This window comes from Erpetoichthys calabaricus, chromosome 15, assembly GCF_900747795.2.
Source record: "Erpetoichthys calabaricus chromosome 15, fErpCal1.3, whole genome shotgun sequence".
Classification (NCBI taxonomy): domain Eukaryota; kingdom Metazoa; phylum Chordata; class Cladistia; order Polypteriformes; family Polypteridae; genus Erpetoichthys; species Erpetoichthys calabaricus.
The window spans coordinates 23,630,390-23,702,478 of record NC_041408.2 but is presented as its reverse complement, the minus strand read 5'-3'; the positions used below and the strand labels follow the sequence as shown (position 1 = coordinate 23,702,478).

The window sequence follows — 72,089 nt, the reverse complement described above, 5'->3', positions numbered from 1 at the left end:
CCAACTGGAGTGTAAAAGAGGGGTGTCAGGGACCTCTGGAAATGCACTAATTCACAGGGTTTAGCTAACAGAAAGCCGAGCGCAGGAGTCACGGTCAGATGACTGGCGATATGAGACTGTTGAATTCCAGTATTTTATATTTATTTAACATAAAAAAAACAACTGATACAATAAACAAACAAACATACTGTAGATAAACCAATATGGTGGAAAGAAAAGTCTGTCATGAACAGGCAACCACTTCCGGTTGAGGGTGTGACCTCATTAAACTTTCTTACAGGGAGCACTTTGCCAACAGTTACACCTTAGCATGGGCTTCACATCAGTTATGATTGCCACATTTATTTTACTTTATGTGTTTAGGTCACATAAATGAAATCAGTTAAGTGACTCTGTGAATGTTTAAAGTATGTTATGTGTTTAATCCTAACATTCAAAACCAGCACTGCTTTGAAACATAACGCCAAGTCCCAGGTTTAATCCACAAAAGGCCCTGTGGCCTTGAACATAGTTTAAGGGCTGGCAGGCTGATAGAACTGATGAAGCTGAAGCAGGCTTCATCACATTAAAGGTGGTCTAAATAAAGAATGCCACATGATGGCAGAGACTGTCTGGAATGGATAGAGAAGGTTAGTCTGAACTGGAGCTCAAACACATCAAGAGGGAGGACGATCGCTTAACGAGAACAGTAGCAGAACCGTACAACCGAGCACTTCATGGTGGCTGGTTGGAGCTGGTCCCCATGGTGCTAACAACAAGGATGGTCATTCAGGAGTTTGGAGGATAGGCAGCGGTGTGATTGTAATAAGCAAAGAAGTCATAAGAAACATAATTATTTACTTCAAGAGGTAGAAGTATATAATAAACAAGAATATTTACAGCAGATACTTGAAATATGAAAATGTGTTCTTCAATTTAAATGTTTAAAGTCAAAATATTCTCACTTGTAATAGAAATGTGTCATTTTTCACCCTCTGTTGGAGGTTCATAGAGGGCTAAATCCCTAGTAAAGGATCAGAAATAACATACAGTGGAACCTCGAGTCACGAACGTCTCGGTACACGTACAAATCGGGTTACGACCAAAAAGGTCGCCAAACTTTTGCATCTGTTCACGACCACACACTCGGGTGACGAACAGGCCAGTTTCCCTTCCGGTTCGTACGCACTGATGATTTCCGCACGTGTTCAGTCTCTCCCTGTGCAGTGAGCTAGCGAGAGAGAGAGAGAGAGAGAGCGCGAGTGAGAGAGCGAGAGAGAGTCCGAGCAAGCGAGAGTGAGAGAGAGAAAGAGCGCGAGCGAGCGAGAGAGAGTGCGAGTGAGAGAGAGAGAGAGCGCAAGCGAGTGAGAGAGTGCGAGTGAGAGAGAGAGAGAGAGAGAGAGTCCGAGCGAACGAGAGAGAGAGAGAGAGAGTGCGAGAGAGTGTCCGAGCAAGCGAGAGCAAGAGAGAGCGTGAGCGAGAGAGAGAGAGCGAGAGTGAGTGTGAGTGAGCATATATATATTTACATACAGCTTGTATGGTCCGGAACAGATTAATTGTATTTACATACAATCCTATGGGGGAAATTAATTCGGGTCACGACCAAATCGGGTTGCGACCAGAACTTTGGAACGAATTACGGTTGTGACCCGAGGTTCCACTGTATTTGGAATCACTGACCTTGAAAGAGCCTAAAACGAAACCCTACATGCTTATGTTTGAAATTTGTCATTTTTAACCATCTGAAAGGGGCTCTTAGAGGGCTAAGACCACTAGTGAAGAATCAAATATCAAAAACGTTATCAAATTTGTGATCACCAACCTTGACACAGCATAAAGCGACACTCCACATGCCTATATTACTGACCCTCATTTTTCTGAAGTTTTGTGAAAGAAGGAAATTTAACTCCTCGTATTGCTCATCATGGGCTGAACCCCCGGGTCAGTTGAGGAAGACTTGAGGGCACAGGGCACATCATTTTTAACGAAGACAGCTACTGATTTACTCTTTATTGTAAGAGTATAATTACCAGCAAAAAATATGGTCCAAAATGGCCTAAAATTAGTTTTTTTTGGGTGTGAAGTGCCAAAAAGAGAAGCAACCCCAAAAAAGCGTGACACCTCGCATAACTACACACCAAAAACGTGTCGGATGGCATATCGTATGTGGGGGTCAGGAGGTGCCATATGATTGACATCTTACTGACCACACTTGAAACTACCCATACCATGATCTGAAAAGGACGATACATCGACCAAACGGTGCTGGAGAAGTTCAGTTTAGACAAGAAGTTAAATTTAGTAAAAATCTTGACTCTACCGATGAATGCCTTTTGTTAACTGGCATTTTCAAATGAAAGACAAGCAGAATTATTTGGGAAGTCCTTCAACCTTCATATCATCAAAGGTGAAACATGTCCAGAGGATGTGTATACACCATGTAGAACGAACACACTGGGTGTTATTTTGTATGACTAACGTTATTCCCTTCCGTTTTATAAACTAGGGGGCTCTGCCTCTTGAACTGCTCACTTCACTCGCAAACCCTTGTGTGGACCCTACACGGTACTCATTTCCCAGATCTGCCACTTGCGACAAATCATGCTGTGATTTTGGATAAACATGAATATCAACTCTGTCTTTGATGTCTCCATCTTTCGAAACTATTATTGCTGACAATTCGTCACATGTTAGTTTATTATATATGTGATCTTGATCTTTCGGATTCATATAGAAATCCAAGAAAACTTCTTTGTCCGTGTTTTTCAGATAAATTTTGTGTAAAATGCGATACTTTTGGACATATGGATTTGTATCCATTATTGGCTGTAGAATTTCTAAGACGTCCTATAGTTTAACTCTTTCGATTCTATGTTGTATCGCTTCTCCATGATCATAAGTACAAACCTGACTGAATTGTGGTTTCCTTAAAATTAAACTTGTAGTAGCTTTAATTGTTGCAGGACCACAGATTCTCATAGCGTATGGTCCTGAATCATGTAAATCTACGGTTTGAACACTGAATGATGCGAACGTGAACAGATTATTGTTGTTTCAGATATTTTGCCTGTAGTGTTTGTGGATTTCACTTTCACCAAATAACAAATCTTTTATTTCTCGCGGATACACCTCTTCATTGGGAAGAAACACTATTTTTTCCCGTTGGCCGCATGAATTAGACGATCTACAAGTCTCCAACTTAAACTTTAAAGCCGAACAATATCTACATACTTCTGTCATATCACCTATGTCCATATATTCGATCTCTTTCGCTGTTCCGTTATTTCACCGAGTAATAATTTCCATTTGTTAGTGTTAATGCGATCTTTACTATAAGTTTCTTGAGACTTTTGGATTTTAGTACTTTCATACTAAACCTCTTAGAGTACTTAGTACTCTAACCTACTCTACATGTGTATCAAGCCAATGTTTTTGAACCTCTTTACGATGTTCTACTTTGTCTTCTACTCTGTGTCTTTTATTACCACCCCTGTTTGGACTGGTTAGGTTTTCAATTCCACTTGGTCCAGGCTGATTATAACTTTCCTTATTTTCTGAATTTGCACTTTGCATTTGCGTTGCCCTTTCTTCTGTGCTTAGTCATTGACGTTTCATCTAGATTGTATAAAATTATTGTCCAGAAAAGGACTACATCGAAGGAAGCGAATAGATTGTATGTCTTGTATTAAAATGAGGAAAATGTAAAAATTTATAAGAGCTGAGAGCACAGGAACTGTGTCTGACAATAGCATTTATACGAATGAGAGATGAGTGGATCGTGGGCGTGGATAAATCTCTTGGCACAAAGTCTCATCTTGCAGGACTTGAAATTATTTCTCTCAAAAAGTCTTGTGTCATCCCAGGATTTTTGTATATAATAGAGAGATATATCTGTGCATTTCCACAGACGGGTGAAGCAGTTTACATTACCTTACATGTCCTAAAGGTTAAACTACACCCTACTGGAATACTCTTAAAGACAAAATTAGTATGCCATTAACTTAGAAAGACGATTATTCCATACCTGACATTATCAAAACAAATATGTACAGTATGTTTTATTAGCTGATGAAATAACAGTGTTTGGCAACAATCACTCCGCTTTAAAATACAAAAAGAAATCAATTCCATAAATAATAAATCAAAGATTTTTTTAATCAATTCATAAAAGAATATTTTCCAATTTTAATCAGTCTTCTTTTTATATCTTAAAAAAGCAAGCTGGACTAAACAAGATGGAGACGTAAAAGGAGAAAATGAAACCAGCTCAGGAGGACACAGAAACTGATGAGTACTCACAAGAGGGCCGACTTATTCGAAGCTCTGCAGTATGGGTTCATGCCCAGTTTCCTTTAAAAACTTCATAAAGTCTCCAGGTCTTAACCCTGTTGATGCAGAATTAGTCATTGGATGAAAATAAATTCGTTCATAGTCTCCGTTAACCAGGCTGCTGTCTAAGACTAATCTGACATCCTTCTGTTTGTCAAAAAACAGAGCAAGCGGGGTGGCACAGCCCTGGCCAACCTGCAGCTTCTCCAGCATGGCTGCTTCTTCGGCAAATCTTAGATTTCCACTTCCCACTCCGAGTTTTTTTGCCAGGTCATTAAGATTGACTTGTCTGTCATGCCGGGCTGTGACGAGCCAAAGGCCTTTCTTCTTTTTGTCTTTGAGAAAAAGATTTTTGCTGACAGTGCCACTTAAGTGCTGCAAATGGGGCATCATTTCTTCAACAGTAAATACCTAAAACACAAAAAACGTTAATTTTCCTTTAAAGTAAATATAAAAGCCATATACGTATATCATTTTGCAGGCCGAGGTTCACAAAATGTTTTGTGCTGTGTTAATGTTACCATTCAGCCATGCAAACAGTTTAGCACCAATTTCCAAATATTTTTCATTCTATGCAATAATTGCAGTGTCCAGCGGTTTGGAAAAGAGAAAGAAAAGACCCCACCGACACATCTGCAATATGAGCAACCTGATTAAACACTAAGAGCAAACACTTGGATGAATACAGGGGTGTAAAATAAAGAGAAGAGGACAAATGAAATGTGGTCTGCTCATCCATCATCCTGCAGGAAACAGGTAATTTGAAGGTTTTTAACAACAAGTTAAATATCCAGGTAGAGTACGCTACTTGCTGACTATTCCAAGGTGTTATTGTGGCATTCGCAAGCTGTATACTCTTCTTCTTCTTTCGGCTGCTCCCGTTAGGTGTTGCCACAGCAGATCATCTTCTTCCATATCTTTCTGTCCTCTGCATCTTGTTCTGTTACACCCATCACCTGCATGTCCTCTCTCACCACATTCATAAACCTTCTCTTAGGCCTTCCTCTTTTCCTGGCAGCTCTATCCTTAGCATCCTTCTCCCAATATACCCAGCATCTCTCCTCTGCACATGTCCAAATCAACGCAATCTCGCCTCTCTGACTTTGTCTCCCAACCGTCCAACTTGAGCTGACCCTCTAATGTCCTCATTTCTAATCCTGTCCATCCTCGTCACACCCAATACAAATCTTAACATCTTTAACTCTGCTATCTCCAGCTCTGTCTCCTGCTTTCTGGTCAGTGCCACCATCTCCAAACCATATAACATAGCTGGTCTCACTACCATCCTGTAGACCTTCCCTTTCACTCTTGCTGATACCCATCTGTCACAAATTACTCTTGACACTCTTCTCCACCTATTCCACCCTGCCTGCACTCTCGTTTTCACCTCCCTTCTTCCACAATCCCCATTACTCTGTACTGTTGATCCCAAGTATTTAAACTCCACCACCTTCGCCAACTCTACTCCTTGCATCCTCACCATTCCACTGACCTCCCTCTCATTCACACACATGTATTCTGTCTTGTTCCTACTGACCTTCATTCCTCTTCTCTCTAGAGCATATCTCCACCTCTCCAGGGTCTCCTCAACCTGCTCCCTACTCTCGCTACAGATTACAATGTCATCAGCAAACATCATAGTCCACGGGGACTCCTGTGTAATCTCGTCTGTCAATCTGTCCATCACCATTGCAAATAAGAAAGGGCTCAGAGCTGATCCCTGATCAAATGGCAAATGGCTGTCACACTTCTCTTGTACATATCCCGTACCACTTGTACGTACTTCTCCGCCACTCCCGACTTCCTCATACAATACCACAGCTCCTCTCGAGGCACCCTGTCATATGCTTTCTCCAGGTCCACAAAGATGCAATGCAACTCCTTCTGGCCTTCTCACAAGCTGTATACTAATTTTAACAAATGCATTTCATACAACGGATGGCATAATGCATAGCAGGAAACATTGGTCTATTCCTGCCTTGCACCCTCTGTTAGCTGGGATTGGCTCCAGTGCCCACTTGTGACCCTGTTCAGGACTAAGCAGGTTTGAAAATGACTGAATGATGACAATGGATAGCAACTGGCATCACCAGCTCACAGACCGGGCACCCTGGGTTTACAGTCTGTGTCTTTTTTTCCACTGGAGTACATACACTACATTCTCCATATTTCTGTCAAGTACACTGGTTTACCTCCCATATCCCTGTGTGCAGATCACAATGACTGGTAATCACAAACTGGTCCCCCGAGTGTGGGTGTGTATGGGGGGGAAGCCCTACACCCAGTGCCGCCAAAGGAGACTCCCGGAGCCCACAACCCTGAATCAGATTAAGTGGGCTTCAGAACTGTATTTTATGAGTATTTACTGTACTTCCTATAAGGCTGAGCAACACAACAGTGTGTGTATATAAACAGTTAAGCAAACATTCCACTTGAATATCTGGAAATCTTACTTATAATTGTCTAATTTATTGTGCAATACTCTATGATTTTGCTGGAAAGTATTAATGGCTTACTGTCTGTGATAAGAACTTCACATTCACTTTAGGATGCTCTGCAGTATGAACAGAAATTATGACCAAAGTATATTTTTGCTTTAACAGTAATATTGTGTACACACTTAGATCAAAATAACAGTGAGACGTTAAGCAAAATGACACCTTTTATTGGTTAACTAAAAAGATTACAATATGTAAGCTTTCGAGGCAACTCAGGCCCCTTCTTCAGGCAAGATGTAATAAAAGGTGTTGTTTTGCTTCACTTCTCACTACATTCATAATGGCTAACACAGTGGTGGGCCGTCAGGGCCTGCAAGGCCTTCTCTGCTGGCCTAAAAAAATATCTGAATCACAAACTGATGTTAATTATATTTTGTCCATGAATACTTATTAAATAATTCCAAATAGTCTGTCCGCTTCCTTTCATAGCTTTTCCGATGGTTGTGCTGCTTCCAGACATGTATTTTCGTATTAAAGCATTTAACCAATCACATTTCAGCCATCATTTATTGCCAGGCAGGGTCAAAGTCAAAGAAGTCTGCCAGGAGGCCTTCACTATCCGTTCTGCAGGCCCTCTAACACAAAATAAATGTCGATTAAACTGTTGGTTCAACCAATCAGATTTTGAGTTGGTGTCACTAGGGCCCTCTAGCAGGCGTACGGCACCATCACCGTATTCAGACCCATTGATTGGATAGGATGGTGTAATAGAAAAATCTGAATGAGAGCATCATGGGGCAGCTGTACACATTGGTATGTTTGGTGGTGAGCATTCCCGTGTCCACTGCTTCTGTCGAGCGGACATTTTCAGCCCTAAAGCGAATTAAAACTTATGCCAGAAATACGACAGGGCAGGTTTGACTTTCAGCATTAGCTTCGATGGCGATAGAAAGGGACTTCGTGATGGAACTGAAGCGCACGGATAATCTGTACGACAGAGTAATTGAACTGTTTTTAAGGAGAGAGAGGAGGATGGATTTTGTTTACAAATAATCCAAATTTTTGGTGAGTAAAAATATTGCAAGTTTATGAGTTATTATTGATGTTTTTTTATGTGTGCAGCTGCAGTAGAAAGGAACTTGTTCAGCCCTGGTTTGTCTATTCAATAAAGGCATTTATTGTGGCTATAGGAGTTATCTATCTGCGATGCAACGGCTCTTTATACTGTATTTCTGCATATTAAGATGGTTTTTATAACCATAAATTAGTTTTTGAGGGGCGGGTTGATTCAGACGGAGCACTACTGAAGGCCTAGGTGTGAAATGCATGGTCCGCCACTGGGCTAACACGGTACAACACCCTAGTACTACAAAACAAAATAATAAAAATGTACTTTATTTTTATTTTGAAACAGTCATAAGCTTTTGAAATGTAAAGCTTCCAAGTTAGCCGTCTTTCCAGTGTGGTCAAGCATACAGTACAAGTATACCTTCAGTGCTGAAATCGTATGGACACCAGGGGCATACAGCTCCTGTTTGCTTTAAGTGTTTATCTGAAGAGGATTGAAAATGTGTTGAATTTCCACACATCAGTCTTTCCTCTTCTTGTGGAAGAAAGAATTGTTGACCCGTAAAATGGAAGGAGTCAGAGTCTCACACCAGAAGAAATGTTCATAAGCTTTCTTTTATTCTTGCATACCTAGACTGGAGTGTCAGTAGCATGCGCGCTGACAGGAAAGAGTTCAGCTCTTTTATATCAGCTGATTGTGTGCACACTTTACAAGTTCGTATAAAGGCAGATTAATGCATGAGCCTTTTAGGGCTTAAAATAGACGACGGGTACAGATGAGTTCATAGCTTAGCTTATTCGTAAAACAGGAAGAACAGTTTATAAAAATACATTTCTGGTAAAGGCAGCTTTCTGGTAAAGTCAGATTCTTTTGAACTGCTCACACAGGTCAGCATCAGTAATATATGTTAAAGGTCACATATACAGTTTCTGAAAACTGTCAAGTACACATTTTCTTATAATATAAAAAGGACAGTTATCTGTAAACTGAAAATTTCCATTCCACATTCTGCACAAGCTAAACATGAAGGATGATCCTATTCCTGCATGTCTGCATCCCTTAGGTGTACCTGGGACCCTTGAGCAGTTAATTTTTCACACACTTAGTTACAAAAATAGTATAAATTGTTGCTGGAGCTGTGTATCCTCATTGATTATGTCATTATAAGAGCACAAATAATGTAACCAGATTACCATCTCCAAGGCATGTGATACCTTTACTTCTGAAAATGTAGCACTGCCACACGGAGCCATTACTTGTTTCCAAAAAATAAAACGGATTAATTTTTGGTAAGACTTAATGTCATCGTGATATTTTAATGTGTAAGTAAGACGGCAAATTTGTATTTACCAGTAAAACACGTTGGACCGGTTGGTTCTAAACTAAAATGCAACAAAAAAAATTAGGCTTCTTTCTCATTCTTGCATTCTGGATCCTGGACTTTGTTTTGCATGTCAATGAGCCGTCATGTTTGCTGCACAGTTACTCCGTGTTAAGGATTACTTCTTGCTTGTCAATGTGGTTTGGAGTCTTGTGTTACTGTTTCTCATTCTTCGTCACTTAATTGCCTTTTGCAATTTGCTTGATGCTCAGTACATGTCATCACTCTTTTTTTATTTCTGCCATTATGGCAGTTATCACTTGGTTTTACGATCATTTTACTGTTCTTTATATTTAATAAAGTTCATTGCTCAGTGGTGGCTCCGAGGCTAAGGATCTGCGCTGGTATCCAGAAGGTTGCCGGTTTGAATCCCTGTCACTTCCAAAAGAGATCCTACTCTGCTGGGCCCTTGAGCAAGACCCTTAACATGTAATTGCTCCAGGGGTGATGTACAATGGCTGACCCTGCGCTCTGACCCCAAAAGGTATGCGAAAACTAAGTAATTTCCTTCGGAATTAATGAAGTTTTTTAAAAAAAAAATACAATACTAACACTTGATAATGAATTCTGAACATAGGGACAGTGGTTTTCTTACAGTGACATTTTCTGGCCATCAGTAAAGTGGCCACCAGATCACCGCCAATTTTTAGAATTTCCAGAACATTTCACGCTGTACCCATGATTACTGCTTGCTTGTCTATGTGGTTCAGTGTCTTGTCTGCTTATTCTTTCTACTTGTCATTTAATCTTCGATGTGCTTGATGCTCAGCAGATGTCACTGCTGTTCTTTTTCTTTCTGTCATTTTGATGGTTATTACTTGGTTTTTCAATCGCTTTGCTGTAATCATACAACCACAAGTAATGGCTACAACCTAATTTTTTTTGAATTTCCAGAATTTACCACAGCATAAACTTTTGATTAAGACCAAGATCAATGTTCTAGCCCTAGTAGTTAATGAGTAATCGTGAAACAGACAAATGGACCAAAATGTAATTTCACTTCATGCTGTACCTGTATAACTGTGTATGTGATTAATAAAATGTTGAATCAGACCTTAGCATTTTGGAGAGTTAAGACATGTAGAACATTCAAACGTTGTGACCTAGTTACTTATCACTGTTCTATGGAATTTGAGATGTACTTGATCTTACCTGTTCTCTAAGCTGAAGAGGTGCCCAATTATTAAAAGTCAATTTCATATTAGATAGCTTCTTATTATTTATATACTGTAGCTGTTACCATCAGCTATTAATTACAAATGTTTTACAAAAAAATATACCAAGTAGTTTGGAAAGCTGCCTTTCGAAATTCAGACATATATCACGATTAAAGAAACATAAACTTTGTGACAGTCAGTTGAGAAATAAGAAAGTCGCAGCTAATTTTAACATGAGAACTCAGGCTCTCTCAATACACGTATGGATCTTGACCGCCCCAATATGGCGGACACGTAGACGTATCGCCGCCAGCGTCTCTGTGCGTATCACTGACTGCCCCGCCCCCTCCTGTGAACTTTATACAGTATATTAACACTAATCAAGACAGTGTAACGGTCTGTACTCATAAAAATTACACTCTCTTTCAAAACGGTGATTTGTTTTAATAGCAGGTTGAGTTTTCACACAGTTATTTCTGTATATTATAAAACAAGGAATTATAAGGCGGGTAATCTAATTCTCGACATTGCCGGAGTCATTACTTTGCGCTTCAGATCCCTGTTTGGAGTGGGTTTAATTCAGATTGTACGTTATTTGTACGTTGTCGATCTACGTTCTTTTTCACGCTTATCAAGGCTTCCGGTTTATATGCAGTGTGTTTATTAAACATGTGGAAGAACTCTCATTCAAAACGTAAGTAATGTATACCAATTCGTTTTACGTTATGAATTTGAACGCCTTAACCTCCCTTCTTACTTCGATTGTCTGGTAAATACTGGGCACTAAAAATGCACGAATGTAGCCAGCAGGCACTCCGCCTGTTAAACGCATGCATTTTTTAAAGGTAAAATGTAATTTTTTTATCCACGCGTTACAAACGCGTGTGCTGGGATACGCCGTCGCCATGTTGCCCCCACCCTTCAAAACTGTGTGTTCAATACCTCGGGATGTTCCACGCAAGTGGTTTCGATGTCGAGGCTTTTCAGATATTCCTCCAGCTCTCTTCGTAACTCTACCGAAGACATGGTGAACGTCGAGGCGGCCTCCCCCAGCGCGTGTGCAGCGGCTTCCTGATTGCTACCCCCGCCTCGTGGCGAGGTTGCGACGTGGCCGTTTTGCAGGCAGATGCCCTATTTGGAATAACAGAGTGGCTAAAAGTACCGGATGGTGGCACGGGGGCGCAGTGGGTAGCGCTGCTGATTCACGGATGCAGCAGCAGCCATGTATTCGTGGGTGGTTGCCCATTCTCCCTGCGTGTACGTGTTTTCCTCCTACATCCCTAAAGGTGTTGATTGGCGATTCAAGATTAGCGGTGGATTTGACAAGAAACCTTTTTAAGATTTCAGAATGCTGACTTTGTCACGTGTACACACAGGTGTATATTGTGAAATGCATCTCCGTGAACAACCAGTACTATGCAAAAAAATTAAAAATTGTACATAAAAATGCAAATTAAAAGGCTAAGATTAAAATACGCAAGTAATTGTATAACGTGTACAACTAAGAGGTGTAGTAATTGTTAAACAATAACATACTTAAAAAATATAAATAACTTTTTTTTTTCTTTTTTTTTTTACAATTTTGAGGAATGCCTGCCAAGATGACCTTTGATTATTATTATCACTTGGGAAGTGCAGCACTTTCTCTGTCTTTGTGTTCTTGATTTGAGACAACACAGACACCTACCAGTTCTTAACCATTTAAACTGGCTGTACAAAAAGTGAGAGGAGTACTTCATGATCTTGGCTACCCTGGTAGGGCATCTTTTTGTACATACAGTTGTGCTTGAAAGTTTGTGAACCCTTTAGAATTTTCTGTATTTCTGCATAAATATGACCTAAAACATCATCAGATTTTCACTCAAGTCCTAAAAGTAGATCAAGAGAAACCAGTTAAACAAATGAGACAAAAATATTATACTTGGTCATTTATTTATTAAGGAAAATGATCGAATATTACATATTTGTGAGTGGCAAAGGTATGTGAACCTTTGCTTTCAGTATCTGGTGTGACCCCCCTTTGCAGCAATAACTGCAACTAAATGTTTCCAGTAACTGTTGATCAGTCCTGCACACCGGCTTGGAGGAATTTTCGCCCATTCCTCTGTACAGAACAGCTTCAACTCTGGGATGTTGGTGGGTTTTCCTCACATTAACTTCTCGCTTCAGGTCCTTCCACAACATTTCGATTGGATTAAGGTCAGGACTTTGACTTGGCCATTCCAAAACATAACTTAATTCTTCTTCAACCATTCTTTGGTAGAACGACTTGTGTGCTTAGGGTTGTTGTCTTGCTGCATGACCCATCTTCTCTTGAGATTCAGTTCATGGACAGATGTCCTGACATTTTCCTTTAGAATTCTCTAATATAATTCAGAATTCATTGTTCCATCAATGAAGGCAAGCCGTCCTGGCCCAGATGCAGCAAAACAGGCCCAAACCATGATACTACCACCACCATGTTTCACAGATGGGATAAGGTTCTTATGCTGGAATGCAGTGTTTTCCTTTCTCCAAACATAACGCTTTTCATTTAAAGCAAAAAGTTCTATTTTGGTCTCGTCTGTCCACAAAACATTCTTCCAATAGCCTTCTGGTTTGTCCACGTGATCTTTAGCAAACTGCAGACGAGCAGCAATGTTTTTTTTGGAGAGCAGTGGCTTTCTTCTTGCAACCCTGCCATGCACACCATTGTTGTTCAGCGTTCTCCTGATGGTGGACTCATGAACATGAACATTAACTAATGTGAAAGAGGCCTTCAGTTGCTTAGAAGTTACCCTGGGGTCCTTTGTGACCTCGCCGACTATTACACGCCTCGCTCTTGGAGTGATCTTTGTTGGTCGACCACTCCTGGGGAGGGTAACAATGGTCTTGAATTTCCTCCATTTGTACACAATCTGTCTGACTGTGGATTGGTGGAGTCCAAACTCTTCAGAGATGGTTTTGTAACCTTTTCCGGCCTGATGAGTATCAACAGCTCTTTGTCTGAGGTCCTCAGAAGTCTCCTTTGTTCGTGCCATGATACACTTCCACAAACATGTGTTGTGAAGAGCAGACTTTGATAGATCCTGTTCTTTAAATAACACAGGGTGCCCACTCACACCTGATTGTCATCCCATTGATTGAAAACACCGGACTCGAATTTCACCTTCAAACTAACTGCTAATCCTAGAGGTTCACATACTTTTGCCACTCACAAATATGTAATATTTGATCATTTTCCTCAATAAATAAATGACCAAGTATATTATTTTTGTTTCATTTGTTTAACTGGTTTCTCTTTATCTACTTTTAGGACTTGAGTGAAAGTCTGATGATGTTTTAGGTCATATTTATGCAGAAATGTAGAAATTTCTAAAGGGTTCACAAACTTTCAAGCACAACTGTATTGGTCTGTAAGGATGACACTGATACCCCCATGATGTGCTCAGCCAAGCTCCCAGCTCTCAGCAGTGGTGTGTGTGGTCCTTTTTTGAGCTGTTTCCATGCCAGTCTGTGATGCATCCTGCAAGTGTTTTTTCAACAGCTGTGAGATAGAAGGATTTCAGGACTCTTTTTGACCCTTTGAATTTCTTCAGTTGTAAGATGCCTAAGGCGCTGTCTTGTCTTTCTCACCAGAACTCCTGTGTTTGTGGACCATATTAAGTCACCCCTGAAGTTGATTTCCAGGTATTTGAAGCACTCTACCTTCTCCACTGCAGTTCTGTTAATAGATAGATAGATACTTTATTAATCCCAAGGGGAAATTCACATATTGAGATTGAGTTCACATTTCCCAGAATCACAGAAGGCACCGAAGACTTTAAACGCCACTTTCTCGCAAGCCTCTTCATTTTTTGCTTAGTGCCGGCTCTGCTGCCACGATACTGCCTTCTTATCTCGTCAGGTAAATAGAGAACCACACTGGCACTGGCGTTTGTTCTCAGCGCTCTAAGTTGAGTACTTGAATAGACAAGTCTCGGCGTGTAAAAATCCATGCCCACGTTGTAAAAGTAAGTGTGTCCAGGGAACGAATCCACATAAAATAAAGTGATAGGAGTGATCAATAAAAAAGAGAAAAATAAAAGTAGAAAAATAAAGTCATACACTGAGCTGCTGAAAAGGCTGCCACTCTCGGCGGCGCCTGAGTCATTAGTCTTAATGAAAAGAGGCGTGCACTCAGTTCTTCACTTCTTATTCTCCTGCTGCCAGGTTAGGCTGAGTCTCTTATGAACCTGAATTGTATTAAGAAGGTTTGAAAATTTTAAAAATACTGTTTGTCAAAACATGCATAATATTCATCTCTATATATAAAATCCCTATGTGCGTTCAGGTGTCCGTGTGTGTGTGTCTTCTGGTGAAGTGCGCATGCGCGGGGCACGGTGCGATGTGCGATATTACTGTCAGAGAAAGTTAGAGGCGTTTTACGGAAATATTACTGCGAGAGGAAATTAAAGGTACACAATACAGTGACGCATATTACAGCCACATACAAGCCAGTATTACTGTCAGAGGAGATTAAAGGCATATTACCGACGCGCACGCCTGTATTACCGCCAGAGAAAATTAAAGGTATATTACGGACGTACAAGCCAGCGGACGTACAAGACGGTATCCTTCAATAAGGGCGCGCACAAAAAGGCGAGCCTCAAAAGGGCGACCTCAATTGGGCGCAGCGAATAAAGGCGCGTGTAAATAAAGATCTGCACCTTTGTTGCTCTTCACATATTCCAGAGCCATTTGAACTAAATTATCTACGAACGCCTTTATTCGCCGCGCTCAATTGAGGTCGCCCTTTTGAAGCTCGCCTTTTTGTGCGCGCCCGTATTGAATAGAGCCGTACAAGACAGTATTACTGTCACAGAAAATTAAAGACACACAATACACGGCGGCGGCCCACGAAGAACGGTCAGCTCAGCAAGTAAACATCAACAAAAGAAAGGCTGAAAGAAAGAAAAATGCGACCAACAAAAAACATGAGGTCAAAGTCCCTTGCCATTTAATATACAGTAGACTGTTCCTAGTAATGTTTATGCACTACTGTTCTAGCGCCCGTTATTGTAACGGGTTAAATGACTAGTTATTTAAGAAATGTGTTCACAAGGGCAGACTGAACTATACATAGAGTTACACTGAAAAATAAAACTATAACCTTTTACATTACTCACATTCAATTTAGAATACTCTTTCATACTAGGGTGTTGTACCGTGTTAGCCATTAGAGAAAAGCCAAGCAAAATGACACATTTTATTGGCTAACTAAAAAGATTACAATATGTAAGCTTTCAATGCAACTCAGGCCCCTTCTTCAGGCAAGATGTAATCAAGATTATATCTTGCCTGAAGAAGGGGCATGAATACTCTTTCCAAATTTGTGTATATTTTTTAATGTGGGGGGCATGGTTGTGCTTTGGTTAATGCCACTGCCTTACAGATCCAGTATCATGAGTTCAAATCCCATACCCAGTAAATGCCACTGAGTCTATGTACATATGTGCATGGGACCTGTTGAGATTCCCTACCTGGGTTGTTTTCCCTAATGTGTATGCAGTCCTGAAGTTATAATTTGATTAAACTGGCTTGCTATCCATTTACTAAACCCTCTTATCCAGAGCAGACGTTCAGGGCAAAAACAATCTCTGGACAGGGTGCCAGCCCATTGTAAGGGAACACACACCCACACACATTATCCAACCCGCTATATCTTAACTACAGGGTCACGGGGGCTCTGCCGGAGCCAATCCCAGCCAACACAGGGCGCAAAGCAGGAAACAAACCCCAGGCAGGGCACCATCCCACCGCAGGGCACATGCACACACTAGAGACAATTTAGGATCGCCAATGCACCTAACCTGCATGTCTTTGGACTGTGGGAGGAAACTGGAGCACCTGGAGGAAACCCACACAGACACGGGGAGAACATGCAAACTCCATGCAGGGAGGACCTGGGAAGCGAACCTGGGTCTCCTTACTGCGAGGCAACAGCGCTACCCACTGCGCCACCGTGCCGCCCTTGATATTGTTATGTTTATTTTTATTTGTACATACAGTATATCCAACATGGGATAAGCAGAAGTGAAGGTGATGGTGCTTGCCATGGGCATGGTTGAAAAATGGTTGAGAGGGGGGGGGGGGACTTGAAAAAATCTCTTGGCAATAGTTTCATCTCAAGATTTTATTTTATAATAGAGAGATGTAGATAATCAACTTAACAATTTGCAACAGGTACAAGAAAACACAGTTAGTTGGCTCAGACTCCGTATCACACTACATTTGTGCCATGTTTTGGATAAGGCACTCTGCTAGGTTTAACTTTGCAAATGAGAATATCAGACTTGTTTTGAAGACAGTTGCCAAATGTGGTAAAAAGCAATGATTATTTTAGTTTAGTGTAAAGTAAATAGAAATAAATAGAGTGATGCAGCGGTCAGAAATGCTACTTATGAACAGTCCTGGATTCTAATCTTGCAGTCCATATGGAGTTTACATGTTATCCCTGTGTGTTTGTAAGTTTTTTCTCCACATAACCTAAGAGTTCCTTTAAATTGCACAGTCTATACATGAAGGCAGAGGAAAGTCTTTTACATTGGCAGTAGCAATTTGCTAATCATTAAGGAAAGTGGCTAGAATAGAAACCTGTTGCACTCCAGGATCCTAATTTCCATCCATCTATTTTACAACCCCCTGAATCCAAACACAGGGTCACGGGGGTCTGCTGGAGCCAATGCCAGCCAACACAGGGCACAAGGCAGGAACCAATCCTGGGCAGGGTGCCAACCCACAGCAGGACACACACAAACACACCCACACAACAAGCACACACTAGGGCCAATTTAGAATTGCCAATCCACCTAACCTGCATGTCTTTGGACTGTGGGAGGAAACAGGAGTGCCCGGAGGAAACCCACGCAGACACGGGAAGAACATGCAAACTCCATGCAGGGAGGACCCGGGAAGCGAACCCGGGTCTCCTAACTGCGAGGCACCAGCGCTACCACTGCGCCACCGTGCCACCCGGATTCTAATATGATGCACCTAATTCTAGAATGTTCTATTTTCAGTATCCCATTCCCAGTCTCACAAATCACACATCAGTGGAAGTAAGTGCCATTGGCCAGTAGTCATTGACACAGTAAAGTTTGGTTTTCTTTGGCACAGGTACATTTAATTGCCTTTTAAAGCAGGCCAGTTTTTTAAGTGAGATATTGAAGATGATTTAGAAAATTGAACTTTACAGGTATTTAAAAAATGTTCTTCAATTCCATCTGAACTTGGATGCCTTATCGACATTGACTTGTTTAAAAATCCTGCTGAAATCACTTAAACACACACAAAGAATGGTGAAACACACAGTGCTGTAGGCAGTCTCAACAAGGTTGTTTGTTATTGCAATCACATAAATACGAAACAGACGTACAATACAATACAATTTATTTTTGTATAGCCCAAAATTACACAATTAGTGCCGTAATGGGCTTTAACAGGCCCTTCCTCTTGACAGCCCCCCAGCCTTGACTCTCTAAGAAGACAAGGGAAAAACTCCCAAAAAACCCTTGTAGGGAAAAATGGAAGAAACCGTGGAAAAGGCAGTTCAAAGAGAGACCCCATTCCAGGTAGGTTGGGCGTGCAGTGGGTCTCAAAAAGAAGGGGGGTAATACAATACAATACAACACACAGAAGAGAACAAATCCTCAATACAGTATAAAAATACAAATCTTACAAGTACGGACCAGAATTTAACAGTAGATGATATCACATAATATGATTTGGATTTGTTCAGAGTCCTGGAGACCTCCGCCATCAAGCTGCCTCCCCCATTTGGCCAGTGCTGGGCTAGCCAATCCGATGAAAGAATCCCACGACTCCTGCGATCCTCCATCAGAGATGACTTTACCTTAGGCAGGCAAAACAACTTGGCAGGTGGGCCGAGGCACCAAGTGCCACATTTGAGTACTGAGAAGAGAAACAGAAAAGTGAGGGTTAGTAACAAATTATAACTATCATGTTACTTATGTTTTAGTGCTAATGACTAACAACAGAGATGCAGTCTGTACAGTTAATCAGCAGCTCTAGTCAGGGTGTGCTAAACTGAAGTAGTGAGTCTTCAGCTGGGATTTAAAAGCTGAGACTGAAGGGGCATCTCTTATAGTAGCAGGCAGACCATTCCACAGTTTAGGGGCCCTGTAACTAAAAGCTCGACCCCCCACTGTTATTTTATTAATCCTTGGAATCATAAGTAGAACGGCATCTTGAGATCTTAATGTGCGCTCTGGTTTGTAAGTCATGATAAGTTCAGACAAGTAAGCCGGACCTTGGCCATTTAATACTTTATATGTTAAAAAGAGGATTTTGAAATCTGCCCTAAACTTTGTACCTGATCTTTAGTGATCCTCATATAGTCTGTGGCATCCAAACACTGATCTGTTTGTTTCAAGGGACACAAGACTTGCTGCAAAGCCTTTTCCTATGGTCACCAATTCCCTGCTTTGCTGTAGCACTCTGCAACTGCTCACAACTTGTTAAGATGATGGAAATGAAGGCTATGACTGAACATTGCTGGGAAAGGTGTCTGTGAATTGCCCTTTACAGCCAAAGAAGAGGGCAGGGGAGAAGTTCAGAAGAACACGTCCTGCCATTTGAGGGTTTAAGCAGGCAGGGTGTTTTCAATCCTTTATTGTCCAGTATTAGTTTGTCTAGCATGCTAGAAGTGCATCTTCTAGTTTTTTTGTTAAAACTGTACAGTGACTGCCACACCCCACCTGCATCAATGCATGGGAAGTTGTCATTTATTTATTTTTCCAAAAATGGTTAGTTTTTGCCACTGACAAGTGAATCCCCAGTTACTAAATGGCCGGTTAAAGTGAATATACAGTATTACCATCATTCCAAAGAAATATCAGTGAGGGTGTAATAAGGACTGTTAGAATAGCTGCAGAATTGCAAATCTCAACCTTCATATATTCTTTTAAGGTGCTTGTTTTTGTTTTTCTTGAAATATTTGTTTTCCTCCATTCTTTCATCTCGCATATTAATTCATTAACTGGCATCAGCATGTGTTCCCCAGGCCCCATTGAAGCCAAGAGATAGTTATAGGTTTTTTTTAGTAAGATGTTCTAATTTACCATAATTATGTGTTGTGCTATTTAATCTCTTACTACTAGCTATTAAGAGATCTCTCTCTGACAAGCTTTATACCTTTTACTGCACATTTCTTGTGTGTCAACAATCCCTTTGCTCCCCCCATCCTGTAGTAGTCTTAACATCAGTCCCTTGTTTGCAAAAGCCTCACTCCTCTTTTCACTTTCTGTTAAGGAGTATGAAACCTGGAAGCCGTTTGCAAGATATAACTGCAAAAACGAAACACAGTGCAAGGCAGCTTGCACCTCTTTTCACTGACATCTCTAACCAGTCTCCCACCTCTCAGACTGTCTCGTTATCAGCACAGGGACCCCTCAAGGCTGTGTACTTTACCCCCTGCTCCATTCCACTGTATACCAATGACTGTAGGTCCACTGACCCTTCCGTAAGTTTGCAGGTGACACCTCCATCATTGAAGTAATTACTAATGAAAATGAAACCGCATGCAGAAAGGGGGTGACTTGTCTTGGTCTTGGTGTGCTGCAAACAACCTGGTACTCAACACCACCGAAGCAGTGGAAATGGTAGTCGAGTTTTGTGTACAACATCTACACACTCTTCCTCTAAAAATGACTGATGCTAATATCGATATGGTGGAATCCTTCACATTTTAGGCACAGCTATCACAAACATTCTCAGCTGGGATATCAACATCACTTCCATCATTAAGTAGGCTCAGCAGCAGATGTACAGTCATATGAAAAAGTTTGGGAACCCTTCTTAATTCTTTGGATTTTTGTCTATCATTGGCTGAGCTGTCAAAGTAGCAACTTCCTTTTAATATATGACACGCCTTATGGAAACAGTAGTATTTCAGCAGTGACATTAAGTTTATTGGATTAACAGAAAATATACAATATGCATCATAACAAAATTAGGTGCATACGTTTGGGCACCCCAACAAAGATATTCCATCAATGCTTAGTTGAGCCTCCTTTTGCAAATCTAACAGCCTCTAGACACCTCCTATAGCCTCTGATGAGTGTCTGGATTCTGGATGGAGGTATTTTTGACCATTCTTCCATACAAAATCTCTCCAGTTCAGTTAAATTTGATGGCTGCCAAGCATGGACAGCCTGCTTCAAATCATCCCATAGATTTTCAATGATATTCAAGTCAGGGGACTGTGATGGCCATTCCAGAACATTGTACTTCTCCCTCTGCATGAATGCCTTTTGTAGATTTCGAACTGTGTTTTGGGTCATTGTCTTGTTGGAATATCCAACCCCTGCGTAACATCAACATTGTGACTGATGCTTGAACATTATCCTGAAGAATTTGTTGATATTGGGTTGAATTAATCCGACCCTCGACTTTAACAAGGGCCCCAGTCCCTGAACTAGCCACACAGCATGATGGAACCTCCACCAAATTTGACAGTAGGTAGCAGGTGTTTTTCTTGGAATGTGGTGTTCTCCTTCCACCATGCAAAGCGCTTTTTGTTATGACCAAATAACTCAATTTTTGTCTTATCAGTCCAAAGCAGTTTGTTCCAAAATGAATCTGGCTTGTCTAAATGAGCATTTACATACAACAAGCGACTCTGTTTGTGGCGTGAGTGCAGAAAGGGCTTCTTTCTCATCACCCTGCCATACAGATGTTCTTTGTGCAAATTGCGCTGAATTGTAGAATGATGTACAGATACACCATCTGCAGCAAGATGTTCTTGCAGGTCTTTGGAGGTGATCTGTGGGTTGTGTGTAACCATTCTCACAATCCTGCCCAGATGCCGCTCCTGTATTTTTCTTGGCCTGCCAGACCTGCTGGGTTTAACAGCAACTGTGCCTGTGGCCTTCCGTTTCCTGATTCCATTCCTTACAGTTGAAACTGACAGTTTAAACCTCTGAGACAGCTTTTCGTAGCCTTCCCCTAAACCATGATACTGAACAATCTTTGTTTTCAGATCTTTTGAAAGTTGCTTTGAGGATCCCATGCTGTCACTCTTCAGAGGAGAGTCAAAGGGAAGCACAACTTGCAATTGACCACCTTAAATACCTTTATATCTCATGATTGGACACACCTGTCTATGAAGTTCAAGGCTTAACGAGCTCATCCAACCAATTTGGTGTTACAAGTAATCAGCATTGAGCAGTGACAGGCATTCAAATCAGCACAATTACAAGGGGGACCCACATTTCTGCACAGCCAGTTTTTCACATTTGATTTAATTTCATACAAATAAATACCACTTCACTAAAAATCTTTGTTCAGAAAACACCGCAGTACTCAGATGTTCCTAGGAAATGAAAGACATACCACTGTTATCTTTTTTGTTGAAAGGAGAGTCAATTATTATGCAGGCTGAGAGGGGTTCCCAAACTTTTTCATATGACTGTATCTTGTATGCCAATTAAAGGCCCTTCCTAGTATAAATCTACAAAGCCATAATTGAAAGTCTGATCACATTCTCCATTGTTGTCCTTTGGTTCAGCAACAGTCCACTCCAAAATAAATCACATTGTGTTGTGTGGTCTCCTGAGAAAAGACTTGACTGTGCTGTTCTGTCTGTTGTGAACCTTGTTTGATTCCAAAGCCACAGACAATGTCAGAAACACGTTTGGTTTGTTTTGTTTTTTTTCTCCAGTCCTCTGGAGTTTTTTTCTGTCCTCTTGGCCATCAGACCTTACTTTATTCCTTGTTATTTAGTATTGCCTACTCTTATTTTTGTATTTTTATACACTTTTCTTTATTCATTATGTAAAGCAGTTTGAGCTACATCATTTGTATGAAAATGTGCTATATAAATAAATGTTGTTGTTGTAATGGATCGCCACAGGCTCATCTTGCCCAGGTCATTACGTGTTCCAAAAACTCCCTCTGGTAAACGCTTTCAATCAATGGAAATTAAAACTAACACATCTGAATAGCCCTCACAGACCAGTAATTTAGCTTGTCTTCCTTGGTTATTCATGTGTTCTTCCATATACTGTATGCAGGTGTCATTATGTTTATGTGTACGGTATACAGTACGTGGATATGTGTGCATACACACTGCAACAAGCATGCTTTTCCTTGGACATCACCTTTAATAATTGCACTTCTCTGCAACCGTTTATAATGTATGTTGTTTAACTTTTTATGTTATTTGTATGTGATGTTGTGATCTGCTATAAATTAGATTAAGTTATAGTTTATTTGCACTCGGGGAAATTAAAAATTTATAGAAGCCCAAAACAAATAAATAACCAGCTCCAAAGCTACCAAGGTAAATTGCTGTACATTATGTAGTGGTGAATACAGTAAATGTAATTCTGTTTCTGAACATTACTTACTTGCCTTGTGCCCATGCTGGGGATAGGCTCCAGCAGACCCCCACAACCCTGTTTTCTGGACTAATATAAAATGGCTGACTTATGTGCTAATGGATGTTATATCCCAAACATTGTGTCTTTAACATGAATCGCCTAAAGAAAAATATAAACTCTGACAAGCATGCAAGCCTTCTAATGAATATGGAGGTAACATCATTGGTTGAGGCGGCACGGTGGCGCAGTGGTAGCGCTGCTGCCTTGCAGCTAGGAGACCCCGAGTTTGCTTCCCGGGTTCTCACCTGTGTGGAGTTTGCATGTTCTACCCGTGTCTGTATGGGTTCCTCTGGGTGCTCCCAGAGTCCAAAGACATGCAGGTTAGGTGGATTGGCGATTTTAAATTGGCCCTAGTGTGTGGGTGTGTGCCAAGGATTGGTTCCTGCCTTGCGCCCTGTGTTGGCTGGGATTGGCTCCAGCAGACCACCGTGACCCTGTGTTTTGATTCAGTGGGTTGGAAAATGGTTGGGATCAAAAAGCCTCTGCCTATTAGCAATAAAGTTAGCACATTTAAGTTAGGTGAATTAAAGTAAAGTAAAATGTTTAAGTAAACACCAATCATTGTTAAACTACTGAGGAACAGATCTAGAGGACAGCTGTAAAGATACATCCACAAATACAGCATGGAAGAAACTGTTAGCAGCTTTCAGGGCTCACTTTCCGAGTCAAAAAGGGCTCGTCTGTTAAGAAAGTTAGCACACTTCACCCACCTGCCAGGTACTGTAGACGAAACTACACCAAAACCAGCAGCAGATATAACAGGAGTTTCTTTCCACAGGTCATCAAGCTCACAAATGGTCAGTTCGGCTGTCCTTGCTTAATCAGTCTGGGCACCCCCTATAACTTGTCATATTCTTACATATAGTTAATGATTAATTCATGCAAATGTTTACATTCTTTATCTTATATTTATCTCAGTTGTGTATTTATCAATTGTGTGTATGTCTATTTTACTGACTCTAGTTGGAGAGTTATAAAAAAACCCGGAGTAAAACTCCTTGTATGTGAGCATACTTGGAAAACAAATCGGATTCTGCCCATGATTAAGTTGAGTGAATTTAGCTAAACCCCAATGAGTATTAACAATATATATATTAATTAATTATTAATCAGTATTAACACAGCGAGGAGTAGAGCGAGCCAAGAGAGAATCTGATTAAGACTGGAAGTGGTACTAGGGGATCTTCTTAACAAATGAGTCAAGTAGCATAAAATGGGGGGGCAGTTAAAATGTCAATAAGCGCACCACAACGCCGTCCTGCAGCTCTTTCTCTTTGTCGCTATGTCCTGGAAGCACGCATGCGCGCCGCTTCCGTCGTGAATTCGCAATGCGCCATGGGATTGAATCATGGCAGCGCCCTTTGGATGGGGCTGTGATGAAGTTATGGAGGGTTAACTTTAACAGTGAGACGCTAGAGATCAGCAGAACAGAGGTTTATTAAGTAAAAATCAGGTAAACGACTCCACTGCTGTCGTTATTTTTGTTTGCTTGTCATAAATATCAAACTGGACGTTTGTTTTGTTTTGGTTATAGGACAATTTTAACTTCTGTCATCTCTTTGTAAGACTGAAAATATACATGAAATTTATGACAAATACACCAGACAGGTGCTGCATTAAACTTTTTTACACAGTACTCAGAAATGACATCGCGCCACCTTCTTTCCAACTATGCGGATATTGTACAGTGCAGAGCATAATGTCATAGTGCAGGGAGAGAGAGGGTTAATGTGGACAAGAGACAGGTGCAGAGGTACGGTTACTTAAAAACCTAAGTAACGAGTGCCGATTGAAAGAAATTACACCAGCGTGTACTAATATATGGTAAATAAAAGTAATCGCAGTACAGTTAGAATTGTCAAGACAGAATTCATGCGTTCCAGCAGCCCGTTAATCCCTCAAGTATTCGTTCGTTATTATGTTGTCAGCCTTCACGACTCATCCACGGTTGGCATCGGCATTGGCATTGTTTACTGTAGAAATACTAACGTGAGTACTGAAAACGTGCGAGTAAAACGTAAACATAAGATTGGGTTAATGCTACTCTAAAATGATTTTTAATGGAATATCGCAAGGACCGGTCAACATGTATATTCTAGTGCTTAAGGAGTTTGGTGAATGCATCTATAAACATAAGTGACACATATTTTTGAAAGTCACTGCACACTGGGGACATTCCTAAATACTGGAGACTAGCAAATATTATCCCATTGCATAAAAAATGCAGATCCAAGTTGCTATAGGCCAGTAAGTTTTAACGTACACATGACAGGTAAATTCATTGAAGCAACTATTAGGAAGATCGAGCAGCACATGATAAGAACAAGAGTTTTACTGTACACTCAGCAGGGGATCAGACGAAGTGTTATACTAACGTGCTGAAATTCAATGAGGAAACAACAAAGGGGTTAAGAATGGCGCATGTGAAATTATCTTGATTTTCAGAAAGCACTTGATAAGGGCACGACATGAGAGTTTTGGCAGCAAACTGAAAGTATAGGTAGTTGTGGATGTGGTGTGCAGAATTATCTACAACACAGGAAGCAGAAGGTTATTATGGTGCGTTAGGTGATGTTAAAAGTGGTGTCACTCAGGATTGGCAACCGATATAAAGTTAATTCCAGCAGCCATACCACATGCACTTCAGAACAGGTCATCCGCCTGAAGGTAAGCATGTTCGGGCCTAGCCAGTACTTGGATGGGAGTCCAATCTGGAGTGACTTGGGTTGCTGCTGGAAGAAGCGGTTGCAAGATCAGCAGGGGGCACTTACCCTGAGGTCTGAATGCGGATACCAATTCACTAGTACAGTGCTGTAAAAATGATGCCGTCCTTCAAATGAGACGTAAAATCGAGGTGCTGACTCTCTCTGGTCATAAAAGATCCTTGAGCTTCCTTCATAAAGAGCAGGGGGTAATTCTAGACCCCTAATCATCCCCTGTCTCTAATTGGCTAACTATTTCTCACCCCTTCACCTCCTAACAGTTAATGTGTGATGAGCATCCTGGTGCAGAATGTCTACCAACATATCATCCAACTGAATGCTGCAAATTCGTGGCAGATGAAGTGGCTCCACACACTAAAGTGCTTTGAGTAGCAAAAAAAAACTATATAAATGTAAAGGTAAAGAATTGTTGTTATTAATATTGATGCTGCTAGAAAAACCTCCTTTTGAGTGGGTTTAAATATCTTAATTTGCTGATAGGGTCTCTGAAGATTTTATGTTATGTGAAATTGAAATGTTTATTTGGGATAGGGTACACATGATCATCACTGTTATTAGATAGCTAAAAATCAAAAACATCTACATTATTTCAGATGAAGAACAGAGAAAATTCCTCCTTACTTTTCTGATGTATGTAAAGTATACTGTATCCATTGTTCTTTTTAAAATTGGAAATTTTCCGCATTTATTTATTTTTGCAGTCAATATGAGTGGAAAGCTCCTTTCCAAGTTAAAGCAGCTGGTGTGGTACACCACTGCATGCAGACAGCTCCAGGCACTATACTGTGAAAGAATTTTAAAGACATCACCTGCAGTGCTTATCTTGCCAAGCAGTTGTAGAAAATCTGCAAACTTCCAGAGCTCTTCTTACGCTACCAATGCATTTGCATCTTGTGCTTTTAATCAGATGAGGACATTTTCCACGAAGCAGGTGAGCATATTCTTTACATACCGGTATATTTCTTTTTCCCAGTTGATTTGCCGCCTTTATGAAGTTTGCACACTGGTGCTGGGATTTTTTTCAGTGTTTGGGTTTCCTCCCATATTCTGAAACTCTACATGGCTGGTTAAATAGTGACTGGGTGTAAGCAGCTCTTCCGACCTTTATGCTTGTATTCTGCCCTGCACCATTGAGACATCTCAGACCAGTAACTGCCTTTGCCTGATGGTCAATGGACATTCTGTACCCACTTCAACTCGGATTCAGAAAAGAAGTCATTATATGGACCAATTTCTAGGCTTATTACCTATTTCAATTCGTTTATGTCTATTAGACATGTCCTAGTGTTTTATTTCATGAGGCTTTCTGTTTAACAAATCAGTAATTTCTTCATTTTTAATGTACAGTGCATCCAGAAAGTATTCACAGCGCATCATTTTTTCCACATTTTGTTATGTTACAGCCTTATTCCAAAATGGATTCAATTCATTTTTTTCCTCCTAATTCTACACACAACACCCCATAATGACAACGTGAAAAAAGATTACTTGAGATTTTTGCAAATTTATTATAAATAAAAACATTGAGAAGTCACATGTACATAAGTATTCACAGCCTTTGCCATGAAGCTCTAAATTGAGCTCAGGTGCATCCTGTTTCTCCTGATCATCCTTGAGATGTTTCTGCAGCTTAATTGGAGTCCACCTGTGGTAAATTCAGTTGACTGGACATGATTTGGAAAGGCACACACCTGTCTATATAAGGTCCTACAGTTGACAGTTCATGTCAGAGCAAAAAAACCAAGCATGAAGTCAAAGGAATTGTCTGTAGACCTCCGAGACAGGATTGTTTCGAGGCACAAATCTGTGGAAGGTTACAGAAAAATTTCTGCTGCTTTGAAGGTCCCAATGAGCACAGTGGCCTCCATCATCCGTAAGTGGAAGAAGTTCAAAACCACCAGGACTCTTCCTAGAGCTGGCCAGCCATCTAAACTGAGCGATCGGGGGAGAAGGGCCTTAGTCAGGGAGGTGACTAAAAACCCGATGGTCACTCTGTCAGAGCTCCAGAGGTCCTCTGTGGAGAGAGGAGAACCTTCCAGAAGGACAACCATCTCTGCAGCAATCCACCAATCAGGCCTGTATGGTAGAGTGGCCAGACGGAAGCCACTCCTTAGTAAAAGGCACATGGCAGCCTGCCTGGAGTTTGCCAAAAGGCACCTGAAGGACTCTCAGACCATGAGAAACAAAATTCTCTGGTCTGATGAGACAAAGATTGAACTCTTTGGTGTGAATGCCAGGCATCACATTTGGAGGAAACCAGGCACTGCTCATCACCAGGCCAATACCATCCCTACAGTGAAGCATGGTGGTGGCAGCATCATGCTGTGGGGATGTTTTTCAGTGGCAGGGACTGGGAGACTAGTCAGGATAAAGGGAAAGATGACTGCAGCAATGTACAGAGACATCCTGGATGAAAACCTGCTCCAGAGTGCTCTTGACCTCAGACAGGGGCGACGGTTCATCTTTCAGCAGAACAACGACCCAAAGCTCACAGCCAAGATATCAAAGGAGTGGCTTCAGGACAACTCTGTGAATGTCCTTGAGTGGCCCAGCCAGAGCCCAGACTTGAATCCGATTGAACATCTCTGGAGAGATCTTAAAATGGCTGTGCACCGACGCTTCCCATGCAACCTGATGGAGCTTGAGAGGTGCTGCAAAGAGGAATGGGCGAAACTGGCCAAGGATAGGTGTGCCAAGCTTGTGGCATCATATTCAACAAGACTTGAGGCTGTAATTGCTGCCAAAGGTGCATCGACAAAGTATTGAGCAAAGGCTGTGAATACTTATGTACATGTGACTTCTCAATGTTTTTATTTATAATAAATTTGCAAAAACCTCAAGTAAACTTTTTTCATGTTGTCATTATGGGGTGTTGTGTGTAGAATTCTGAGGAAAAAAATGAATCCATTTTGGAATAAGGCTGTAACATAACAAAATGTGGAAAAAGTGATGCGCTGTGAATACTTTCTGGATGCACTGTACATAATTGTGTCTTTGGCTTTGGAGAATGTTTGTGGACATACTTGTATTACTGCCTGCCTTAATTAACATTTTTGGAACCAAAGCATCTCTTTCTTGTGTAAAAGGATTAAATGTTTTTTGTAGTATTAGGGGGTTTTAACATAGGGTATATTAAATCATAACATCACCATCATGGATTACCTGTTTTGTCTAACCCTGTGCATGTACTAATTTTTTCCTTTACATTTTCTGTTCTGTAAGTGAAAAGTAAATACTACTTAAAATCAATTATAATAAACCAGTAATGGCACACTACACAATAACGTGCAGTGAATACACTTGACTTGAGCTCTTTCTCTGTACGTTTACCATTCATTTGCTCAGAGGTTGATGCACTTGCTTTTTCCTGAGCAGATCTTCTTTTCTCCACCCTAGCGGCCCGCTGCTTCTCTTCTTTCGTTGGCATCTTTTCATGTTAAAACTGATTAAGTCAGTGTTTGTGTTGCAATTACTTAGTACATTTTCCTTAATTTTTCACTGAAGTTGGCACTTAAGTCTTCAATACATATCAGTTTTCCATCACCTTTTATGTCTTGATGAAATCTTTCCCCTCAAGAATGATTTAAGATATAAAAGTGGTAGGGGAAGTGACGGCGAAGGTGGTAGGGATGAGAATGGCGCACGTACGCATGTGACACACGGCCGCGCTGCTGCCCACTGCTGAGAGTTGATTCTACAATAAAATAAAAAGAGGAATAACCTTGGAGGTCAATCACTACCCCGAAAGCGGATAGTAGACGTCACATAGTATATGTGTACCAAATTTCAAGTCAATAGTTCAAACGGTTTGCTAGCTACAGGTGATTTAAAATCCTGGACAGACAAATGAACAGCTACGGTAGCGTATTACAGTAATCCCTCCTCCATCGCGGGGGTTGCGTTCCAGAGCCACCCGCGAAATAGGAAAATCCGCGAAGTAGAAACCATATGTTTATATGGTTATTTTTAGAATGTCATGCTTGGGTCACAGATTTGCCAGAAACACAGGAGGTTGTAGAGAGACAGGAACGTTATTCAAACACTGCAAACAAACATTTGTCTCTTTTTCAAAAGTTTAAACTGTGAGAACAAAGCAAGCAGTCAAAAAAAAAATCAATGGGGCTTTTTGGCTTTAACTGACGCATGTCAGTTCTCCAGCCATTTGCTCAAAACATGTAAAACTTATGCTTTTTTTTTCCCCCAAAATATTTACTTCCTGAATTATCGGTACTTGCATAAACAGTAAACCTAAAGCCACATGTAAAGGAATTTTTTAATTGAAGACTGGGCTTTTCACCAACAAATAAGGGGCAAGAAATTACATCACTGATGCAGGCTAGCCACAGGTACAAAGATGGCCACTTCGTTTGAAACTTGTCTTGATTTTTATTTTCACTTCAGCTGTAGCTGGCACTATCTTAGCGGCATTTCCTTCAAATCATTTTTTTTTCTCCCACTTTGCAAAGACCTGCAGCTTATCTTCTATCAGTAAGTTTAGAATTTTGCAAGGATGGCACCCTGTCCACGATCAGTTCCTCCTCACACCATGTAGAGCTGATATGAACAGGCTGATTAGAAAATTGATGAATGATTGAAGGGGCAACTGTAACCAAGTTCATTATAGTCGGGAGGATGAATGCAAAGCCTTTGTTCTCTATTAGGGGTATTCATTGTGCTGTTTAAAAAGCATTTAATCACGCCATCATTTCAATTACCTCATTTAAATGTATGACAATACAAGTTGAAATGATTGCAACTTATAGCTGATTGGTCTCATCCACTGCACTGTCAACAAATGCACAAATCATATAAGTGTATTTATGAAGTAAATCTTTTATGGGATAATAGAAGCAATTGTGAAAGCTTTTTTTTGCCGTGAAAAGGCAGCAGGTTTTTTCCCATCATATTAAGTTAACTGTGCAGGATTTTTCAATAATAAACACACTTACCACCATCCAGTGATTCTAGGGTGTTGTACCATGTTAGCCATTATGAATGTAGTGAGAAGTCAGGCAAAATGAACCCTTTTATTGGCTAACTAAAAAGATTACAATATGCAAGCTTTCGAGGCAACTCAGGCCCCTTCTTCAGGCAAGGCTTGCATATTGTAATCTTTTTAGTTAGCTAATAAAAGGGTTCATTTTGCTTGACTTTTCACACCATCCAGCAATGAAATTCAAGCCATTTTAAAGAAGGTTGTTATTTGATGCCAGTCTAGATTTAGAAGTGGTTTTAAAAACAGTAAAACAGCAGCTGCTAAAAATTCTTTTAGCTTTTTGAAGATATTATACAAAGGTACATAATATAATATAAGTTTGGTAGCTAGAGACAGTTTGGCTATGTGTCTGTGTTATCAGAATAGTGGCATGTTGAGTTACAGTATTATGAAATGAAACTGCATTGTTTTTATCTTTTAGACCAAGAATATGGGAAAACCTAAGATTCCAAATGTAAAACAAGCAAAATTTGAAGTAGAGATCAAGCAGGGGATGACAGTTGCCGAACTCGCTCAAGCTATGAATAAAGATATTGGTACGTGAATGTAATTATATTGTTTTATGTGTTTTATGCATTCCATGGTATATAGGGGTTCCTGCAGGAAAAAGAATATGACAAGGTTGTATCACAGATGTCAATGCAACGAAGAAATACCCAGTGTAGCATGGAGAGGTGCATTGCAGCAGAGCAGAGAGAATTAAATTAGTGCTTGTTGTTGAGTTGCCACCGGAGAAGATCAGTAATCATCATTGTTCATGTGCTTTCATTAGAATTCAAAGAAACAAGTATTTACGGAAACCTTAGCTCACAGTGAATATGTCCGTTTTTCTTAATTTTATTCTAATTGAAGGTTTTGGGAGCAGTAAACTATCACAAGGTAAGAGCCACCTCTGGATGAGTTGCCAGTCCAGCATAGGACACACATTAGTATTCTCATGTTTAATCTGAAGTACATACTATGTGAGAGGAAAGACACAGAAAAACGTGTGCAGAGAGCAGAGCAAGAAAACATTAACAGGCTTTTAAGACATCATCAGCAATAAAGTTATAATTTATAAAAGAGCATATTAATAGGATGAAATATTTAAATGTATCTGTTTTTATGCATGCAGTGTGTTTTCTGTGTGTGGGTTCTTTGTGTGTAGCTTTTTAAACTTTGTCACGCAGATACTGTGCTTCTCACTGCAATTTTTTGACACATATTAATTTTGGGATCAAATAAGTGGCACGAAATTTTACAGTGTGAAACTACACCAGACAGATCGCAAGAGTAGTTCAATGGTTAGTATGCTTTCTTTCATGCTGAGAACTGCAGGGAATTCAGATTTGATTTCTGTCTTTTTTTTTTTTTTTTTTTCTTTCTTTCTATAACATTTAATTTTTTTTTTTTTTTATGTATTTTATTAATTTTATTCTAATCATTCCATACAAATAGATCAATTTTTACAAAAAATAGGATTGAAGACAAATCAAACCCCACCTCTGAGAAGGAGAGCATGGCCAAAGGAGTAATACTTAAAGCTTGTAAACATACCTAAATTGTTGAGTGTAATAGGGCAATAAAGATAAATGGAGAAGAAAAAGAAATGTGGAGATAATTATTTCTTCTTATTCTAAAATATTATTGATCCTGCCAGTTTTTGAAAAAGTTCTGTACAGATCCTCTAACTGAGAATTTGATTTTTTCCAATTTCAAATAATATAAAACATCAGTTTCCCACTGACTTAAAAGAGGAGAGTTAGGATTCTTCCAATTTAACAAAATAAGTCTGCGTGCCAAAAGTGTAGTGAATGCAATCAGTTTGCTTGTCCTTCTCCACTTCAAATCCATCTGGAAGAACACCGAACACAGCTGTTAATGGGTTAGGAGGGATTGTGACACCAAGGCTGTCTGAAAGGCACTTAAAAATTTTGGTCCAAAATGATGTTCATTTGGTGCAGGCCCAAAACATGTGACCCTTTCTTTAACATTTTAGTCTTGGTTGCAAGCTGCCCTGGGTCAGGCCACAATGTGTCTGAAGTTATTTATTGCAATTTGGAGTCTTTTTTTGCAGCCAGACATCCCTGGTCAAGCTGCTTCTCTTATGAGCAACAATATGTTGATTGCTCAGATGAATGTAAAGTTAAATTTCCATCAAGGTTTTGAATTAATGCCCAGGCAACAGTATCATATCTATAAACTGCAACATCTATATAAATAAAGCTGAGTTGGCATTGGATTGGATGATCCAGGACAGACTCCACTCCACCTCACTTGGCTGAGGTCTGTAGGATTTTGACTGTGTCCGACTTTGCCAGTTATAACTGACTGTGGACCCCCAGGGGTTTATTTTCTCCAGAGATGCTGCTGACTGGAGTTTTTGTTTTCTTCTCCTCCTTTGGCAACTGTCCATAGTTCAACAATTAACGGACTGTTGTTTTTTATTTATGTTAATCATTCTCTGCTTTGTTTTCTGTGTATGTTAATAAATATGTGGTCTTACATGTACTAATACTTTATTTAATAATTTATTGATTTACCTGTCCCTTAGGGAAAAGTGCAATGCAAAAATAAACTGAATTGAATTGAATTGAATCTGCTTATTTGTATGTAATTATGTCCAGTTTGTGTTTTTGCCTGTTTTTTTCTGGTGTAAGTCAAAAATGCCTGTATAAATTTAATGAAGATTGGAGGATAACTCAAATACTACATATTGCTACAAACTACCACAAAAAAAATGATAAACTATACAATCCACTCAACCTGAAATATGCAGCCTTTCAACATCCATCCATCCATTATCCAACCCGCGATATCCTAACTACAGGGTCACGGGGGTCTGCTGGAGCCAATCCTAGCCAACACAGGGCACAAGGCAGGAACCAAACCCTGGGCAGGGCGCCAGCCCACTGCAGGGCAGACACACACACACACCAGGGACAATTTAGAATTGCCAATGCGCCTAACCTGCATGTTTTTGGACTGTGGGAGGAAACCCACGCAGACACGGGGAGAACATGCAAACTCCATGCAGGGAGGACCCGGGAAGCGAACCCAGGTCTCCTAACTGCGAGGCAGCAGCGCTACCCACTGCGCCACCTTGCCGCCCGCCTTTCAACATTTGCTACATATTTTATAGATTTGCCTCATTTGTGATTTCATGTTGCTTTAAAGTATATTTTTGATTGTTATTTGGAATTTAAATTGGCTTTTAAAGCAAAATCAGTGTATATTCAGTCTGCTAATTTTTCATTTCTTGACAGATCATGTTTATGAAGCACTGTTGCACACTACTCTAGATCTTGATTCACTTGAACCTGACTCCATTCTAAATGAGGAATGGATTAAAGAGGCAATAAAAAAATCAGGAATGAAGTACAAATGGGCAAAGCTGACGGAAAGCAAAGTGAAGGAGAACAAGGATGCACAAAAGAGGTGCTTTTAAGTTTTTTTTTCTTTTTGTTGTACAAGACAATGTGCTGCCCATTGTGTTGGATTGTCAATGCAACCCTCTTCTCCCACTCTTCACACACTGATAGCAACACCGCAGGAGAAATGCTAGCACAGGCTTCCAGTATCCGTAGTTTCAGGTGCTGCACATCTCGTATCTTCACAGCATAGACAATTGCCTTCAGATGACCCCAAAGATAAAAGTCTAAGGGGGTCAGATCGGGAGACCTTGGGGGCCATTCAACTGGCCCATGACAACCAATCCACTTTCCAGGAAACTGTTCATCTAGGAATGCTCGGACCTGACACATTGAACACATTTTATAAGTGGTCAGAAACTTGTAAATAACTCATGAAAGAATAAAGTTACGTTAAAACCAAGCACACCATTGTTTTTCTTGTGAAATTCCCAATAAGGTTGATGTGTCACATGACCCTCTTCCTATTGAAAAAACAAAAGTTGGATCCAAAATGGCCAACTTCAAAATGGCCACCATGGTCACCACCCATCTTGAAAAGTTTCCCCCCTCACATATACTAATGTGCCACAAACAGAAAGTTAATATCACCAACCATCCCCATTTTATTAAGGTGTATCCATATAAATGGCCCACCCTGTATATCAGTTTTCCATCACCTTTTATATCTTGATGAAATCTTTCCCCATGCTTATCTCTGACATCACTTAGATTTGGTGGAAAAAAGTCGAGATGAGAATGTAAATAATGCGTCTTCGACATTTTGGCTCCCGTAAGCTAATATACTTTCGGCATATTCTCCACAAGCTCAGTATAATTCTCTGCTCTGTGACTGTCAAGAAAACTCTGGACAACCTGCACGAATGAGGTTGCTGATTCAGTTGGCTTCAGTTTCCTTTTGAACTCATTGTCAAGCATCAGTTCACATATTTCAGGGCCAACAAAAACACCTTCCTTAATTTTGGCTTCACTTTTCTCTAGACCAAACTTATTTCTTAAATGTTGAAATACATCGCCTTTACTGTCCAGTCACCCTAGTTGTCCAAGACCTGGAACATCATAACTAAAAAATGGGACGTGCTGGACAAAAATGGTTTGCAGATTTGGAGTCAGCAAGTGAAATTTGTTAAGGTACAGATGAAAGAATCCCAGTAGCAAAATGCTTGTTGACCAGTGTGATAGGACAGTTGCCGGTTCGATTCCCGTAAAATGCCAAAAGTGACTCGACTTTGTTGAGCCCTTGAGCAAGGCCCTTAACCTGCAATTGCTCTGTCCTGGGTATGACATTAATCTGCATCCAGCCCTGCATGTAGGCCATCCAACCTGCAGGGAAAAACCTGGGAGTTGCTGGCAGAATTGGCACTCTAGCCACTGTAAAAAACCTCACTCTGTTCCACTCCATCTGAACTAAGTGTAGTGATGAGGTGTCACCCGTCACACGGTTGGAACTAAGGTCCTAACCTGGGGTCCTGAGTTGGTTTGTCATGTGATGGGTGCAGCAATGCGCTGTATCAGCATGTGCTCCTAACCTCTCTCGTCTCACTGTCATTGCCCATGTGAGTGTTTAAAGAAATTCTTGGAACAATAGAGTTCCCAGTAAGAGAGCCTCAAGCACTCCCCCAAAGGTCTCCAAGAAGGCCAGGTACTCTCCCAATTGTCAGTGCATAAGCACACATTCTGGAATTTTGATTCAAGAGCCAGTGCTGAATGTTGAAGTAAGCCGGAGTATACCTAACCTCCCAAGCCACAATGCACCAGACCCTTACAGTTCCACCTGCAGGTGGTGGGGACTATTGGAGAACAGAGATTTTGCTCTTTTGGCATTGGCCTGGCCAGATCCCATGTGTAATGGCCTGGCAACCAGCCACTCACTGACTAGCAATCCTTAAGGCCTGGCTCCAAGGCAGGTCCCCAGTTTCTCTTTTCCAGGTGAGGTTACTTGATCCTTGTTGATTTTTTCCATGAAAATCAAGAATTGCACATCATCTGGTCTCTCACCTTGGACCAGTTTGCCTTGGGTGATTCTACTGGGCATTTGCCCCAGACAACAGATTTCCCAGGATCATTGGGAGATGGAAATCCCTACACCACGATATAGTGGTGAATCATGGAGAGGAAGATGTGACTTATCAGCTGCAATTGTCATTGTAGCAATGCACGTTTGAGTGACTTGAAATGATGGTGAGATTATAAGCTCTTTAATAGAGCATCATACATAGCACATATAAAGGATTTGCATTCTTCAACCAGTTGTTATGAACATATAGTTGTCTGTCCTGCTTATCTATTTTCTAAACAGTTTATCCAGTTCAGGGTCACTGAGAGCCAATGGTTACATTAGACATGAAATAGAATCCAACCTTCAGAGGAACACTGCTCTCCTACACATCTACACCTACAACTGTGACAAAATTACCTTTACCAGATGTTCATTCCAAAATAAAATACTTTTAGTTAGTATTGGAAAACTCCCACATAGGCCTGATATTCCAGGGGCTCAGCACCTAATGCTTTGAAGCAGGAGGAAAACATCTCCAGTGATATAACATGTAATGTATTAAAGGAAGCACATAATTACAAAGACATGTACCGTATTTTTTGCACCATAAGACGCACCTGACCATTAGACGCACCTAGGTTTAGAGGAGGAAAACAAGAAAAAAAATATTCTGAACCAAATTGTGCACTAATATGTTTAATAAAATACAGCAGAATAATATTTCAACCATGTAAATTCAACAGCGGTATTAAGAAACATCATCACTGTCATTACCAAATAAAGAGAGACTTTAAGGTTCAAGCACTCTTCTAGTTTTATGGAAACCCCAAGAACTCCTCATCGCTAGTGTCAGAATTTATTAAGCTCAGTTGCTCACAATCACTTTGCAGCATCACGTACCTATCATCACGCGACATAACCTGTCCAAAGCCACCAGGAGACAAAGCACGTTTGGACCAATACTCCCTGAAGTTATATCGCCAGTCTAGTCCCATCTATATTTGTAATGCCACAAAGCCGTTCATCTCGTGTTTTGTTGTGGGTTTCCAGTTTGAAAAAAAAAGCACAGCCCTCGATTCAAAAAATTGCTCTGCATACCTGTTTGTCTCGTCTGACAGCAGCTGAAAGGCAGCTTCAGGAAAAAACAGCCTGAAGTAGTCGAGCGGCTGGTAATCTATCGAGTCCAGAGTCCAACTCGGTGATAATGCGCAAAACATCGTCTGCTGAGTATTTTGTTTTCTGCACTCGCTTCGCTCCCTCATGAGATGTAGATGCTATCTTGCCTTTGTTTATATTTGTTTATATTTCGCAACTCACGCACACACAAGGATTTGATGCCGAGTCAATGAGTCTAACATTCCTCCAAGCACAGAGGGAATGCCTGTAACGTAACAGTGAGTTTTGTCGCCCTCTACCCCTGGATGTCGACTTTTGTCAGGTAATACACATCATGGTCTCTGATGCAATATTCACTCCATAAGACGCACAGACATTTCCAACCTTCTTTTGGGGAAAAAAAAGTGCGTCTTATGGTGCAAAAAATACGGTACTTTGCAGAATTATTAAAGAAGCTTACTTCATTGCTGAAAACTAATTTGCAAACACTAAATTTCTTCCATTCATTGATCTTTTAAAGCCAAAGTAACGTTCATTAGTATAACAACTAAATTGCAACTAACATAGTGAAAGAGTTTTAAGAAAGTTACAAGTAATTACTACACTTCCAGTCCAATTCAAGATTAGTAAACAGGCAATAACAAAGTATGATCGCCTATGTGAAGTAGCTTGAAGACAGCAGAACAATAGCTGTTGTACAAGAACTCTGAAATTATAATAATAATCTTGAGTTGACAAAGTTGATTAGCCTTAAAGTTGGGACGAGTCTAAAAAATGAATGAATGACTGATTTGAACAATAAAAGCACCAGGTGCTTGTGACATTTGAAATCTAAATTAATTTGACTTGTCCCACAAGTATTACTCTTTGTAAGCATTATTAATCAGTTGATGTCCTGTCCACGTATGGATGCAGACATCAATCCCACAATAGCAAATGTCATAAAGTGATTTTTCTGACCGTCTTGGTTTGATAATGTGTTATTATAGATAGTTTTGTTGAAATAAATAAGTACTGAAATATCTTGGGTTTCAGTAATGCACGTGGAAATGATATAATGTTTACATTTTTATTTTTAATATTGATTTTGAGTAGTATATTTAACCCCAATTGGATGCATTGAAGTTTATTTCAGGAGTTAGAATTCTGGGTAGCCAGTGTGCAGAGTTTGCTCATGTGTACCCATTCATGAAAAACAGATTGAACTAACTCCTATAGTGTCTGAAATCTCACGTGCCATTACTCTTCAATTCTCAATTGCAAATCACTCAATTATAGGAATATTTTTTCCTGCATCAATATCAAACCCCTGTTCAAGAGACGTCTCACCATGATGGAATTCTGCAGCCCATTCCTTTAATGTGGTATATAAAGGAAGCTGGTCTTGGTACATTTTGATTAGTCAAGAATGAATATCTAAAGGCATATTGTTCTCCTGAATTAGAAATTCGGTGATAGCAAAATGCTTCATTTTTACAGTTTTTGGCATACATGTTGACTTTCCTCTGAAACAAGAAATACTGTAAATTACAATCTGTGACCCTTCATGGACTGGCTTGATAAACTTGTTTAACTTGTTTTTAGACTTGAGTTAACAACCTAGAGCCTCCACAATGAAGTAAATATTGATTATGCAAGTATTCATTTCTATTTTGGTTATAGTGTCTGTGCACCTTTACTGCCTGTTTTCCTTTACAAATTATGGAGTAGGCATACTGATATAAGAAATAGCATTTCTTGATTTAGTAAACACACCAAAATGCAGAATAATGTATGCTTTTTTTTTGTTTTTGTTTTGTTTTGTTTTTTTAAAACCAGGCCACCTGCTGATCCATCACAGCTTGTTTTGCGACCACCGGTTGTTACCATTATGGGCCATGTTGATCATGGAAAAACTACTTTGCTGGACAGTTTAAGAAAAACACAAGTGGCAGCAATGGAGGCAGGGGGTATTACCCAGCATATTGGTGCTTTTCTTGGTGAGTTTTTCTCTGCAAGGATGATGTCTTTTTGTTAAAAAGCATTTTAAAATGGTTTGCACTTACTCCGCTTTGTATTATTTATGGTAAATTATTATTAATTTGTATCTTGTGAACCACTTCTTTCTAAATTTAAAAGTATTATTTTGTACAGGTACATTTTATGTTGATTCTGAATGAATATACCTGTAGTATTATTGTTTTGTTTCTGTTGAAAATTAAGAATGAATATTGACTGTCAACTTTTCTTACATGTAAGGTGGTTTGGTCAGAGTGCCCTGGAAAAATACTATAAACCCTTTGATATATTAGCTGTATTACCTTATAAAAAAGAAAAATATAAGTTATTTATGACCAGAGAATTTAAAAACAATTTTTAGAGACCCCAGATGCTGGAGGTGCTTTGCACAAATGTGGTCAGATAAGTTAAAAGGTGAGAAGATTTAAAAAGGAAGGAAGGATAAAGTCAAGTATACAGAGTACCCATCCATCCATCCATCCATTTTCCAACCCGTTGAATCCGAACACAGGGTCACGGGGGGTCTGCTGGAGCCAATCCCAGCCAACACAGGGCACAAGGCAGGAACCAATCCTGGGTAGGGTGCCAACCCACCGCAGGATGCACACAAACACACCAAACACACACTAGGGACAATTTAGAAATGCCAATCCACCTAACCTGCATGTGTTTGGACTGTGGGAGGAAACCGGAGCGCCCGGAGGAAACCCACGCAGACACGGGGAGAACATGCAAACTCCACGCAGGGAGGACCCGGGAAGTGAACCCGGGTCCCCAGGTCTCCCAACTGCAAGGCAGCAGCGCTACCCACTGCGCCACCGTGCCGCCCATACAGAGTACCTTTTGTTAAAATGTAAATTAATATAGAAGACAAGAAGAAGTGACAGTATACAAGATTCAGGAACAGTATTACACGATAAATGATTTGAACACCTGGACAATATTTAACCAGTCTGAGAATTAGATTCAGTTTTGTTGTTTCCTTCCCATAAATCTGTGTCTTTGACCTAATGTAAAATGGCACATGAAAGATTATTCTGACTGTACCAGGAACGATAAAGTGTTGGATAGCAGACTTGAAGGATCTTTAATCCAAACAGTACTGGTGTGCCTCTGAAACAGAATACATCCTGCCTGTGTTGCCATTGTAAATGGAAGGAACCCTTTTAAAGCCAATGTAAAATGTGATTATTTGGTATTTTGGGAGTATTTGGTGTTTATTAGTGACATGATTTACTGCTACCCAAAGAAAGTAATCTGAATAACATAAATGCAGTTTAATTTGTACTCCAGTTCAGCTACCATCAGGAGAAAAGATTACATTCCTTGACACCCCTGGACATGCAGCGTTTTCGGCCATGAGAGCCAGAGGAGCCCTTGTGACAGATATTGTTGTCCTGGTTGTTGCTGCTGACGATGGGGTGATGAAGCAAACTATAGAGTCTATAAATCATGCAAAGACTGCAAAAGGTAAGTAGCCTTCTGTTACTTATGTTATGTGCTTCCATTTCCAGTTACTTCTTTCTATCAGTAATAAAGAGAAACATTCCTTTTAAAGTTGATCATTTTCCTTAAAGTATAAGTAGGTTAGGTGAATTGGTGTTGCCATATTGGTGTTTGTGTGTGTTCGTGTTCAACCTGTGATGGACTGACACCCCCTCCTGGAGTTGTTCCTGCCTTGTGTCCGATGATTGCTAGGATATGCTCCAGCTTCCCTGTGACCCTGCCTTGGTTAAGTGGGTTTTGATAATGGATGGGTTTTTTCTTTAGTCTGTTTATTAAAATGGACATAAATAGGATAGTCTGTTAGAGAGTTAGAACTTCCATCCATCCATCCATTTTCCAACCCGCTGAATCCGAACACAGGGTCACGGGGGTCTGCTGGAGCCAACCCCAGCCAACACAGGGCACAAGGCAGGAACCAATCCCGGGCAGGGTGCCAACCCACCGCAGGACACACACAAACACACGCACACACCAAGCACATACTAGGGCCAATTTAGAATCGCCAATCCACCTAACCTGCATGTCTTTGGACTGCGGGAGGAAACGAGTTAGAACTTTCAATATTAAAAAAAAAAATAATAATAATAAAATATGATTTTTGTTGTAGTTCCTATTATCCTAGCTATAAATAAATGTGATAAGCATGAAGCCAATCCAGAGCGGGTGAAGAAGGAGCTCCTGTCCTACGGTGTGGTGTGTGAGGAATATGGTGGAGACGTGCAAGCTGTTCATATATCAGCAGTCAAGGTTCGAAGTTAAACAGAAGATTTATCAGCATGTTTCACTTTATGAATTATGTGTCTTTTTTTTTTTTTCTTTCAAAACATTTGTTGTGTTGGTTGCCTATTTTAATGTTAAACCTAAATACATAGTAATTGAAATTTAGTCTTTGCTTTATATCAGGAACTGAAAATTTTGTTAAAGTTTCTGTAGTTGCAGAATAGATACCGTAAGTAGAAACCATTTTTTTGGTTATAATTTAGGCTTATGTTTGCATTTCGTGGTGTACATATCATTAAAGTAACAAGCTCAATTCCCTGTCTGTTTCCATGTAGTCTTTATTTTCTTAAAAAAAAAAAAATAAAAGCAATTATTTTGCAGCTAGCTGACAAGTATTTTCCTGTTCTTCTTCAGCCTTCTATTGGGCCCCATTCCCTACACCTCCATCTCAGAGCCCCTTTTCATCTAATCATCCTTTGTCATTTGCTCCACATGCACAAACCACCTCAGTCTTTTTCTCCTCAGCACAGCACAGCACCTATTGTCTCAACATCTCTGTCTTAATTCCTTAATTTCCTTAATCTTCCTCTCACTCCGTGACACTCGACATATCCTCCTGACTATTCTCATCTCTTTTCTTTCAGCTTTGCTTCATGTTCAGTCATTTATGTGCCATGTCTCACTCCAGTAGAGCATACTACCCCTCATACAGGTTTTGAAAACTTTCCCCCTCAATATTAGAGAGGCACCTTTATGAGTCATCACGGGGGACAGCTCCCAGAATTTCTTCTATGCACCTTTTACCCTCACTATTACTACTGTGCCTAAACCCCTTTATCCAAAACCACTCAATTTACACTTAGTACATCAGAATTCTGCCCTCAACATACACACTTTCTACAAAGGTCATGGTTGCCACTTACAGACAGCCCCTACATGCTACTAAATGTTTTACGCACCCACTATCAACAACCTGTGCATTTTATAGAGCTACTCCCAACTCCTCTACCCCCCCCCCCCACACACACACACACACACACAGTGCACTGTCATGTATCTCAGTCGCGTGGGAGATAGTGGAGATATGGTTTCTTGCAAATGCAGTTTTCCATAGTCCTCTAGAAGTATATGCAGTGCTGTTCTGACCTTGCAAATTATTGTATTCTTGTATTTTCAATATTTACTTTTACAGGGAGAAAATATAATGGCTTTGGCGGAAGCCACAGTTGCCCTTGCAGAAATGCTGGAGCTAAAGGCAGATCCAAAGGGAATGGTAGAAGGAATTGTCATTGAGAGTCGAACAGACAAAGGCAAGGGGTAAGAGCTGGGCTCTTTTATTTTTTTAATGCTACAGGATTGAAATAACACAGGAGGTAAATGTGTTTTTGAGTTTTCTTTGGAAGCTTATATTTCAGTTCCTTTGCACTGAATTAAAATTAGGTAGACATGTATTGTACAGCACACATTTTATATTCACATATGTATATGTCCATGCTATTTCAAGTCTGAAAATAAATATGAATGCCTTTGCATCTTTTCATATTGTAAACTGTGCTAAAATGAATAATTTTGTCATGGTTTCTCAACCTGCTTGTCTCCTAGTCAACTTTCAGGTTATTCTTGAATTTGTCTCTTTCACTCAGGCCTGTAACAACTGCTATTATTCAGAGAGGTACATTGAAGAAAGGTTGTATCCTGGTAGCTGGTAAGGCATGGGCTAAAGTGCGCTTAATGTATGATGAAAATAACAAAGGAATAACACAGGCTGGGCCAAGCACACCTGTGGAGATTGTTGGTTGGAAAAACTTGCCATCTGCTGGAGATGAAATCCTAGAAGTAGAATCTGAGGTGAGAAGTTGTCTGTTCATTCACTTTAACAATTTCATGTTGGATGACAACTGTAACATTGCAAGCATTAGAAAATGTCTGGATAACGTCCGTGCACCAAAGATATTTTAACTTAAGGCAAGATAGCCCAAGATTCCATTTACAGTGGACCCTTGACTTACGAACTCAATTCGTTCGCGAGGGCTGGTTGTAACTCAAGTTGGTTGTAAGTCAAGACTATTTTTCCCCATAAGAAATAATGGAAATACCTATAATGCATTCCGAACTTCCCACAGCAACACTTACTTAACCTTTTCATAATAAAAAAGGGTTGTATAATGTGCATAATTTACCAAAACACCAATAATTTTTCTAATGTACTAACCAGAAAGTTATAAAAAGTGCCTAGCCTACTAGAAACAACAATTTCATACTGTACTCACCATTTAATTTGACATCTTTGGGCTGCAGGAAGGGAGGAGGAGGAGAATGAAATGGAAGGTGGTTATTGTTTGGAAGGAGCCTCCTTATACAAATCTTTTCTTTGTAAAATTGTCGAGATGGTGGATTTCGACATGCTGTACATATTAGCGAGATCGGTCACACGAACACCACTCTCATATTTCCGCACGATTTCCTTCTTCGTTTCGATTGTGATCGCTTTCTTTACCTTCGTTACCTTCTCTTCCTTTCTTAGCAATTATCGAAAAAAAAAATATAAATCACTGCACTAACCGAAATTACGTCCACAAACACATGTATTTGGGCTCCGACTGACGCTTACAAACGCTCTCGGCTGTTTGTTTACAATCGCGCAAGCGGATGCACGTGACCGCATTCAGGTCATAACGCAAGATGTTGGTCGTAAATCAAGTTGTTCGCATGTCAGGCCGGTCGTATATCAAGGGTCGACTGTATTAATTTTCTGAACCCACTCATTCCAGTTTAGGGTCACAGGAAGCTTATGCCTGTCCCAGTAGCATCTAGTCCATGGCAGGGACCGAATCATAGGTCCCAACCATAGACTGTTATACCTTCATTCACACCAGTGAGTTTAGAGTTTTTAATCAAGCTCACCTGCACTGAAAGGTTGAAATATAGTGTGCGTGTGCGTGTGTGTGTGCGCATGCGCATCGTGTCTATTTCTCTGCCCGGGCCTTTACCTCAGCGCACTGCGTCTTGTATTCTCCCATCTGGATCGTCATCCACTGTAGTTCCATTGCCAACTCTACCAAGACTTGGGAAAGGTCATGCTGCTCCATCATCTCAGCAGATTTTGCCAACTATGCCACTGTAACAAAAAGCCAAGAGATGCGTGAAATGTTTTGGGGCAGCCACCCCATATACTTGAAATAAGAATAACCGATTTGTAAAAAAAAAAAACAAATCGAGTAGTCAATCAAGACTGTGGCCAATATGGGATTGCCTGAGAACCGATTATGGGATTATGTCCAGAAGTGGAATCTGTGGAGAAACCAGATGCGGAGTTATAGTGGCTTCCCTTTTGGGGATCTATTGAGGAGGGAGAAAGAGCATTAGTGCACCCAGTCAACCCTAATTTTGGCATATAACATTTGGTTAAGCCCATTGACTGCCCCCATGCCCGCATATTTGTCTATATAATACAATGGTAGATCAGTAGTTTAAAAAGGGTAATATTTACTTATGAGTGTGTTATTTTTTTACTTTGTTTCCCTAGCACAGAGCTCGTGAAGTGGTTGAGTTCAGGAATTATGTGGAAGGACAGGAGAAAATGCAGGAGGATCAGCAGATAATAGATGTCAAGCAGAAAGAACACCGGGAAGTTTACAAGAAGGAACGAGAAGGTTTCAGTCATCTTACCTGGAGGCAGAGGAGAGCTGCTATGTACAAGGCAAATAAGCATCTTTTGGCAAGCAGACCCAAAGAAAAGGCTGAGAAGGACCAGTTTACTTTGCCAATTATCATCAAAGGTGATTCTTTACTATATCACATTGTTCTGCTTTATTTTACAAGTAGAGGAAAAAGAACAGAGCTAACATCCGACCTCTAAACTGCTATTGACATAGAAAAATTTTGCACCTTTGCAAAAAATATCCTCATTCATAACACCCGAATAAAACCTGAAAACTTGTTCCCTATAGGCTACATTTAATTTAAACATATCTATGTTGGGGAACTTTGATTGGCCATCGAGTGCTTCATTTTGTAGCTTAAATGTCATGCACTTTTTACTTGAGGGGTCAGGTCTATGTGAAAGTGTTTAATTATAGGTCATTTGGTGAAACGCAGTCTGTAATCTGAAGTAATGTGAAGTATAAGAAAAAAATCAGGGATGTTTAGTATAAATGTGATTAGAATTAAAAAAGACATTGAGGCTTCTTTCACTGCTTCAGAGATATTGAGAGCTAGACAGAGCAGAGTTGGAAAGAGAATACATGTAGCTTGCACTCCTGCATACAATACCTGAAGGAAACCCATAGTAACATTTTCTTTGTTTCAGTGGGTATGATGCTTGCTGGGACAGGCTGCAACATTTCTGTCACCCTGTTCCGGATAAGCAGGTTTGGAAATTTAATGGATGAATTGTTATCGCCCCTCACTGTAACATCCAATCATATGGCTCAATTTGGGGGAAATTGGAAGTGTTTTCCTAATAATGAGAAGCAGTGAGAGGGCAGTGTCAGCAATTTTGTACAATTTTATACTATTTATATATTTCAATGTTACAAAAGTACCTAAACAATTTTTTTTTTTTAAATTTGCAGGATAAAGTATGTAGAATAATTCTGTATCCTCAGTATCTCAATCCTTAAGCAAGTAAATGCTATTCTCCTACTACCCCATGGTCACAAGCAAACACATGCCATTCACCTCCCCAGCAACCTTGGCCATGCCCAAAACATGCCAGCAAAATAAAACTTTGATGGCTAGCAGAATAGCAGATGCCCCTGCTTTCCAATGACAGTCCCTCTTTCTGTTCCATTAATTATTTGCTCACTTGGTAAAGAGTACACTGTGTGAGTACCTCAGGCTGATTAAAAATGATTATGTCTTAAGTGCCTTCAAGTGGAGGTCTGTACACATATACTGTATATATAATCTCTGATAAAGCAGGTTTGAATTGTAAAAACTACAATTTAATATTAAGGATCTGAAGCCTGACAGTCATTCATGAATGTTACTTGTAGAGCTAATCTTGGTTTGCTAGAAAAATCCAAACATTTTCAAGAATGTAAATGAGGAAAGAAGGACGTGGCTCCTTGCTGACCATGCATTACAGTTTAGAATATACACAGTTGCACCTAGCTATTATATTTCTGTATAAATTAACAAAGTGGAATGCTAGTCAACTTGAATTGTATTTTTAAGACCGTAAAGGAACAACTGGAAGTAAAGAGTTAGAGGAAAGTTCTTATTTATGGTGTGAAGTTGAAATGAAATGCCTGTTCCAAATATATTGCCATTCTAGTTATGGATGACTAGGCTTGAATACTGGAGAACATAAATATATTAATGTTATAACATTGGTCCTGTTTTCTGTCAAGAGTGTGTTTTGTATTTTGGACAGTTTACATGGCTTTGGAGGGTATGGTTAAAGGATGCGAGTAAAATTATATGGACTGTATGCCATGAATTAAGTAAACTGCAGTCTGAATCATTTTACTAGGAAAGTCATTCATATAAGTGTGGCTTGTCCCTGATCAGTATGTTCTTCATTTAACTCAGGCGATGTTGACGGATCAGTGGAGGCGATAATGGGTATTTTGGACACCTATGATGCAGATGAGGAGTGTGAGCTCGACGTTGTGTATGTTGGAGTTGGAGACATAAGTGAAAATGATGTTAACCTTGCAGAAACCTTCTCAGGTAGTGTGCAAAACAAATACTACTCTGTGTAACAGAACTGCATCAGGTTGAGAAATAAGTATAAGTAGTAAAATAACTATAAAGTAAAAAAAATTTGTCAAATTTACATTAAAAATGAGTATTATTCTAAAAGCTTAATCTATCGATGCTGATAGATCTGCTCCAGATTTTCTGTAAAATGCTGAATTTCAATGTTTTATTTTTATTTATTTCACATTTTAGCAAATATGGTGGATAATAAATTAATACAAATTAACACCTTTTAGTCTTTTATTATTAATAGACCATGTAAGATACAAAACTAAACACAAGTCTCTTGTTTTTCTTTATTTTTTTTTTAATAATAAAGAAGTTAAGTAAGCCAAGCTGCATCTTTAGACACCCAAATACTATGATAAAAATGAATATTTATGCAAGGATTAAGCCTCTTAAGTCATTTAAACAAAGAAGTATAACTAATATCCAAAAAAAACTCTTATTTTTTTTGGTTTTCAATAAAAGAATTAGGTAAACATACTGACACTGTTGTTAGTGCTATTATCTCATGAGTTTTGATCCAACGGATGCCTTGTGCCTAGTGCAGCTAGATTAGGCCCTGGCCCCTGGCGACCATCACTTGGATTAAGCAGGTTTAAGAATGTTATGTTAATAAAGATTTGAAAGGTGAGTTAATACAGTAGATGCATGGTGAAGAGTGTTATCAAGCGTTCACAGTCCACAGGTACTGTAGCTTTTGGAAAGAAAAGATATTTACATCAATCCCTCAAGTCTAACATTGTGAAAGTTTTCATTTTTGCTTTCTCCTTATAATTAGGCATTGTTTATGGGTTTAATGTGGATGTCAGCAAAGCGGTACAACAGATAGCTGCAAAAAAAGGAATACAAATTAAACTGCACAAGGTCATCTACAAACTCGTTGACGACCTTAAAGAAGAACTGTGCAACAAACTGCCTCCAACAGTAGAAGAAAATGAAATAGGCAAGTGTGTTTTATATTCAACTTAATTATTTAGGTGTTTATGTTGACATATCATGGTCATGTTGCAGATAATCTAGAAGGCTAACAAAATGCAAGGTTACATCATAAAAATAAATCGGAGGATATTATGTTCAGTCTTTTTAAAGCAATAGCACAATCTCAGTTGTTATTCAGTTCATGTTACCATAATATGCAAACCACAGGAAGACACTGGAAGCTGAGCAGAGATGAGTGCATTTGGACTAAAGATTACATGGAATGTAATTATTATACGAATTTGTGTTTTGTTTTTTTGTTTGTTTTTTTTCCCCACTTCTTTTTCTTACTGGCTGATTAGTAATCTTCACTTGGAAAGATATTGCACCAAGGCAGATATCCTTACTTTAAAATACATTGTGTATCACTCAATCAAACAAAATGGAAGATTTGATTACTCACAAACATCTGGTTTTCAATATCTTTTATGATGCTTGATTCTCCTCCCCTATAAATAGAAGCCTTTTAAATGTCAAATTCAATCCTTTTCAATGCAAGCATTCTTTTGACAGTAAAGCATTGGGCAAGTTGTTTACAGTCAGGTAACATACTTTTTATATTTTACTCATTATCATGGCAAGACAAATAATACTTAAAGGTTTAAGAAGTTTGTTCATTAAATACTAGCCGTCCCTTGCAGCTTCACCCACATAGTAGTGAAACAGGACAAACTTTAAAAATCAATAAACGGGTGTCGCTAGCTAAGCGGAGGCAAGGTATACTCTAAATCGCAGAGGTAGAGCAACTTGAACGGAGGGTGGCACCCAGATCCCCATTCCTGACGTCACACTTCCCCATCCCCTCAGTCCGCAGCCTCTGTCTCAGAATAGCACGAATATATCGCTCCTGCAAGCGAACTATGATTCATAGCACGATGAGAGAAGTCGCAAAATCAACCAGAATATTCAAGCAAATTATAGAAAAAAACCTGATTTAAATCCATTAAGTAGATCTCTCTTTCGATAGATAAGCGGAGGTAATGTACACCCCGAGGCTGACATGTGAGTGAGGAGGGCCCTGTCCCCCTACCCTTGGCCTGGTGCATGTGTCTTGAATTCATGCAAATAAATCGGTACCACAAGTGAACTATGATACTTAGCGCAATGAGAGAAGTTTGCAAAATCAACCGGAATGTTCAAGCAAATTATAGAAAAAAACCCGATCTAAATCCATTAAGTAGTTCTCTCGTCAAAAGCGCACAGACATTCAGATAGATAGACATTGGATTTCATATATACAGTCATATGAAAACGTTTAGGAACCCCTCTTTTAATTCTTTGGATTTTTGTTTATCATTGGCTGAGCTGTCAAAGTAGCAACTTCCTTTTAATATATGACATGCCTTATGGAAACAGTAGGATTTCAGCAGTGACATTGAGTTTATTGGATTAACAGAAAATATGCAATATGCATAATAACAAAAATAGGTTCATAAATTTGGGCACACCAACAGAGATATGACATCAATACTTAGTTCAGCCTCCTTTTGGCCTCTAGACGCTGTCCTCCTATAGCCTTTGAGTGTCTGGATTCTGGATGGAGGTATTTTTGACCATTCTTCCATACAAAATCTCTTCAGTTCAGTGAAATGTGATGGCTGCCGAGCATGGACAGCCTGCTTCAAATCATCCCATAGATTTTCGATGATATTCAAGTCAGGGGTCTGTGATGGCCATTGCAGAACATTGTATTTCTCCCTCTGCATGAATGCCTTTGTAGATTTCCAACTGTGTTTTGGGTCATTGTCTTGTTGGAATTTCCAACCCCTGCGTAACTTCAACTTTGTGACTGATGCTTGAACATTATTCTGAAGAATTTGTTGATATTGGGTTGAATTCATCTGACCCTCGACTTTAACAAGGGCCCCAGTCCCTAAACTAGCCACACAGCCCCACAGCATGATGGAACCTCCACCAAATTTGACAGTAGGTAGCAGGTGTTTTTTTTGGAATGCTGTGTTCTTCTTCCACAATGCAGAGCGCTTTTTGTTGTGACCAAATAACTCAAAAATTTCGCTCATCAGTCCAAAGCACTTTGTTCCAAAATGAATCTGGCTTGTCTAAATGAGCATTTGCATACAACAAGCGACTCTGTTTGTTTGTGGCGTGAGTGCAGAAAGGGCTTCTTTCTCATCACCCTGCCATACAGATTTCTTTGTGCAAACTGCACTGAATTGTAGAACGATGTACAGATACACCATTTGCAGCAAGATGTTCTTGCAGGTCTTTGGAGGTGATCTGTGGGTTGTCTATCACCATTCTCACAATTCTGCTCATATGCCGCTCCTGTATTTTTCTTGGCCTGCCAGACCTGCAGGGTTTAACAGCAACTGTGCCTGTGGCCTTCCATTTCCTGATTCCATTCCTTACAGTAGAAACTGACAGTTTAAACCTCTTAGATAGCTTTTTGTAGCCTTCCAATAAACCATGATACTGAACGATCTTTGTTTTCAGATCTTTTGAGAGTTGCTTTGAGGATCCCATGCTGTCACTCTTCAGAGGAGAGTCAAAGGGAAGCACAACTTGCAATTGACCACCTTAAATACCTTTATAGCTCATGATTGGACACACCTGTCTATGAAGTTCAAGGCTTAACGAGATAATCCAGCCAATTTGGTGTTGCAAGTAATCAGCATTGTGCAGTGACAGGCATTCAAATCAGCACAATTACAAGGGGACCCACATTTCTGCACAGCCAGATTTTCACATTTGATTTAATTTCATACAACTAAATACTGCTTCACTAAAAATCTTTGTTTGGAAAACACCGCAGTACTCAGATGTTCCTAAGAAATGAAAGACATACCAGTGTTATCTTTTTTGTTGAAAGTAAATTATTATGCAGGCTGAGAGGGGTTCCCAAACTTTTTCATATGACTGTGAGTGTGTGTGAGTGTGTGTATATATATATATATATATATATATATATATATATATATATATATATATATATATATATATAATTAATTATATAATATATTAGTGAGAGATATAGATATTGTCCTATACTAAATGTTGCAGTTTAAATAGTGCATTTCCTGGGATAAATTTATGTTTATAGGCAACACAGTAGCTGATAACTGCTAAAGATGAGGTGGTGGGCACAAACACCAATACAACACATTTTATTATTCTGTTTTGTTCTGTTTTCAGTTTATTTATGCTGAATTAAAATAATCTTTTGAGTGAACTGTATACAGTAATCCCTCGCTACTTCGCGGTTCACTTTTTGCGGATTCACGACTTCGCGGATTTTATATGTAAGCATATCTAAATACATAACGCGGATTTTTCACTGCTTCGCGGGTTTCTGCGGACAATGGGTCTTTTTACTTGCTTCCTCAGTTGGTTTGCCCAGTTGATTTCATACAAGAGATGCTATTGGCGGATGGCTGAGAAGCTACCCAATCAGAGCACGCAGTTAAGTTCCTGTGTGCTGCTGATTGGCTCAGCAACGGAGTGTTGCATTAACCAGGAAGTCTCATCTCACTCATTCATCATTAACGTGCTACTGCTTCAGGGGCCGTGTCCAAGCATCAACAGAAGATGCAAATGATTGCAGAAAAGGTAAAAGTTTTGGCTATGTTGAAGGAAGGGAACAGCTACACCGCTGCAGGACATCGATTCTTTTTATTTAAAAAGGAGGAAAAGCATATAAGATCTACAGCCGCAGTGTCCTTTAACCAGGGTGCAAAACGAGTTGCAAGTGGACGTGATAAGGCAGTAGTCTGGATGGAATCTGCTTTAGGAATCTTTGCAACAAGGTCGACGACGTCATGACCGCCTACAAGCTGCTACGTGTACTTTGCTATACAGTAAGTGTAAACTTATCTACCGATTTCATATTGCTTAGCAGTTGTCCCTGTTTTTAATAGAGTAAATGGTGGGTTGTAAACAATACAGGGAGGGTTTAAAAACGTCCAAATACACGTTAAGTAATTAAATAAATATAGTGTCCCTACTTCACGAAAATTCAGTTATCGCGGTCGGCCTTGGAACCTATCTCCCGCAATAAGTGAAGGATTACTGTATAGCGGAGTTTGCACATGTCTGAGTCATCTTGTACTCTCAGTTTACTTCTCTGTCGAGATGCGCATGTAACCTGTATGTGTGTGTGCGAGACCATCAATTATGTTGTCTTTTTTTTTTTTTTTCTCTGAATTCACTGTCGTAATCTTCTTTATTTATTTATATTTATATTTGTACAATGCTATATACTGTATACCCTGCCGTTCTTTCTTATATTCTGTAAGTGCCTTGAGCTTGGGAAAGGCGCTATATAAATAAAATGATTATTATTATTTTTCCCTTCATATCCACAACCACAGATCAAAACTCATCTGTAGGCATACCCTTACTCATTCAACTGTAGTTGTCTACTTTATAAAAGGAAAGTTTTTTTTCTCACTCGCCTATTCTCCCTCCACTTCAATTGCCAAGTTGGGAAATGGTTTTCATCGCTACACTTTCCTCCATTCTGTAGCTCTTAAACAAAACGCAAAAGACATATACACATATTCCAGAAAACAAAAACACTTAAAGAAGACTAAACAATCACTTACACTGAAAAAAGCTGAAAGTGAACTTCTTTAAACCGTTATTTCGCCACAAGCCAAGCAAAGTGAGTCCGTCTATCAGGACACCAGCTTTAAACTTGGGTATGGTTATCCATACGTGGCACACATGTGCGCTAAAAGCTGTGCAGGCTTGAAACAGTTTGGGACTGCCTATGAGATATCATTGACTGCAATGGCCAGCAGTCACTTCTTATTATAAATTCCACTTTCCATTTACCCGTTTTACTTGATTACATGTATTTATATAAAAATGGGGCCATCCAAATCCAACACTGCTAGATTTACTTTTCAAAGCAAATTTTTCTTAATCTGCGCTTAGGTATATTTGGAATGTTTACGTCAATTTAAGTCCGCTAAGACAGTCAGGGTAGGTTAAATTGTCCTCCTCTGACTGTGAGTGGACTGTTCCCTGCCATGTAGCCAGTGCAGATTTGGATTAAAGGAATACTGCACCCAAAATTTTTTTTGTTACTGACCCCATGTAGTTTTGTAGTGTTAGCTGAGAATAAATATTTAATTCTGTGTTTTCATACAAATTGGTGAAAAACAGTATATGATAGAATTCCAGCCAATAGTGACAAATTTCATTATATATAAGCGTTCTATATTTCATTATAGACTTTTTTTTCTCTCACATGTGCATGAAAACATGAGAATAAAGCTTTTTTTCTCTGCCATCCAAATAAACAACATGGGGTAAGTAACAAATTCAAAAATATCATTTTTAGGTGGAGTATTGTTTTAGGAAGGTATGTGAATGTTCCTGTATGTTACAAGATAGACAGTCTCTGGGGTTTTGACATAATTTTGAAACTCTATATCCTTTATGTCAAACCGAGTATTCATATACTAAAGTCAGATGATATATATTTCTCTAAAAGTTTATTATATTGTAAATCAAGAAAACATGTTTTTAAAATTTTTATTTTGGACTCATTATGGTGGTGCTGCATTTTTTTTTTTCTTGTAATGTTTAGTGACTGCACAGCATGTGTAAACCTCACTTGGTCAAGGACATTTCCCAGCATTCTACACTCTCATTCTAACCCTTGTGTCTTATATCACTCACAGGAAAAGCTTCAGTTATGGCAATTTTCAATGTAACTGTGGGGAAGAAAAAAGTGCAAGTGGCAGGCTGTCGAGTACAGAAGGGTCATCTAGAAAGGAAGATGAAGTTTAAACTGCTGCGAAGTGGAGATGAAATTTGGAAAGGTAACCCGAGTGTGTTCATTATGGGGGTTATTAACTAGGACATCTGCCGCTATGAAAGTGTTGTTAGTAGATTAACAGTGTAGCTTCAAATGAAACACCATCTGGCCTGTTTCAAAAATCCTTTCAAAATGTTTCTGTTCCGTGAAACCTAATAAAGCCAAGATAACTTCCTAACTTCTCTGAACCCACTGAACCCAAGAGTTTTAAAAATCTAAAGCTTTTTACAACATTATACGGCAATAATAATCACTTGAAATGATCGGTTTTCTGTTCTGAATTTTAAATTTAGGAACAGGCTTTTTATAAAACATTATCATTTTACATAGGATAATAAAACCAATCACTAATAATTACTATTATTATTATTATTTAATAATAATAAAAATAATATTATTATTGTCTCTTCTGCATCAAGAAGAGTCTTTTCCTATTTTCCTAACATTGCCCTCAGAATACTAATCAATGAAATTCTACCTGCACAGGGCCATTTTTGTGAGATGCCTGCAATATGATTGCTACTAAAGCAAATCAGTGCATATTTTTGCATAAATAGGGTGGCACAAGCACAGTGCTTAATTCTTTCCCTTTGTTAATTCTGCCCCCTCATAGATCAAGAGTCCTAGGCTTGACTCCTGCAGCTGATCATTGTCTGTGTGGAGTTTGCATGTTCCCCTCATGTCTGCTTGAATTTGTTTCCAGTGACTCTGGTTTTCCTTCTGCGATTCAAAAGACTTGCAGGTTAGGCTAATTAAGGCAATTATTTCAGATCGTCACTGTGTGTTTGTGGGTGAGCGTGAGTGGGCCCTGCAATTTCTAGGTTGGCCCTATTTTTGTTCCTGATGTTGCCAGGATAGACTCAGGCCCTCAACATACAACTGACTCCCTTTGAAATAAATTTTAGTGGACCTCAGAAATTAGTTATGTTTTTTATGACAAACACCAAGTATTTCTCTAAGTTTATTTTATTGAGACCGTGTATACTCACGTTTAAGTTCTCCCGCAGATAAGTCGGGGTTTGATTTTTACCGTATAATTTCTGGTATTTTATAATGTTGGTCGTATAAGTCGAATGCGGTAAACTCATGCTATTGGTCCAAGAGATTATGATATGCTAATGCCCACCTGAGAGAGTAACCACGGAGCACATGGCCTTTCTTTACTATGTATTGTCCCTACGTGACCACACAGTAATACCTGAACTATTACAAAGTGACGTTTGCACTGTTTGGAGTTTTTTTTTTTTATCTCACACCCTCATACACCTTTATTGTAAGAACATCCCTTATCTACGATGGAGCATTCAATCAGAAGAAAATATGAAGCAGGTTTTAAATGAAAAGTTGTTGAAGTGGCGAAACAAAATTGGTAACTGCGCTACTGCAACAAAATTCGATGTGTTTGAGAAAATGATTGTGAGATTGGAGGAGGCAAGAAGATGTAAAAATAAATAAATAAATAAAATGTAAGTGTCGCATTTTTGAACAGGCATATAAGTTGGGGGTCTGATTTCATGATCAATATTTCAGATTTCAAGACCCGACTTATACGCGAATATATACAGTAATAATGTGGAGATCTCATGATAAGCCTGCAGTGTAAAAAGACCAAAGCTTTTTTTGAACAGTTGCGACGCTATAAATGGTGGCCGTCAGATAGGCACATTCAGACATGAAATGACGATCACAAAGACATTTATTTTATGATCTGTCTAAAAAATGTATGCATTTTATCTACATATGACTGTCATTTTGGGGCAAAATTGATTTGATGCAATGAAGAAATAGCGGGATAAAAAAATCCAAGGGTTGAATTCTTCTTTTCTATCTGTAGATAATGTGTGTTACATTTCCATTCTTGTGTATTTTCACTTTTAGGAAAAAGTATGTCGGTATTTGAATGTACCTTTTTTATATATAATAATATACAATATATAGTGCATCCGGAAAGTATTCACAGCACATCACTTTTTCCACATTTTGTTATGTTACAGCTTTATTCCAAAATGGATTAAATTTATTTTTTTCCTCAGAATTCTACACACAACACCCCATAATGACAATGTGAAAAAAGTTTACTTGAGATTTTTGCAAATTTATTAAAAATAAAAAAACTGAGAAAGCACATGTACATAAGTATTCACAGCCTTTGCCATGAAGCTCAAAATTGAGCTCAGGTGCATCCTGTTTCCTGTGATCATCCTTGAGATGTTTCCGCAGCTTCACTGGAGTCCACCTGTGGTAAATTCAGTTGACTGGACATGATTTGGAAAGGCACACACCTGTCTATAGAAGGTCCCACAGTTGACAGTTCATGTCAGAGCACAAACCAAGCATGAAGTCAAAGGAATTGTCTGTAGACCTCCGAGACAGGATTGTCTCGAGGCACATATCTGGGGAAGGTTACAGAAAAATTTCTGCTGCTTTGAAGGTCCCAATGAGCACAGTGGCCTCCATCATCCATAAGTGGAAGAATTTCGAAACCACCAGGACTCTTCCTAGAGCTGGCCGGCCATCTAAACCGAGTGATCAGGGGAGAAGGGCCTTAGTCAGGGAGGTGACCAAGAACCCGATGGTCACTCTGTCAGAGCTCCAGAGGTCCTCTGTGGAGAGGAGAACCTTCCAGAAGGACAACCATCTCTGCAGCAATCCACCAATCAGGCCTGTATGGTAGAGTGGCCAGACGGAAGCCACTCCTTAGTAAAAGGCACATGGCAGCCCGCCTGGAGTTTGCCAAAAGGCACCAAAAGAAAATTCTCTGGTCTGATGAGACGAAGATTGAACTCTTTGGTGTGAATGCCAGGCATCATGTTTGAAGGAAACCAGGCACCGCTCATCACCAGGCCAATACCATCCCTACAGTGAAGCATGGTGGTGGCAGCGTCATGCTGTAAGGATGTTTTTCAGCAGCAGGGACTGGGAGACTAGTCAGGATAAAGGGAAAGATGACTGCAGCAATGTACAGAGACATCCTGGATGAAAACCTGCTCCAGAGCGCTCTTGACCTCAGACTGGGGCGACGGTTCATCTTTCAGCAGGACAACGACCCTAAGCACACAGCCAAGATATCAAAGGAGTGGCTTCAGGACAACTCTGTGAATGTACTTGAGTGGCACAGACTTGAATCCGATTAAACATCTCTGGAGAGATCTTAAAATGGCTGTGCACCGACGCTTCCCATCCAACCTGATGGAGCTTGAGAGGTGCTGCAAAGAGGAATGGGCGAAACGTGCCAAGGATAGGTGTGCCAAGCTTGTGGCATCATATTCAACAAGACTTGAGGCTGTAATTGCTGCCAAAGGTGCATCAACAAAGTATTGAGCAAAGGCTGTGAATACTTATGTACATGGGATTTCTCAGTTTTTTGATTTTTAATAAATTTGCAAAAACCTCAAGTAAACTTTTTTCACGTTGTCATTATGGGGTGTTGTGTGTAGAAGTCTGAGGAAAAAATGAATTTAATCCATTTTGGAATAAGGCTGTAACATAACAAAATATGGAAAAAGTGATGCGCTGTGAATACTTTCCAGATGCACTGTATGTGTGTGTGTGTGTGTGTGTGTATATGTGACAAGGCGCTATATGAGTGCCACTGGAAGCACACGTAAAATAAACTTTTTATTTTTATTCGTCTGTGGGCTACGTCTTCCCCGTACCCACAAACACAAATCTTCTCCTTTAAATCCTCCACTCCTCGCTGGCAGCTTTGTCTCCTTGCTCCTGACTCTGACTCCTGGAGTAGTGGCTGCTGGCTCCTTTTATAAGGTGCCCAGAAGTGCTCCAGGTACCCATTTCCGGCTACACTTCTGGGTGTGGCGAATTAACTGCCCATAAGGGCTCAGCAGCTCCTGCTGCAGCACCCCCCGGAAGTGCCTGCGGATCCCAACAGGGTTGCACCAAAGTCCAAATCCCATGAAGCCCTGCAGGAGTCTGAGGGAAGATATTGGGTAGCCCATGCTTGCTGCCCCGGAGCATATACTGAAGGGGTGTCCGCCACAATATATATAGTGTTTACATGTGCCTGATTGACTGACGAGACATTCCTGGCTATGTGCAGGCACCCTAAAGACCAACCATTTTCAGTAATGGACCAGTCACATGGCCCCAAGGCACACAAAAAAGTGGACAGACTAGCTGTGGAAACCTCAAAGAAAGCCATGGTGATGTTTCACATTTCAGTGCTTGTCTACAGCAGTGCAAAATACACTGCATGTCAGAGGCATCATGGCTCAAGTCCCAGCTTTATCCGTTTTTTAAGTTTAGTTGTATTACTTATTCTATTATATGAATATGTGCAAGAAAATAATGATTATTAACACTTTCTGTGTGATTTTTAAGCAAATTTGAATTGCTTATTACTATAATATTATACTATTATCAGAAAAAAAATGTCCCACATTGTTCTTATATGATATTCATTCCGTCTTTTTACTTCTATCCATTTCTTATTTTATTGTCTGAAAGTCGAATGACATCCTCATGATTCCTGGTGTATTTTCCTCTGTCCTCTTCTGTAATTTTAAACTGGTGGCATTGCCAAATTCCTGTAAAGCAACAGAAGCATCGCCATCTCTCAAGACCCTCCATTGTTCTTTATCAATTCAAATGTCTCCCCTGCTCCTGCGGTCATTTTAAAACAATCTCTCCGGTCCAGAAGCACCTGTTTGGCGTCTCTGGTCTCACTGAATAAATAGTCTATCAGGAAATCTAAGTGGCCTTTAGAGTTGAGGTAACGCTTTAGTTTAGGCATTGCAAAAACGCCTCGCTTACTCGCATGCATACTGTTATGCAACAAGATGTGAATAAAGGTTTTGTGTTTTGGTGTTATTTGAACTTACAAAGCATCAGTAAAGTGTTTATTCATCTTTGCAATGTGGCTTACTAAAAAATGTCACTTTGAAGCAGTCCGGAGTGGCTTAAGTGAGACAGATCTCCTTTGATATTGGATACCATTGTCCCTAGTGTGTGCTTCGTGTGTGCTTGGTGTGTTTGTGTGCTGTGGGTTGGCACCCTGCCCGGGATTGGTTCCTGCCTTGTGCCCTGTGTTGGCTGGGATTGGCTCCAGCAGACCCCCGTGACCCTGTGTTCGGATTCAGCGGGTTGGAAAATGGATGGATGGACTTCAGTAGTTGACCTGTAAATCCTTCATATTCATATCAAATGCTCTTAATAGGCCATGTCATTTGCCATCTTACTGATGCATTATAAGCATAATTAACACCAAAAGAATCCATGGTTTAAATTTTGTTACAAAAGAGTAATGGAGTAATAGATGCATTTTTGCACTACCTAAAGTGTTACCGAATTGCATAATTACCCTAAGTTCTTGTCAATAAGCCGCGGCTTATCTAAGGAAAAAAGTTGTGAAAATGAAAAAATAGAATATCGGCTTATACATAAGTCCGGCTTATACATCCATCGCGGGGGTTGCGTTCCAGAGCCACCCGCGAAATAAGAATATCCGCGAAGTAGAAACCATATGTTTATATGGTTATTTTTATATTGTCATGCTTGGGTCACAGATTTGCGCAGAAACATAGGAGGTTGTAGAGAGACAGGAACGTTATTCAAACACTGCAAACAAACATTTGTCTCTTTTTCAAAAGTTTAAACTGTGCTCCATGACAAGACAGAGATGACAGTTCCGTCTCACAATTAAAAGAATGCAAACCTATCTTCCTCTTCAAAGCAGTGAAGCAAACAAATCAATATGTCTGTTTGGCTTTTAAGTATGCGAAGCACCGCGGCACAAAGCTGTTGAAGGCGGCAGCTCACACCCCCTCCGTCAGGAGCAGACAAAGAGAGGGAGAGGGAGAGTTTGTTTTTCAGTCAAAAATCAATACGTGCCCTTCGAGCTTTTAAGTATGCGAAGCACTGTGCAGCATGTCTTTTCAGGAATCAGCTTTACAAAAGATAGCAACGTGAAGATAATCTTTCAGCATTTTTAGACGAGCGTCCGTATCGTCTAGGTGTGCGAACAGCCCCCCTGCTCAATCCCCATACGTCAGGATCACAGATAGTCAGCGCAAGACAGAGAGAACAGTAAGCCGGGTAGCTTCTCAGCCATCTGCCAATAGCGTCCCTTGTATGAAATCAACTGGGCAAACCAACTGAGGAAGCATGTACCAGAAATTAAAAGACCCATTGTCTGCAGAAATCCGCGATATATATTTAAATATGCTTACATATAAAATCACAATTTAAATGACCGCTACGCGCTCGTGTTGACTCGGCGACGCCCAGAGCAGAAAGAACGCGCTCCGGCCGCTCCAACCGCGCCATGCGGGGAGTGAGAGAGACGGCAATATCTCACACTCTCTCCCCCCTTAAAGAAATTAAATGGGTGCGAGTGAGACCACTGACCTCCCTCCCTTCTATTAGTTATAGGTTATAGTACGTTCGGCTTATCCATGAGTCCGGCTTATCTATGATACGATTTTATTTTAAAAATTCGTATGATTTTTGGTCTCCGGCTAATACATGAGTCCGGCTTATAGACAAGAACTTAGGGTACAAATAGTGTGTGTGTTTATACATTTTTATAATTCTATACACACGCTGGTTTGTAGTGTATACTTGTGTACAGAGACTTGTAGAAGAAATTGAGCTGAATTTGTACTGGCCTGGATTGGTTACCAGTGCAATGTGCTGGTATTTATTAGTGCATAATAACAAGACACCCCTCAGCACTGCTGATCATACAGAAGTTCTACATGAGGACAAGAAAAATGAATAGTGTTGGGTTTTTTTTTTAAATCCCGTTTTATAGAAGTACTGTTCCATTCCAGGCTCTCTTACAACACTAAAGCATCACAAGGATGATGTGCAGTCAGTGAAGACCGGCATGGACTGTGGTGTGAGTCTGGACGGCGACATCGACTTTGAGCCTGGAGACGAGTTGGTGTGTTTCAAAGAAGTGGAAAAGCAGCAAGTAATCTCTTGGGATCCGGGGTTTTAAAATGACACAAAAGGTGTTAGAAGATGTATTAAGGGCAACTGCAACATTTCTGTAGTTTTCATAAAAAATACCTTATTTTAATTTGAAAACCGTTTTTGTCTTGTTTAAACTAAGTACTCCAAGCACACGCTACCCTTTGTGTTCAGTTTATTTATGGCTACGCCTGCAGTAATAACAACTACTTAACACCATTGAAGGTTGTTTTAAAAGGTGCACTATAAACGCTTATTCAATTCAAGTGGAGTATGATGGGTAGATTACAACTTCAAAACTGAAGAAGAATAAACGGCATATGATTTACTGTGTCCGCCATGATGTTTGGGACAAAGACACATTTAGCCTTGATTTAGCCCTCTCCTCCACAGTTTAAAATTACAAATCAAACAATTCAGAGGTGATTAAAGTGCACATTGCAGACTTTCATTTAATGGTATTTGCATTCATTTCAGTGACACCATGTAGAAATGACCACACTTTTTCTACATGGATTAGAAAGAAGAAACACCTGGCACCCTGCCCGGGGTTTGTTTCCTGCTTTGCGCCCTGTGTTGGCTGGGATTGGCTCCAGCAGACCCCCGTGACCCTGTAGTTAGGATATAGTGGGTTGGATAATGGATGGATTCCCCCCCAACCCCTTTTTCAGGGCACCATAATGTTTGGGACATAACAATGGTAGGTGTATTCAGGCAGTCATATTTAGGACTTTGTTGAATATCCCTTGCAGTGACTGCTTGAAGTCTGCAATTTATAGACCTCACCAGGTGCTGAGGAGCTTCGCTGGTGATGCTCTGCCATCTTCAGCTCCTGCTTGTCCCCTTAAGTTATCTCTTCATCATATGGAAAGCCAACTCAGTTGGATTGAAATCGGGTGAGTATCATGGCTATTCAAGAATTTTCAGTTTTTTGGCTTTAAAAAGCTCCTGTGTTGCTTTAGCAGTATATCTGGGATCATTACCATGTTGTAGGATGAAGCACTGTCCAGTGGTTTGGAGGCATTGACTGGAAGTTGAGCAGGTAAGATGTTTCTGTACACCTCAGAATCCATAGCACCACTGCCATCGGCACATTCATCACCCGTGATGAGAAGTGCACAGTATTTTAATGAATAAATGTGTATTTCACTTTCATATCAATACTACATCTACAGAATAAGTAAAATATATAAGTAACAGTATATTATTTCAACTTATAAGTCATTGAAGGTGACTAAGCAAACGCTTTACAAGTGTGTGGCCTGTTTGACATTGTTTATTAGTAAGCAACATCAAGCTGCACATGAGAGAAACAATCCATTGATGTCAATGCCTGCAATGTTCAGGGCCTGACCTTATGATTAGTTTATGGTCACAGCAAAGCAGACATTGAAAAGAAAACCGACAATTACTGGCAATCAGAGGGATTGTTGGGATGAAAACAATTTCATCGGTTCTGTCACTTGCATTACAGGACTGCAGATTTGAAATGCAGAAGGCACAATACTTGAAAATAAATTAAAAAAAGGAAACGCAAGGATCAGAACATAGAATTTACTCCCCAGAATGTGAAGGGCAATACATTCCCTCAACAAAAATGTTTTAACTCTCGAAGTCTGTGAGTTAGGCACCAGGGGGCAGTACTGAGTCGATGAGTAAGTACATTGCTTTTTAAGGTCTCCCTTTTAGATACAGATTTTTATGTATTGCTAAACTTTCATGACAATCTGTTTGTATGTAACCTTGATTTGGGACTCAAAATGTAAGAAAGATTTCTCAAAGAAACAAGAGTAGCCCTATAATCTGACCAGAGCCAAAATGAATACACACACTAAATTTAATGTAAATTGATTGGCATATTCTGAAGTGATGCATGGAAAAGCAGCCAGACCCTCTTCACTTGACTTACACTGAAGATCTATTCTTCTACATTCCAGTTTAAATTTGGAATTGCTCGGCTGCTTTTCAGTGTTTTCCTTTATCAGTAGTAAAATAGGGTACTGTACATCCAATCGGGGGAGGCTGTTGTGGAAGACCATGTCATCTCTGTCAATCAGCCAGGCTGACCAAAAATCAACTTTATTCCAAGTGCTATCACAAGGTATAACCTCAAACTTTGCAGTCTTCATTTTTGCATTACAAAATTCAATGGACGTTACTCTAAGAGAATGACAGTCATGTCTTATTAGATGGCTTTTCCAGTTGTAGCCTTCACTTACATCGTCTTAGCAAGTCGGAGGCAGTCAGCGGTGTGCTCCTCTGATGATCAGTCATAGAGTGACACGCTCAGCTCCTCATTCCAACAATATCAAGCAAGTCTGAGTTTGTCTTCAGTTATGGGGTGGGCTCTGTCCAGGAGCACTGACCACCAGTGTAGCAAGAAAGAATGATGCATGCAGGCGTTTTGGACCTCACAAACAGAAGAGACGCACATCTGTCTGAGGTCACATTTTACAAATCACAACAGAAAGAAAAAATGCAGCGATTGCAGCTGAACACTCCCTGCCCGTTGCCCCTTCATACGGCACCGGCTCCATCGGGCAGTCACGGCTGTGCTACAAGATTTTTCTTTTACTCGGTTGCTAAACTTGATGTACCCAACAATTTTCAGTCACGTAAACGGAGATGATCTACTGATGGGATCAGCAACTCTGACATAACCCACAACTAAAGTCATGGGTGGGCTAAGACAGCACCTCAAGAAAATAATTCACTATTAAATGTGAAATAAATTGGATTTTTCTTTTTAAAAATTGTCAATTTGTGGCGAATGAAAAATGCTGTTTTTGAATAAAAGTCGGAGAGCATTTTACAACTACTTTCGACTGTGGTTCCCATATCACTGAGGAGGAGTGGTTTGGCCCACTATGAGCAGAATGACCAAGTCACCTGATCTTAAGCGATGCTCAGTTTGTTTTACAGTACATGACAGGCAGTTCTGTTGGCTATAAAATCTTAGGCCCAGAAATTCATCTATAATCTCAGATCACATGCACAGCCGTGGCAGTGAGGTCCATGGGAGAAATCCCAGGAGTTGTCTCTCAGTGCCATCTTCTGAAGCGGCCTCTCTGGCATTGAAGGAGAGCTTTTTTTAGAAAGCTGTGCAAAGGGCAGTTTGCTCTCCGGCTGTGAAACACGGCCAATATTAGCGTTAAATGAATCACAGCTGGAAAGAGCAGAGGACGATCAACTGAATATGTGAAGTAGCAATGCCGAAAAAGAGGTGTACACAATCAGTAGTGGAGGGGCCTAATTACAAGGGTAAAGGAAACACTGGCAACCCACTTGCCAGTTAAACCAATGACTGAAGATATTAAAACAGAACGCAGAAAAGCAGTAGCAATGTCACCTAAATTCCAAAAATGTAACTGTACTAATTTGAAAGTAATGGTAGTACCAAATGAAAGCCAGTACTGCGCACACTCATCACTTACTCCACAAGACACACAACTACCTGAGACAAAACTACACATGAAAATGGCACCCAGTGGTAATGCAACAGCACCAGTTGTGTCTGGAAATGCTGTCTGTTCAAGGCAGGAGAGTTTCAATGCTTGACTGCTGAACTTTTTTTTTTTTAATTAAGGATTATTACTTAATAAAACACACCGCATTTAATTACTGCCACTTTTACCCCAATATAAATAAAGAGTTAGTTAAGAAATAGACATGTGCATTTAGGAGCACAGTGATGCGATTATGATGATTATTTAACTTGTAGCATCATCAGGTTGTTGGACGAAACAAAATAAATTACATTAATTCTCCGATTGTATGTAGCACATCTACACATGTCCGTTTTAAGCAGCCCTCCATGTTTTGACCAGTCTATACAGTTCAGGGTCATGAAGAAACCTCACACACATCCACGGTTATGTATATACATACCACTCCGCCCCCCGACAGTTGTAGCAAGTAAAAAAATCAAGGCAAGACTCAAGACGACGTGGCTCTCTAGCTTCTGTACACAGACAATGAAATGAGCTGCTCCATTAGGAAATAACAAAATTATTCATTGACAAAGCAGCATACTTCATTTCTAATGACAAATTGTCACTTTTTTTGCTTTTGAAGTTCACTGATAAAAGCCCCTAGAATGTGAGAAACTGCAAGTCCTGTTAATGTAATAATTTTGGATTAATGCACAGACTTCGCAATAACAAAGTCATCTAAACTACTAAAGCACAAGGAAGGGTGTTTTAGGTCAGTTCTGAAACAACGGATTAATGTAAAATTAGTAATTTATTTTATTTACACAGTAAGACTTACATTTCAACAAATGTAACTGGGAAAGATAAAGCACCAGGAGTCTAACATTTGCAAAACAAATCAGTCCAACTCAACAGTAATAGTACAGCTACTGATTCAAAGATAAATCTTAAAATAGAAAATAATACAAACTTAACCAAGATGATCTGACAAAACAGATTTTGAAAGCATATGGTTACAAAACCACTTTAAAAATATATATCTTGAATTATTCTGGAATTCGCTAACGGAACAAAAACATTTGAATTACGTTTAGTATCGATTTTAAGCATTATTAGTTAGTGGAATGAAAATGTCAAGAGTACAAATTTGGAATGTGCATGTGGTATAATAAACTTGGTGGTCCTTGATGACATCATCCTTTGTAAACCTCAGGCCAAACTCCACCCAAAATTAGAACACAGACACACACAGTCTCCCAAATGTTACACTGGGGGAATCCCCATGTTGATCACACATTAAACACTTAGTTGTATTTTGATATTTATAAATGCCAATACTAGTTTACTAAATAGTTGGGCTACTGATAGTAAATTTCAAAATTTGGTACTTTTAATATTTATAGTCTATTACAAAACAGACACAATACTGTTCACATGAACAATGGAGACCGATATCAAATATTGTAAAATTTCACTGGTATTGTTACTGAATACAAACATTCTACTCTTGTGAACTCTAACACGGCAAGGCCACTACAGTGGTTTTATGCACTGGACATGCTGCATCAGACTTTAAACACACATCCCCAGTTCCCTCAATGACCACAATATTATAACTGATGGATATTTTCATACTTTTAATGAAAATGTATCTATAAACATTTGACACCACTTCAGAAAATTCAATGAAACAAAGCCGTGTTACTTTTATAAACTTTTGTTTAATAGTTTGGTGTTCATTTTACTTGTCTTCAGGCTTGTTAAAACAGTAAGTTAGACAACACTTGCCACAGTAATGTCTATCAAAATGACTGGCCATGAAGACACCAGCACCACACTCATCTGCCGGGCACTCGCGTCGCAAGCGATGGATCTTTCCATTTTCATCAACCTGTCCCAAAAAAAAAATAAATAAAAAATTAAACATTGCTTGTTCTCTCAAAACGCCATACAGCATATTGCAGAAAACATTACTGATCAATTCCAATAAAAGTTAAAAGCAATGGTTACACTTGTGTTTAACCTTGAAATTAGCATATGAATTGACAGCAAATATATTGCATATATTTGCAAGAAAAGGAAATGTATTACATAGGACAAAAACAAAAAAACTGTCATAAATTGAGGACTTGTCAAACTGTCAGCTCACCTTGTAGTACTTGAGCACAGCAAGCTTCACCTTCTTTCTCTTGTGCTTGTTCTTCTTGGGTGTGGTGTAAGACTTCTTCTTTCTCTTTTTGGCACCACCACGAAGCCTCAACACAAGATGAAGTGTTGATTCCTAACAAAATAAGAATATAAAGTGAGTGTACAATTGTGCCTTGCTATTATAAAGGACTTCCCCATTTAAAGAAGAAGCAGGTTTATGAGGTAGCTATTAAAAATGCAACCTAAGACAACTAAGGCCTAATAAATAGTAATGGACATAGAGCATCAACTTGCACAAACTGGTACAGAACATTAAGAAACAGAAGGCAAAAACTGAAATCTGAGCAGAGATGTCCTTTCCACCTTGTATGGCACAAGAAGGGCTTCTCGCTCTGTCTCACTCTCCCCAACATGTGATGGTGCAAGAAAGGGCAAGATGGCCCTCCAGTCATGCTTCAAGTCCAGGTCACAAGCAATGGCATGACAAGACATACATCTGACTCCCATCCTATATCTCTGACTTCCTGCACGTTTCTTTTCATGTGCAGAACTGGCCTAAGTAACTATTTTTGGTAAGCTGCACTCTGTCCAAACAGAATGCACTGGACTTTTAAGAGATGCCATGTCTGCTTCAACTCCAGCACAGATGGTCACCACCAAAAACCAAATTACTGTACAAAAAGTGTTTATAGCTACCGAGGTACATGCATACTGAACCTATTAATGGTTGTAGAAAAAAGTACACTGTAGTTTATGAGAAATATAAAACACCTAGAGACATTTGACTTCCATTACACAGGAGGTATCCATCTCATAAGATGAGGCTCTATGTTATGGAAGAAAAATAAATAAAAAAAGGAACTAGGTTTCATAAATTAGTAAGTAAATAGATGGTACGTCATCAATTGGAGAATCCAGTTGAAAAATTGTGTCAACCTCTCCATAAAAATATTTTTAAGTGAAACGAGCATGGCTGGAGCCACACTGATTTGCAGCTTTTTATAACCCTCCAACAAATCCACTACTTTTCAGTGACACTTTGCCTTTTAATCATTGTGTATTTTTAACATTAAAAAGAGCTATAACTTTTCATTTAGTTATGAACCTTCAACATTCATATAGTGAAGGGGGGGGGGGGGGGGGCTATTTCAGATAATTAAACAGTACAGTAATCCCTCGCTATATCGCGCTTCGCCTTTCGCGGCTTCACTCCATCGCGGATTTTATATGTAAGCATATTTAAATATATATCACGGATTTTTCGCTGCTTCGCGGGTTTCTGCGGACAATGGGTCTTTTACTTTCTGGTACATGCTTCCTCAGTTGGTTTGCCCAGTTGATTTCATACAAGGGACGCTATTGGCAGATAGCTGAGAAGCTACCCAGCTTACTTTTCTCTTTCTCTTGCGCCGACTTTCTCTGATCCTGACGTAGGGGGTGTGAGCAGGGGGCTGTTCGCACACCTAGACAATATGGATGCTCGTCTAAAAATGCTGAAAGATTATCTTCACGTTGCTATCTTTTGTGCAGCTGCTTCCTGAAACAACATGCTGCCCGGTGCTTCGCATACTTAAAAGCTCGAAGGGCACGTATTGATTTTTGATTGAAAAACAAACTCTGTCTCTCTCTCTCTCTCTCTGTCTGCTCCTGACGGAGGGGGTGTGAGCTGCCGCCTTCAACAGCTTTGTGCCACGGTGCTTCGCATACTTAAAAACAGCCCTATTGATTTGTTTGCTTTTCTCTATCTCTGTGACAGCCTGTGCTCCTGACACACACTCCTTTGAAGAGGAAGATATGTTTGCATTCTTTTAATTGTGAGACGGAACTGTCATCTCTGTCTTGTCATGGAGCACAGTTTAAACTTTTGAAAAAGAGACAAATGTTTGTTTGCAGTGTTTGAATAACGTTCCAGGTCTCTCTACAACCTCCTGTGTTTCTGCGCAAATCTGTGACCCAAGCATGACAATATAAAAATAACTATATAAACATATGGTTTCTACTTCGCGGATTTTCTTATTTCGCGGGTGGCTCTGGAACGCAACCCCCGCGATGGAGGAGGGATTACTGTATTACAATAAGCCTTCAGAAACTGCTGTTAGCCCATAACACAAGTCAGTTATTGAGCTACTCTGTCAAACCTAAGTAAATGAACAAAAGCAGCATTTCATTTTCTCTCATCCTTTATTTCAAACCGATATGTTCATGTGTTAAACATGTTTTAAATATATGAAAGAACTAATGCACTTAAAAGGCAAATCGAAGAAAAATATTTAACACTAAAAGCAGCAACAGTTCTACTCCACTAAGTACTATTTGCCAGTAAACAAGCCAAGTAGTATATATATCTTGAGAACTACCTCCTGAAGTGCAGACTACACACTAGTAGTCTCAAAGCTTAAGATGACGTACCTTCCAAACAGAGTGTCTGCTTTTTGGATGGTGGTTAAAAGACCTGTCTATCATGTCAACGATACTGTAACAGTAGATGAGTCTTGCTCAGGATGTCCTGCTCACAGTTGTGGTCTTCCACAACTCCTTAATGCTAACAGTTCCTCAACCTTGCCAACTTAACTCAGTGTAGAAATGTTTCAGAGCTTTTTATTTTTAAAATCTTTGATAAGACACTTGACAAAGATATTCACCTTTTGAATGTTGTAGTCAGACAGAGTGCGTCCATCTTCCAGCTGCTTACCAGCAAAGATCAATCGCTGCTGATCTGGAGGAATGCCTATAAAGGACAAACAACCAGTTATTTAAAAATGCTCTGAATGTCAAAGTCAAGATTTGTGAACCTGTAACAAGTAAACTTTGCAGTCTGAATCAACTACCATTATGCTGCCTAAATATCCGTTACAGGTTTTCAAGAATGAATATACCATAAATTTGTTGAGGATTTCTTGGATTCAAACTGCCATCTTGATTTTTTACATTCTGGGAAAACACTATGAAATTCTGTGTTTGGGATAAATTGATTATCAAAAAAAAGGAACTTAATAAAATATTCAAGTTTATTCAGAAAGGATATCGAAAAACCATCCTTGAGATACATAAACGCTGAGGGTAAGAACACGATTACATGAGACCCTCTAGGAGTTTGCTAGCAAAATCACAACATTACAGTTCATTTAAGCATTAAGAAAATGCAAACAAGATGTGTCACAGCATGGTGTAAGTAAAGAGGACAAGCTAGAACTGCTACATTATAACCAGGAAATTGCACTGTCAATCAGGTAGTCTTGCCTCTAAAACTTGCCGTTTTGTCAAACTATAGTGTTATAGAAAATCTTATGTATCTGACCAGATTGTGTTACTTCATTTATCAGCCAAAAACATTATTATGTAGGATTTCCTCACCATCTGGAGGGGCAGGTTTTCACCTCACAGTTCTATGCTGCAAAGCCCTGGCATAAATGGTTGTGGAACTGTAAACAACACGCAGGTCCACCAAACAAAAATTCTTTAGTATTGTTTGTTATATATACACACACAGGAATATTTTTTTTTTTAAATGTGTTTGAAAAAATAGGAAAGTGAGGAGGAGATCTGGATGCCATGTTTCTTGTAATTTTATAATGGCATTATATGCCGATGTTTCACACTGAAATAATCCTTAAACACATTAAACACCTCCAGTATATAAAAAATGTATGAAAGAGAGCTTTTCAGTTTACCTTCCTTGTCTTGAATTTTTGCCTTGACATTTTCAATAGTATCAGAAGGCTCAACCTGTAAAAACAACAAACTTAAGTATTTGTACAGTTCTCTCCATTTTACAATACCACTGCTCCACACTGTCAACAAAGCTAAATGCACAATAAACCAGCCATTTATAGTGTTGCTATAAAACTAAGGACGTGGTCAAAAATGAGACACCACTGCAAATATATTTCAAGGTATATATAGTCCGTTAGGTACCTGTTAAAACACATTGCTTTTATCACATAAAAACGTGAAAACTGTTTGAAATCTAAACTGGGGAGTATCACTACGGTGTGATACGGCATCCTAAGTTAACTAATTTAAAAAAGCCAGGAGGGACGAGTTTTCCGTATAGTCAAAGAGAAGAACAGCTATCTGTTATTCTACTATACGACGTTAGATCACTTAACAATTTACTCTCTTCCGATATTTGGAGAAAAGATCAAACTGCAGATTAGTACATTATCATTTTACAAACTCCGAGTTCTCATGTCATTGTGCATACACACGGAGAAGCAAGCTGCCGAAAACAGCCAGCATGTAGCATTAGACTGGACCCCAAAAGTAACCGGCGTTCAGTACTAAGACACGCAAACTGTACCGCTAAAACGTGTATTGGGCGAGCGGTACCCACATGCGCAGGAACAGGCCGTGCACGTGTGTCAGAATGCGTTTGTTCAGATCTGTAACGTTTTACAAAATACATTTCTTGTTTGAAAATGATTTGTCTTTAAGTATGAGCAATTGAAAGGTGGCACGCAATGACGATGACAGAACATTTGGACATACACATTAGGGCAACGCCGCTCAACCCACCTCTAGGGTTATAGTCTTCCCAGTCAAGGTTTTCACAAAGATCTGCATCTTTAAATTTCGTCCACCTAGTTGCAAGAAAAAAGCAAATAAACATTTTACTTTTCAAAAAAACACCTTGGGGGTGATACTAAGAATACAGACTAGCTGTTTTAATCAAGAATATAAAGATAAATGCAGGAGCGAAAACTTACCACTAACCTACAGCTAATGGCGGATCATGAGAAGAGGGCTTCCGCTGCGCACTACGGGGTTTTCTTGCAAGCAGGACAGGGGGTGGCTGTCTATTATTCTGCCTGCGCAAAAAATGCAAATCTTTTAGTCGCACCTTAATAAATTCTTGAAGTTTACCAAACGTGAGTGGCTAACAAAAATTACTATAAAATAAGACAATTGATGCAGCTCACAGGCTATGTAAATGACACCATAGGATGAATTCGCAGTGTATTATGGGACTGGTAGTTCTTAGATTACTTCATCGAAAGTAATTACTGTACAGTACAGAACTCAGGTTTAGACATTGTAGTCCTATATGGGCACTATGCAGCAACCCAGCGTAGGCAGGGCAAACTTACGCATTCACTAAATCGGAGTAATTTCTTTGATGCCTTCATACATGTTAAAACTCAGAGATTTTGTTTTAATAAAGGTAGTCTTTCAGCGTCTTTGCCGTACATCTCAGTTCAGATGATGTTGGTAAAACGTCTTCAGTTAGACTGGCAACCGTCATAAGACTGAAGAAGAGTCTATATATGGCAGACAATAATATCCATCAATTTGTTAGTCCAATTCATTTCCACAGGTCCAGAGCAAGTCATGGAAGGACTGGTAGCAACAGCAGAAAAGGAAAGAAGATTAATGACACAACGTTTTGGCCGTATAACCTTCATCAGCTGTGCAACTGAAATGGAAATAGCAGGTAACATAAATAAGAGGAGAAAGAAGGAAGGAAGCCAGCGCAGATGAAACGAGACAAGGTGAGAGTTGATGAGAAAAAGCTGCCTTTAGAAAGCAAATATTAAAAAGTTAATCGGTCATTGAAACCTGGAGAAATATGTGATCCCAGATCGAACTTGATACTAAGGCTACGAGTTATTTAAAAAAACTCGAACCATCATGCTTTAAGGAAAACCCTGACAGAATAATTTGCAAATTAAATAACTGTAAAATCTTTGATTGGCAAGGCTTTGCTTTTCACTATATCCATTCTGATGGTGTCAGTCATTAAGTCTGGGCAAAGTGCAGAGTCAAAAAAATCATTCATATCAAAATTACTCCTCCTGTTTTACAATGAATACTCTGCTTTCACAACTTGGGCCTGGTTCTATTCATTAAGGGCGCGCACAAAAA

The 72,089-nt window shown here is 39.7% G+C and overlaps 3 protein-coding genes across 5 annotated transcripts; 1 reads left to right on the top strand and 2 right to left on the bottom strand.

Annotated features, from left to right (window-relative positions):
* Positions 1 to 4,113: 4,113 nt before the first annotated feature.
* Positions 4,114 to 11,481, bottom strand: LOC114665617 (prolyl-tRNA synthetase associated domain-containing protein 1-like). The gene is made up of 2 exons (XM_028820222.2): positions 11,296 to 11,481; positions 4,114 to 4,719 (listed from the first exon to the last, which is right to left on the bottom strand). Exons 1-2 carry the CDS (start codon positions 11,377 to 11,379, stop codon positions 4,291 to 4,293), a joined length of 513 nt encoding a protein of 170 aa, XP_028676055.1. The 5' UTR covers positions 11,380 to 11,481; the 3' UTR covers positions 4,114 to 4,290.
* A 12,592-nt stretch (positions 11,482 to 24,073) lies between these two features.
* On the top strand, positions 24,074 to 60,765 carry mtif2 (mitochondrial translational initiation factor 2). Of its 3 annotated transcripts, none has more exons than XM_028820220.2 (14): positions 24,074 to 24,228; positions 26,200 to 26,429; positions 30,916 to 31,030; positions 33,740 to 33,911; positions 38,838 to 38,998; positions 40,311 to 40,487; positions 41,131 to 41,270; positions 42,436 to 42,560; positions 42,887 to 43,091; positions 44,770 to 45,022; positions 46,779 to 46,919; positions 47,734 to 47,898; positions 53,582 to 53,722; positions 60,507 to 60,765. In XM_028820220.2, exons 2-14 carry the CDS (start codon positions 26,205 to 26,207, stop codon positions 60,674 to 60,676), a joined length of 2,190 nt encoding a protein of 729 aa, XP_028676053.1. In that variant the 5' UTR covers positions 24,074 to 24,228; positions 26,200 to 26,204; the 3' UTR covers positions 60,677 to 60,765. The 3 variants fall into 3 exon arrangements, with proteins under 3 accessions (XP_028676053.1, XP_051775642.1, XP_051775643.1); XM_051919682.1 differs by having other exon boundaries at positions 47,734 to 47,904; positions 53,588 to 53,722; XM_051919683.1 differs by lacking the exon at positions 47,734 to 47,898.
* Positions 60,766 to 65,780: 5,015 nt separating this feature from the next.
* Positions 65,781 to 71,010, bottom strand: rps27a (ribosomal protein S27a). The gene is made up of 6 exons (XM_028820511.2): positions 70,934 to 71,010; positions 70,743 to 70,807; positions 69,899 to 69,953; positions 68,870 to 68,955; positions 66,229 to 66,360; positions 65,781 to 65,970 (listed from the first exon to the last, which is right to left on the bottom strand). Exons 2-6 carry the CDS (start codon positions 70,788 to 70,790, stop codon positions 65,821 to 65,823), a joined length of 471 nt encoding a protein of 156 aa, XP_028676344.1. The 5' UTR covers positions 70,791 to 70,807; positions 70,934 to 71,010; the 3' UTR covers positions 65,781 to 65,820.
* Positions 71,011 to 72,089: the final 1,079 nt, after the last annotated feature.

Excerpts from the sequence above, each read along its gene's own strand:
- LOC114665617 (XM_028820222.2), bottom strand. The coding sequence starts at position 11,379 with ATGTCTTCGGTAGAGTTACGAAGAGAGCTGGAGGAATATCTGAAAAGC. Across the intron at positions 4,720-11,295 it reads CTTGCGTGGAACATCCCGAG|GTATTTACTGTTGAAGAAAT; the intron begins GTATTGAACACA and ends TTTGTGTTTTAG.
- mtif2 (XM_028820220.2), top strand. The coding sequence starts at position 26,205 with ATGAGTGGAAAGCTCCTTTCCAAGTTAAAGCAGCTGGTGTGGTACACC. Across the intron at positions 42,561-42,886 it reads CGAACAGACAAAGGCAAGGG|GCCTGTAACAACTGCTATTA; the intron begins GTAAGAGCTGGG and ends TCTTTCACTCAG. Across the intron at positions 46,920-47,733 it reads CCTTGCAGAAACCTTCTCAG|GCATTGTTTATGGGTTTAAT; the intron begins GTAGTGTGCAAA and ends CCTTATAATTAG.
- rps27a (XM_028820511.2), bottom strand. The coding sequence starts at position 70,790 with ATGCAGATCTTTGTGAAAACCTTGACTGGGAAGACTATAACCCTAGAG. Across the intron at positions 69,954-70,742 it reads GGAAGACTATAACCCTAGAG|GTTGAGCCTTCTGATACTAT; the intron begins GTGGGTTGAGCG and ends TTGTTTTTACAG. Across the intron at positions 68,956-69,898 it reads AAAAATTCAAGACAAGGAAG|GCATTCCTCCAGATCAGCAG; the intron begins GTAAACTGAAAA and ends TGTCCTTTATAG.